We start from the raw sequence: 72,089 nt of genomic DNA, 5'->3' as shown, positions 1-72,089 counted from the left end.
AAAGAAATTCAAACATTGGCGCTTAGCAGAATAAGATCTCGACGTCACTTTGATATGCTGGTGGCGCCACCTATTTCTTTCTTTACTTTTTTTTGCAGAAGTTGTCCCCACTGCACACGGATGGCGATGGCTGCCGCACGCCGCTATTTTCTTCACATGTGGGTTCCTATACAAGCTTCGCTACCAATTTACTTATACCTTGCTCTGTCATGCGAATTCAAGGGGTAGTGCTGGTAGACGACGAAACAAATTTTTTTCTTAACTTCCATCAGCCTTTTGAAAACACTTCTCTTAAGTTGTCAGTGCAACGCGGAATATTTATTCTCGATGACGTCATCAAGATCGCGTCATTGTGTTAACAAGTATTACTTAAGCTTGCAACAGCCTTCCACAGCCACTAGTTAGTTCATTCGGGTTTAATGGCGCAAAAGCGACTAAGGCCATGCTGCGCCAGCAGTCCACAGTCGTGAGTGAATGAAAGACATATCGGGAGCGATAGTAGTCTCCTACAAAAGTCAGGTACAACATACCGGTGAATGACCAGCTTTCCCAAATTCACAAAAGGGAAGCCGCATGCTTGAGCAAGGTTTCGAAAGAAAACGTTTTTGTCGAAGCGTAGGCACCAGTCTTCACCTTTGCTTCTTCACCCACTTCTGATTAGAAGGTGATTATGGTGATGATGACGATGAAGTTATTCATTTTTAAGAATAAATAATTATAGAAACACCATTTAGACAACTTTGTATGAACTTGTCCACAATGGGCATTCTTATTCTGGGAGCCTCCTCTTGTGGAAAATGTTATAAAAATGCTTTTTCAGCCGGGGAGGCATTTCTACTTCTTCCAAGGCAATTTTATTGAAGCATAATTTTCGGGCAATCGTTTAAAGCGAACCTTCTTTCCCTACCTTTCCAGGGTTGGCGTGGCTGCTGCCTGATGTCTGCTCTTTGGCTGGATATACAGCCAAAGATATACAGACAGTATATATATATATATATGCATATATATATATATATATATATATATATATATATATATATATATATATATATATATATATATGTATATATATATATATATATACACACATGTATATACCCTAACTTGCTGTCATACACGTCATCGGCATTGTTGTGCCCGATTCGTCCATCGATTGTCGTCATGCTGACGTAATCATTCGAGAATCGAAATGCCTGCCATTATCGTCATGCTATCGTTGCCGTGCTGTCGTATTCGCCGGTCTACAGATATATTACTTGGAGATTCGCTTGCTTAAGTTTTTATGAAGGGTACGTGTAGAAACATAATTATTAGCCCCTTTAGTAACCTTCAAGCCGCCTTCGTATCCGATTGGACCACGAATTTCCCCTGGACATCCCGGTGAGGTCCGAACGTGCAAGTCCCGGTTAGGACTTCCAGTGGCATGAGGACATTAATTCCGGGATGCCTATTTAAAACATCCCTCAGATATCCACACGATTAAGCTTCCGTGATCTAAATAAACCCGAAATCTTTAATCCAATGGATGTGCGAAGGATTTTTTCAACGGGATGTCCCATACTGAACATATGTGGGACCAACACACACAATCCGACCCGTAATACGTTCCACGGCTGCTTCCTGCTCATGCTCTTCAGAAAAGGCATGTCAGCCAGCAACATGAAGCTGCTGCACTCAGGATCAAACTTCCAATGCAGACAATAAATGGAGAATTTGCATATAACGACCGAAAGCGCACGCACACATCGGGAGGTATCGCTAGGCAGAGCGTCGCAACAGCTCGGCATTGCCACGCATTACCAGCTACCGCTAGGTGCAACTGAATAAATAATGCCCTACGCTCCTATGCTATAAAAACAAGTTGAGAAAGCTGAGTACTGCAACCTCTGCAACGGCTGCAACCACTGTCATAGAAAAGAACAGTGACTGTATTTACCCAGTCAAATCTCCAGTGTCTGTTGCATGCACGCTGTGTATTGATTTGCGCATAGTTGGTCACATGACTTAATGCCGCCGTTTTGTTGGGTCTCTTCGCCCTTCTCTGTAGGCTAGCAATGTCTGAAAGTTGGTGCACCCCGCGCTTAGTCTGCGCGTTTGTTTCTGAACGTGGTGGTTATGTAAAGTGCTCATGAGTTCCAGCGTGAACGTTTGTCAGTTTCAGGTGAAAGTTTTTTTGTACGCTTTGGAGCTCCATCTTCTCTGTGCCTATACGTCTTACGCCTATCAATAGGTAAGTATTTTTGTATTAGCTGCCCTGCAATATTTTCGACTAAAGTGTCGTCGTGTCTGCGCCTAATCAAATGACGGGCATTGTACATCCCCATTGTTTGTGGCGACGATAACGTCAATCGGCAATGGGCCATCCATAGTGCTGCGTTTGGTCGAATCGGGCTGTATTTTTCAAACTTCCGAGCTTACTCTGCCCTATATTGTTTCTGTGCAGCGCTGAGATCTGCTAAAAAAGAAATCTCTCAATGCCGTCCAGAGGGCCCGTGAAAGAGCTGAGAGGCTTGGCCTCCCGATTCCGACATGGGAGCAGCCAGCGGCGAGCCGGGGGCCCCAACGGGTCTCCACCGGCTAGTCACTCAGGACCTCATTAAAGATCATTGTCTGTCTGTCTGTCTGTCTCAATGCCAAACTTTATAACCGCTAACTGCCGTTTAACCCATAGGATGGATCCACGATAGTTTTCGCAGTTTCTTTCCTGAACAGTGGCATATAATAACAAAAGTAATATTAACAGCAATAACTATTCCCGACACGCATTGTCCGCAATAGCCTTGCTTGAGGCGCGTTTACTTTTTGTTCGCGTAACCACCATTACGAGAACGATCGTACAACTGCGTGAGGTTGGAATAACTGAAATTTCGTGCGGCTTTGTATCACGGTCGCAGTACTTGCTGTAAAATATGGCCGGCCGCGCTGCTAAATTTTGTGACGCCTGTCGTTAGGGCTCCTACACGGTTCTTGCCAAACAATGCCATACACGCTTCTTGAAATAACAAAGCGTTGTGGCGACTTAGACTTCTGCTTACTTACACGTGAACGGATGCTAGTATGGTGGGGACATAAAGTGACGTTTACAACTCAGCTGTCTGTGACGAAAGAAACATTTGCCCTGCCTAAATTGCTCGTTCGCATGTGGTCGTATTTTTTAGCACGTAACAGTGAAAGATTTTCTCAGTTGACTGTTTCTGTTACGCGCTTGTAGTGATAACCGTGTCCCTTAAATTTCGGTACGTGTGTTGTTGGCGTTTTGTTTGCATAACCGCGATTGCTAAAGTTATCGTAAAGGTACGTATGTTCGGAATGACAGCACTTTCGTTCGCGTTTGTAACGCGATCTGAGAATTAGCTGCCCGTGACGGCAGGTCGCATTGCTGATTATAACCCCTCGTGTATCTAAGGCTGGTATTGTTTTTTACTAACAGTGTCGTGAACGTTTTCGTAATAACGGAATGTATAGGCAGCTCATTAGACTTCTGCTTATTTACACCTGAACCGATGCATGCAAGTGTTGTGTTAAGGTCAATTTCACGTCTCAGCTCTGTAAAGACGAAACGTGTGCGCTGATTAGCCCATTTGGACATATCTCCAATCACATTCGCATATAAATGGTCATACTTGTTTAGTATCAATAATTGGGAACGTTTCTCGATTTTTGTTGACTGCTGAATTGGTGTTACGCGCCCGCCCTCACTGATTAACCATGGCGGTCGAGCTTCTTCTGCCACTTGAGTTTTCTTCCCACGCCGTAGCTGTCTAACAATGCCATGCACGTTCGTTTCTGGGAATAATGAGACTGCTGGGAGACTTGTGAAGTGCTGCTTATCTACAAGTTATCGGGTGCATATTAGCATGCTTGTGAGGTTAAGCTTACGTCTCTACTGTCTATTACGGTTGAAATGTTTACGCTACTCATTAGACTCTTGCTCGTCCGCACGCTGTCATATTATTATTAATCGGGAACGTTTGAATGTGTTGACTGTTAGTTAAATTTCTGTCACGTGATTCCGCTAGTCAAGTATGTCGCTTAAGCTTCATCTGCTGTTTGAGTTTCCTTTACATAACCACGCGATTGCGTGAGCAATCGTAAACCAACGTAAGGTTGGCATAACTAAACTTTTGTAGGTATTTGTATCACAATCCGAGAGCTTTCTGCTCGTGATCGTTAACCGGCCATGCTGCTGAATTTTCACGTTACTTTTACACCAATATATTGCTTGTGCAAAACAATGCCATACACTGGCGTTTCTCGTAATAACAAAACCTTTGGTCGATTGTGAAAATGTTGCTTATTTACACGTTTTCGGGGGCATGCTACTATGATGATGAGGTCAAGCTTACGTCTCAACGGTCTGTAACAATCGAAACGTTTACGCTTACTATTAGACTATCACTCTGAAGAAACGTTGTCGTGTTTTGGTAGTGGAGTCCCGGACACGGCGCCCGCATTTCAATGGGGGCGAAATGCGAAAACACCGTGTACTTATATTAAGGTTCACGTTACGAACCCCTGGTGGTCAAAATTATTCCGGAGCCCCCACTATAGCGTGCCTCATAATCAGATGGTGGTTTTCACACGTAAAACCCAATAATTTATTTTTTAGTAATGGAGAACGTTTGTGTCAGTTGATTTTAATTACATTTCTGTCAGGTGATTTGCCCTGTCACTCAAGCTTCGTCTACCGTTCCACTTTCCTTTGCGAAGCCGCCATTGCAAAAGCAATCGTAAAATTGGAGAAGGGCCGAATACCGGAACTATTGTAGACACTTCTATTTCAATGGCATCACCTCTCACACAGGATGGCTGACCAACCATGCTGCGGTTTCAGTTTGCTTTGCTATCGCATTTGCTATCATTTTGGCCAGCGTGTGTGCTGACATGTGTGCATGACTCGATGGACAGGATTACGAGACTGTTGCATCCACATATTTTCATTGTGTTCTTAGTGAAGCCGTATGGCGACATTCGCCAGATTTTTCTTTTACTATTGCGACAGAAATTGTAGGGACACTCCTGATGAAATTCCGCCGATGCGGACGTGCGCCGCTTCCTGGGCGCTGTTTCCGCGCAGCTGTAGTGTAGGAGGTCGCGTAAACTAGGCTCTGCAAACGTATTGTAGCTGGAAGCAGCAAGACACGATCGCATGTCACTGCTGGCTCGTCTCATCACGCCAGCGTTCCAGCAATGAGTTTACGGTCAGTGAGATATGTTCATGGCTTGCTTTGCGCACGCCACAAAGTTTCTTAACATGGAAGCGAGGCTTACCGTAATGTACACTGGCGGTGACATGTATAACAGCTTCATTATAATGGTCTGGTAATTTGCTATCGCAATCACTGCTTCGGTTTTCAGGCAAAACTGCGACATTTTTTCCTCTGATCAGCTAGTTTGACAAAGCTATGCTGACGCAGAGAATAGAATAATTTTTTTATCTTTGCACACAATTGAAATTACAACTTTTTTTTTATGAAGAAAGTTTGTACAAAGCCACGACGAAGTAAAGCTGCTGTCGCAACCGGCAGATTACTGTTAAAAGTGCAGGTTAATATGCAGATGGTGGATAGGAATTATCTCACAAATTTCTAACGCTTTTTGCTTGCATACTGTACAGCCATGCAATGTTCCCGCCATCAGCCTGGTGTCACTTTGGGTCGACATCATTCTTTGTTCATGATAAGCATAGAAACAAGCCCACGTAAATCTGCCATCTTAACAGTGCATTTTCGGGTCTTCGACCACTGTAACCAATCCTGCAAGAGAATTAGTAAATTGTGCAGCGTACCATGGTCTCTTCTGTTCAGCATCTGCAACAGTGGATGAAAGGGTGCACCCTGCCACTAGTAACTTCCCTAGTGCTGACCCACCTGTAAACTCTGGATTAACATTTGTGTCTATTATTGTTGAAGCAAGTTCACGAAAATGCCCCACTAAATTATTACTACATGTGTGCGGCAATATAATTGTCTGTGACAGTTGAATCCAACCTGCAGCGACCCTTCTTTTCAGAAGTATTTGTATCTGCTGCCATGGAAGAACAGCCACGCTCGGCCTCAAGTAACCTCCATCCAGGCTGTCTGATACCCGTGAATTTTGGGATTAATTTGTGTTTGTGTTTGACCACTGGAGCAAGCCCACATAAATCTTCTGCGAACTTTTGGTACGGAGGACTTATAGAAGGCATTTTTGTGTCTACGTCTGCTAAAGCGAGCATACTGCAAGCTTTTAGTTAATATTGTAGTCCCCAAGGTACCTGTGATGGTTTCAGCAACATGTGGAGGTGACTAGGGAAAGGTCACATTCAGGTTCTATTTACTTGCTTAGAGGATTTCGAGCCTGTGAACACTTTAGGTAAATTTGTGTTTGCGAGCACACAAGTACAGCAAGTATCTTGTAATTTCGCACAAGCTGCACCATGGTCGTACTGCTGGAAGAAAAATTCACTGAGCACTCAACGGCAAAATATAGAAACGAAGGCGAGATGGACTATGAATTCCCAGAGATGGGCCCACAGTGGGTTAGCTTTTTCAATGCGATTACGCGCAGTGTGGAAGACGATGGAAGAGTTTACTATGCGACACGAGCCCAGCACTCGGCGCCATGATCACTCCAATTTGCGACCGCATGAGCTGGCTTATTAGTAGACGTGTGGAACACCAGGGGACCATAAACATATAATTATTTTTCTAGAGGGCCTACTGCAAGCCTCGAACCTTCTACAGCAGGCGCCTGTGTCCGCGTCTTTGAAAAAGAAATTATTCAGCTACCTCTCTACTCCCCCGCAACACGAAATGCGTAAATCACTACCGTTTCGGTCCCGACACATCCATATTGAAATCACCGACAGTGACCACAGGGGGTTGGAACCTCAGTACGGACACCCGTTATTGCAGTCGCACCGCTGGCACGAGTTGTTTCAAATGGGTCGCAAGCCCCAAGGGTAGCGTTGGCCTGGCGGCCTGGGGCCGCCAGGCTAGTGATGCGTCACTACGAGTGTAGTGAAGCATCAGCCGGACCGGCGCCGGTCAGACCTTCTCGCTTCACACTTGGGAAGCTCCTCTCCCCGGCTGCCGCACTTTGACAAGCGTGGGCACACACACAACACACACATGCACACACGGAGACACGTGGCTACTGAAACAAGCCTGGACGCGCTTGTCGGGGATGCGTTGCGGCAGCTCCGAACGGGCCAAAATGTCCGCCGCTTTGAACGAAGCCCCGACGTCCGTTGCATCCGCGCCGGCTATACCGCGCGTCGTAGGCGAAACGTAACAGACCGCCCCGCCGGGGGAAGGAGATCCCGATGGTCAGGGGACTGCATCCGCTGTCCGGAGGGATGTCGCTCGATGACGCTCATAACCGAAGTCGGTCGTCCCTTGGCGTTTCTTGAGCGCAGCGCACCGAGAAGGCCTCGTTCTCACGTTCAGGTTCACACAGGACACTGCAAAGTGACTTCGGGAGAGTTGTCATTTTTCTCTCGTTCCCAGCAAGCGTTAGAACTACGCCGAAACTCAGCCGCTCAGTCAGCAAACACGGCACAACCCTCACTAAGCCATACCAGGCTCTTTCCCCTTTTATACTACTGCCTAGTTCCTTACAGTAGTCTAGCAGCACTCACAACGCGTCCACAAATCGGAAAATTGCACTAGAAAGCACGTCATCACTTTGAAACACTAAACAAAAGCAATATGTTAAAAATCCTGCCTCAGGAAGAAAAACATCAGTAACAAACAATTTTGAGGCTTATTCCTACGTTAGGGGCTTCGACTTAAGCCATCGGCGTTACCGTTGAGACTCCCCTTTTTGTAACGCACCTCAAAGGAATATTGTTGCAAAGCGAGGCTCCAGCGCAGGAGGCGGCCATTTTTGGGAGAGATGGTCTGCAGCCATTGGAGAGGGCAGTGATCCGTCTCAATGATAAACCTCGAGCCGGCTAGGTAGCATGACAATTTCTGAACGGCCCACACGAGACACGCACACTCTTTCTCGATGGCGCTGTACGCCTGCTCACGACTGGTCAGCTTACGACTAGCATACAGGACGGGGTGTTCTACTTCTCCATTTTCCCGTTGGCACAGTACAACGCCCATGCCTCGCTCACTAGCATCGCACTGAACAACGAACCCTTTTGTGTAGTCGGGTGATCGTAGCACAGGCTGGCTTGTTAGAGCGCTCTTCAGGGCGCTAAAAGCTCTTTCCTTTGTCTCCTCCCAGACGACTGTTTGCGGCTCTGTCTTTCTTAGAGCATCCGTCAGGGGAGCCGCGATATCAGAGTACCTGGGGATGTACCTCTGATAGTAGCCGGCGACACCTAAGAACGACCGAATATCGGTCTTCGTGCGCGGTTGCGGGAAGTCTCGCACAGCGGCCACCTTTATTTCAGAGGGGCGGCGACGACCCCGACCAATCACGTGACCGAGGTAGACAACCTCGGCCTGTGCTAACTGGCACTTGGGAGCCTTGACTGTCAAGCCTGCTTCGCGCAGGCGGGTTAGCACTGCCCGCAAGTGTGCCATATGCTCAGACCAGGATGCGGAGAATATCGCTACGTCGTCTAAATACGGTAAAGCGAATTCTTGTTGTCCCCGCAACACTTTATCCATGAGGCTTGAAAAACAGTATGGCGCGTTCTTCAAACCAAAACTCAACACTTTAGGACGGAATGTTCCCATTGGTGAAATGAACGCCGCATACCTACTAGCCTCTTCTGTAAGTGGAACCTGCCAATAACCCCTGACAAGATCTAGGGTGGAAATAAACTGAGCGCTACTAACTTTCTCAAGGCGCTCCTCGATGTTAGGGATCGGATAAATTTGATCCTTAGTTATGGAATTTAGCCTGCGGTAGTCGACACAAGGACGAGGTTCCTTGCCCGGTACCTCAACTAAAATCAAAGGGGAGGTATAATCACTCTCACCCGCGTCAATAACACCGAGCTGTAGCCTCTTCTTTACCTCAGCCTCCATAATATCGTGCTGGCGGGGTGACACCCGGTACGCCTTGGATCGCACTGGCTCTGGGGAGGTAAGTTCTATATCATGAGTAAGGACAGAAGTCCTACCAGGCCTCTCAGAGAACTGACCTTGAAACTCTTGTAAGAGCTGGCGTAGTTCGGTTTTCTGCTCAGGCGACAGCGGTGCTTCACTGATTAAGTCACTAATGACTTGATCGGTGTCTTCCCTGTTCGTCACTGAGCCTAGTCCCGGAAGCTCGACCGGAAGCTCTTCGGGAGCGTTTACCATCATACACACTACTGCTTCCCGTTGCTTATAGGGTTTGAGCAGATTACAGTGGTAAACTTGCTGTGCTTTCCGTTTTCCTGGCAGACTGACCACGCAGTTGACGTCCGACTGTTTTTGAACAATCCGTGCTGGGCCCTCCCACTGCACGTCGAGTTTGTTTTTTAGCGATGTGCGCAATATCATGACCTCATTGCCCACCTCAAAACGACGGGCCCTGGCTGTCCGATCATAATAAACCTTGGCCCTCTGCTGGGCCTTTGCCATTGCTTCACCTGACAACTCCTGTGCCCTTCTTAAGCGTTCGAGGAGCTTAAGCACGTACTCCACCACGACTGGGTCGTCGCCCCTGCCTTCGCACGATTCTCGAAGCGTGCGTTGCGGAGACCGCAGCGAGCGACCGTACACCAGCTCAGCTGGCGAAAACCCCGTAGCCGCATGCGGCGCGGTCCTTAATGCAAACATCACCCCAGGCAGACACAGCTCCCAGTCAGGTTGATGTTCAAAACACAATGCTCTCAACACGCGCTTCGTGACGGAGTGGAGCTTCTCAACGGAATTCGACTGGGGGTGGTACACTGAGCTGTGTAACAGCTTTACCCCGCACCTTTCGAGAAAGGCCGTCGTCAAAGCGCTAGTAAACCCTGTGCCCTGATCTGATTGGATTTCCGCAGGAAAACCAGCTCGCGCAAATATGGACAGTAGTGCATTGACTATCTCAACTGAGCTGAGTTCTTTAAGCGGCACTGCTTCAGGGAACTTTATCGCTGGGCAGATCACAGTCAAAATGTGTCTGTACCCCGTGGCTGTTACCGGCAGAGGTCCCACTGTATCAATAACGAGCCGTCTAAAAGGCTCCGCAATTATAGGTACCAAATTCAACGGCGCTCTCGATTTGCCCGCTGGTTTGCCCACCCGCTGACAGGTGCCACATGTCCTCACAAAGTGGTCTGCGTCCCGAAAACACCCTGTTTTTGGTACTCTTGCAAGAGACGGTCCTTAGTTTTCTTAACTCCTAGGTGTCCGGACCACGAACCCCCATGCGACAAGCGCAACAGATCCTGACGGTAGCACTGAGGCACGATCAGCTGATCGAACTCCACTCCCCTGCGGTCTATATACTTCCGGTACAGGACCCCACCTCTTTCCACAAAGCGAGCATTTTTCTTGGCGATACCTTCCTTGACAATGCAGCGTATGTTTTCTAGGCTGCCATCCTTCTTTTGCTCTGCTATCAAAGCCGCCCGGCTGACTTTTAGCAACCTATTAAGTCCGTCTGACGTAGGCGCGATGAGCAAATCTGCAGATAGCTCTTCTAACTTTCCCGTGTCGGGCATTTCCTCTCCAGTATCTGGTGCCTTCAACGCTACAGGCTCAATTTTATTCAGTTCGGACGTGCTCTGAATATCAGCTTTCTGCGCGTCTGACCCTTTCTCACTGTTCGACAACGTCGGCCCCGCAACTACCGCCTTTGCAGCGAGCTCCCGAACCTTCGATCTGGTTAAGGCCTGAACGCTAGCCTCACCAAACAAAAGCCCCTTCTCGCGCAGGAGGTAATCAGACCTGTTCGAAAATAGGTACGGGTACTGGGGGGGGGGGGGGGGGGGGCAGCATAGATGACAATGCGGCCTCCGTCTCAAGTGCTCCGAAAGGTTCTTCAATAAGCACTTTTGCTACGGGCAGACACACGCTGTGAGCTTCCACGGCTTGCTTGATCCATGCGCACTCACCCGTGAACATATCGGGTTCTACGTAAGAGGGGTGAACTACAGCCATTGTAGCTGCGGAATCGCGAAGCACTGGGCACTCTTTCCCGTTCACGAGGAGGTCTCGCATGTAAGGCTCGAGAAGCTTCGTGTTCTCGTCAGTGCTGCATAACGACAAAAACACGACTTTTGTTTTTGGTTCCGTACACTGCGCCGAAAAGTGACCCGGCTTTTGGCACGTATAACACACGCGCACTTGCCTCGTCTCGAACCGCTTTCTGCGTTCGGCTTCGGCTGCCGCCGTCTCCTTACGTTCGGTCGGACTGCTTTCACTCGCATCCGCACTACGTGTGTCCCCCTTTGCTCTCATGGGCGTAAACTTTGGCCTCTCAAACTTAGAGCCAAATTCACCCTTTTGACCGTCCTTAGCTCCGCGAGCCCGACGCGTCACAAACTCTTCGGCTAGCTCAGCGGCTCTAGCCACCGTACTAACATCTGGCCTATCCAAGACCCAGTACCGCACGTTCTCAGGTAACCGACTATAAAACTGTTCCAGCCCGAAATACTGCAGAACTTTCTCGTGGTCACCAAACGCTTTCTCTTCTTTGAGCCACTCCTGCATGTTTGACATTAGCCTGTAGGCAAACTCTGTATATGACTCACTTTTGCCTTTCTCATTTTCTCGAAACTTCCGACGGAACGCCTCCGCTGACAGCCTGTACTTTTTTAGCAGACTCGATTTCACTTTGTCGAAATCCTCTGCCTCCTCTCTCTTGAAGCCAGCGACTACGTCGGCCGCCTCGCCGGGTAACAAAGTGAGCAAGCGCTGTGGCCACGTTTCCCGAGAGAACCCCTGCTTCTCGCACGTTCGCTCAAAGTTAACCAGGAACAAACCAATGTCCTCTCCAAGCTTAAACGGCTGCATCAGGTCAGTCATTTTGAACAATACTCGCTCTCCTGCACCGTGTGCCTGACTTCCATTACAAGCGCGTTCCATCTCCACCTCGAGACGCTTCATTTCCAAAGCGTGTTGACGGTCGCGCTCTTCTTTTTCCTTCTCTTTTTGTTCTTTTAGTTCGCGCTCTTGTCTTTTAGCCCTCTCCTCAATGGTCTCAAGGCATTCCGACAGCTCGTCATCATCAGCTCCTAACTCAAGAATAGCCCTCAGCAGTTCTGGTTTTATGAGTTTGTCTGAGACATCCATACCCAACTCTCTTGCAAGCTCCAACAATTTCGGTTTGCGCAACGACTTCAAATCCATGGCTGCTCTGAATGCTGCTTTCTCTACTGCCTAATATTGTCTTGCTGCAAACTAACCCGACTGCAACGACAACCACAATTTTACCAGCTCTGTTTCTGACACTAACAAAAGCCTGGCAAAACTCAGAAGAAGAAAGTCCCGCACTCACCAAACCTCGCAGCCAAGAATTCAGCGCAGTCGTTCCGATGCAGGCAACCAGTCATCACACAGGGCTCGTTGCACTGCTCCCGGATGGTCGTTGTGCTGCTCAGCATACAGTCAACCGCACATCTTCGCTGCTGGCCTCCGTTGTAGCGATCTCAGCGCTGGCAACCAGCTGTTGGAACCTCAGTGCGGACACCCGTTATTGCAGTCGCACCGCTGGCACGAGTTGTTGCAAATGGGTCGCAAGCCCCAAGGGTAGCGTTGGCCTGGCGGCCTGGGGCACAACTGGAAGCATCCGAAGGTCCTGGCAAAGCATGAGTCGACTGCTAACAGAACTTGTTTATTCTAGCATCGCAAAAGAGCGGCCGGTCACGTCGACCGAAGTGGAGAGACGGAAGAGCACGTTACTCAACAGAAGAAATCGGAGCCTCTCTCTTGGCGTCCGGGGGCAGCTGCTTTTATACTCTTGGCGTCGCGGGCAAGAAGGGAGGTCACGGGATGAGACCACGTGAGGGCGAGGCACGGACGAGCTGAGAGACATGTTGAGACGAGTGTAGTGACGCATCAGCCGGGCCGGCGCCGGTCAGACTTCCTCGCTTCACACTTGGGGAGCTCCTCTCCCCGGCTGCCGCACTTTGACAAGCGTGGGCACACACGCACACACGGAGACACGTGGCACTGAAACAAGCCTGGACACGCTTGTCGGGGATGCGTTGCGGCAGCTCCGAATGGGCCAAAATGTCCGCCGCTTTGAACGAAGCCCCGACGTCCGTTGCATACGCGCCGGCTATACTGCGCGTCGTAGGCGAAACGTAACAAGGGGTAGTGTCATCGCAACTAATCCATGCAAAGAGTGTAGGCACAAACCATACAGGGCTATGAAACATTGCATTTCTTTGCTTGCTTAAGGACTATCAATAACCTTTCTTGTCTGTGTCTTGCTTACGACGATACGAGCCGTTGGTGAAGCGGCTATGAGCCATTGCTTGCGGTGGCAGGAGCCATTGCCTACGGGGGCATGAGGCATTGATGATGATAGTATTCGGCATGCTGTTCTGTATGTTGTATGTGGGATTAGAAAGAATGTAAGCTCTGTTCGCTTCCCTTTGCTGAGTACTTGCCACCTCTGCTTTACTGGCCTATGAGCCATTGTGGATATTTTTTGTGTATGGTCACGAAAATTCTATTGTACACTAGCCATATACAGCTCCACTGTCAAGAAAAGAACTAAAGCTGGCGCTCTGAAGAAAAATGAGAAAGCAGCCAGCTATCCGACAAAGCTGAAAAAGATTCTTACAAATATTTTTGGCCGGTACCCCTATATGAAGTTTATCACACCAGCGGTGGCCTATAAGAAGCCACTTCTAACTATGGCATCGCAAAATATATAGTGCATGCATTAGGAACAGGATAATGCATTTCTTCTTAGGAAGCACTTAATTTTCAAGTGAGCTACAAGTAACGATCAGCTAAGAGATGCGAGGTAATTTTTGCAAATGACGTACTGAATATATATTACGGTAATCATTTCGCCCTGTCAACATCTACCCCAAATACTAGCGTGTGGATAAAACTTCAAATAACAGTTTGAACCCACTGGACGGTAAAATTTAGGCATGTCACAATATATGCAGGTACTAGGTGCTCGACATTGAAGATATGCGCTCTGAAAGTTGCGTTCTTTACGCATTTACGCGGGTCAAAGCGCAATGCTTGCCGGTAGAGCAACTTGATAAAATTGTTTGTCTGGCCTCGTTGAATGCTAAGGCCACCACTAGTCGAAAGAAAGGTAAATTTTATTCCTTGTCGAATTCAAAGTTAGCTTTTACCATGCCCATTAACGTATCGAAATAAAGATACTCAGAGGAGGAGACGCACAAAAATGATCAGGAATAAAGAACACGGAAGCAATAAACACGCGATACATGCACATTAACCTGCAACGGTGCTCGCACGTCGGTCATACTTCAGGTTGCAAGAAGGGCTGACTGACTTTTCTGCTGTTGGAGAAAGCTGAAAGCTGCTATTTCGATTCATGCTGGATTTTAACAAATTGATTAAAATATTTAAAAACATCCACATACCTGCTAGAAAGTGGAAACAATCCGGCATCATGCAAACTTTTGCACAATGCACGTAGTTTGTAGAACATTTATATTCTTATACGTGTCAGTTCATATGCAAACCAATAGTTAATGTATATAAATATGTGTACCTTTTCAACACTATAGCATATTTATGTATATTTAGTTTGATCGACGAAAATATTTCAGAAATTCGAAATAAAGGGTTAAACACACACCAAATTCCCCGCTCTAAATCCAATAGAGGAAAAAAAAAAGACGCAATGAAAGTGCCACGTGATGGTGGATGTTTCCGAAAAGGATGGCCAGCTCCTGCAAGATTCGGGCACGGGTTTTGATGCAGTCTGGGTAGATCTTATACGTGAGAGAGTACTTGCGTAGCAGGCAGAATCTATGGGGTTGCTGAAGGGATTAGCATGACAAACAAAGGAAGTGAAGTGATTGCACTCCGATGAGCCAAAGCACATTCATATCTCGGTTCGTATCTCGCCTTTCTCAGTGTTTTTTCCTGACGTTCACAATCCATCAGTAAACGCTATACCTTATCCTGCTGAGCTCAGTGTGCACCACAATGGGAGTGAGACCGGCCAGTTTTGGTAGATGCGTATTTTCAAAGTGAAACCTGTTTTACGATCCAGCAGGGTTGAAATATCCTTCCGGAGGGGAGCGCGGCTTCGAATCTGCATTGCCTTCATCACACAGGCTACTCAGCTCGCACGGCAGGCCACGTTACCTACCCACACATCAGGCTGCTTACTGCATTACGTGCAATGCAGCTTCTAGGCGAAGGCAGCGTTGTAGCTTCGTGCTGCAAGACGTGTGCATGTCTTTTTTTTTCTATTTCATAAACTTTGTTCACCTTGCAGGTTTTGGGCAGAACTGTTGTGCCAAGAAGGAAAAGCAAGCGTCCTCGGAGCTCCAGAAATTAAGCGACGCACGGTCCCGTGCATTTTTACAAACAGCTGCAAACCAGCTATACATGCTACTTCTCGGCGTAATAGACACAAACCGAGGAAGAGAACCATGGCTCGTATTTAATATGAAAGTCCTTTTGACAGATATGTTTTTAAGAGTAGACGCCAGACACTGGCGATGTTGGACATATAATCAGCCAAGGCAGCCAGCCGAAGTAAAATGGCACTAACGTGAAGAAAAATATTGGTGAATTTAGCCCCAGATGCCCATGTCTAATAATCGGATACGATCACATGGTTCTCCATTTAAGGATTCTGTAATTATTAGCAAATTACTGAACTTGAATGCAAGCTAAATGGCACCTTCCCTGTATATAAGATAGGTACGGGGGAGCAGGGCACATAGCCAGTAGGATACAGTTTAATGAAAAGAATACCATCTTGTAACTTTCACTATCAAAGGCGGGTACATTGTCGCTATCGCATCAGACATGCGCATAGCTTGTGAACATTGTCACTTGAACCCCTAACGCGACATGTGCCTTGACCATTACCGTAAAGGAAGTCTACCGATACAAAAATTAAGACTGAATTGTAGCTGGCTACTCCTCCCTACAGCGGTTTCATCTGGAGAGCTTCTCAAGTTGACGGAATCTCTCTAGCAACAGGACGGACATGATAAACAAATTTTCGAGTCGGATTGTCCTTAGAGTGATGACGATTTAAATTGTGTTATAACATTTCAGAACAAAGGAAAAGAAATGGAAGAAAAATAACAGCAAACTCGTCTTACGACGACTGTAGACGGTAGTGGGAATATCGATCGTGCATTGTAGTGACAGACCAAGTTCCTAAAGTCAAGTTTACTTAAAACGTGTAGTTGTAATCTTGACACTTTCGTTGCTTCGGCTGAATGCCGCATACTCTGATACAGTCTCACCTTGTAATGGCACTGTCTGGGCAAGGTCACCCATGAGCATGGAAAAATATGACAACAGCGTGACGCCAACGCAGTGACGATGGGATGACGAAAAAAGAAACGCTTCCGTTGAACGATAAAAGCGTATAACGATGATGGCATGAGCACAACAAAATGTTGATTCTGAAATCACGACGATGGTGTAACGACGATAGCCTGGCTACGACGACATGTGAACGATGAGATGACAATGATTTTGAGAGGGCGATGGCATGACGATGAAGGTGTGACGACAACCGAACGAAGCGGAGACGACAACGTTGCCATAGCCAAGACGGCATGAAGAGGATGGTATGAGAACGAATGCAAGATAGCTTCTGTGTAACGACGATGTAGTGGCAATAATGGCATAACAATGGCGGCATAATACCAACTTAATGATCACAGCATGATTACCATAGAAGGATGAGCAAGAAATGACGTCAGTTCATCCACGATGGTGGTATGACGACGATGGCTTGGCGACTATGGGCTGACAGTACTGAAGTGATGACGATGGTGCGATGACAGCGTGATGATGATTGGCATCATGACAGCGAAGTGAAGACGACATTACAGTGGCATAACAACCACGAGATAATGATGAATGCACGAGGACAATGGCGTCACGGTGATGGTATGACGAGAGTCGGATGAAGAAACTCGAGCGATGATCATGGCATGACCACGATGGCATTATGACGGTAGCATAGCAATGGAGGCTTGATATCGGCTGCATGAAGCTACGGCATGACAAGGGTGGCGTAATCACTAGTCAATGACGACAGTGTGATCACAATGCAAAGCAATGATTTACAACGATGAAATGAATCAGGCTGTACGACGACGACGGCATATTGACAATGGCATGACATTGCTGAGGTGATGGCAATTATCAAATGACAGCGTGAAGATGACGGCATAAGGATGAATATGTGACGACGACGGTGGTATGGCGATGGCATGGTGAGAGTCAGATGCCGAAGCTGGAATTACGAGTATGCAACGACCACGAAGGCATCACGACCCCGAACAAATACCTAGTGGCCCCAGGTATTGGACTACTTGGACCACTGGGTCGGTGAAGAAGGCGTGACGAGGACAGCATGACGAGTCTGAAATCACGAAGCTGCAATGACGAATATTTAACGACCACGATGGCAATACTACGACGGTGTGACAACAAAGGCATTTCATATGTATGGCGGTCACGGGATGACGCAGTCATGACCAGTGTCGGATGAGAAAGATACAGTGACGGTGACGCAACGACTACGACGGCATCACGACCACGAGCCCATACCTAGTGGCCTAAGCTATGAAATAAATTAGGCCACTGGGTCGGCGTAGAAGGTGCGACAACGATGGCATCCCGACAGTAAGATTACAAAGCTGGAATGACCACAATGAAACGACAACGACGACACCACGACAGGAGCACATATTTAGTGGTCTAAGCTGCTAGGTAACTTGGAATGCGTGGGCGCAAGGTTGAGATGGATAGATAGATAATTATATGGATGAATTGATACGACTGAACTAGGCAAAGAATGCTATAAGCAACAAAGACAAACAACTTAATGCTACGGTTGAATGACATAATGTTTTCTTAACTTTATATACAAACTACTGCTCTCATTTAGGAACGAGAAGAAAGGGGGTTAAACGGGTATTTTATTGTTAGCGTCTCATGATGCTCTGATTTAGGACGTTTTCTGTATGTGACCATCACTGCGTGTTGATGCGATGAGCTTGTCGAGTGCTACATCGATAGTGCGCTATCCATATTCACTAACAGCGTCTTTCATTCACAGGTTGAGTGAGAGATACCATCACGTATCCAATAGCACTATGGCATCCAGTCATAAATAATAAATTCATCGACGCTATAACGTAAAACTACTCCAAATTTTTCTATTCCAATTTTGCATTCAGCCCTGCGCGATTGGTCAAACGCTTTTTTGGACACTTCGCCCGTCTGTCACGCGACGTCCCGAAAACAGCGATAGCTCCCCACCTGTTATGACGTGTACACACTAGTTATGCATGACTGGACCAAACAAAAAAAAACGGTTATTTCTGATTCGACCCCTTTCCGCCATTAGCCCTCGGCTATCGGTCATAAGTTTTCGGCATGCATCTACTTCCCCTGCCGGTCACGCGACATCACAAAACCGCGAAAACTCACCGCACCAAAGTGTATTAAAAAAATAAAACTGAAAAGAGTAAAACTGAATTTTCTTCTGAACAGCCGCAGGCTGCCCCGTTTTGAAAGGAATAAAAGGTGGCTGCTGCCGATCACTCAGGCACTGGCTATGCGCACCTTCCGGGGAGCTTGAGTTTATTTGCGTACAGTAAAACGTTTTGCGTTGCAATGTAATGTTTTCGGGCACTTTCAGCTCATTGACGACCTCGCTCTGCCAACTATTTTTTGCTGAGCATCAATTTCAGCGGCATTCTTAACTTTCCGTTGCATGCCGCCGCGATTTTCGACAAGCCACCCCAAGCTAAGTAAGGGAAAGCGGACCAGCTGAAGACGCAGGCACCACCTTCTTAATCCGGTTATCAATTTTCAGTGCCCTCTCTCAGCCCCATTGAATCCCTCTCCACTCGAGCGTGCTCCTCGCCTCTTGTCAGCCAATTAGATAATACAAGCCGCTCAGTGTAGTAATGTTATTCGTTTTAAAGCAAACAAAAGTGACCTTCTATAAACGAGGAAAGCGCCTGATTGGTCTGTCAAGACAACCCTGCGAATCACCACCTATGCTTGCGTCGATGGTGATGCAGATTTGATGACAAGAGATTAAATAAAAATACATATTGGAATAGCTCCACGTTATAGGGCCCCACATCTTATTCATATTACCGTGTTTAAACAGTGGTATGGTGCAGGGAAATACGCAATTCTGCGGTGCCACCGTGCCCTCGCTCAACCATTGCCGCAGCTGCGCCTGCCGCGCTCCTGTGTGCGTCAAGGCGCTCCACTCGTAATTCTTAACCCCTACGGGACTTTCACCCCGACATCACCAAAGGATGTTTATACTTGCTTAACGCTATTCCATTAGAAGCCTTGCCAAGAAAAATTTCGGACACGGACATCAGGATGGGCCTATGTACTAACATATTTTCGAAACGTATAGCTTCGATGTGGAGTCAGTCACATAGCGCGTGTTTCAGTGAGGCATTTCAAAAATGGTTACGAAACGCTTGTGGCAGATAGCACAATTCTATTCCGTGAGCAGTTCCACTCGAAAAGGTGAACATTACTTGACACAAGAAATGAAATACAGAATCGACTACTTTTTAAAAATTGATACTAACGTGTTTAACTAGTTACGTTTTGCTACATATTGCTATGTACACTTTCTAGCCGGGGAGTTCATAAGGCGAATCCATTTGGAATGAATTATCAGGATCACAACATTTTTGAGATAATAATTCCCGGGCTTTGCGTAGAAATGCATAGGCGTTCCTGTTACTTTTCTGCTGCAATGCATAAACGCCATTTTTTGTTAACAATAAGTGGAATGATACTGAATTTTTACTGCAGATTTCATGGTGCATATCTTGTTAATTTTGTCATCCGCACACTTCTTTTCAAGTGGATATGCATTGCAATCTCAACCGCAAGAAGTCCTAAATTGCAATATGTGCCATAAGGTAATTGTTACGGAACATATTTAGTTATTTTTTCTTAATTAGTCGATTATGCATTTCTATTATTTTTCCTAGTGGTATCCACCTCTACGAGTAGATCAGCTCACGGACTAGATTACTGCTATTTATAACTATTTCTTAAAGTATTCGCTGCTGCACCTTGTTTACATCTATGCTATAGGTGTACGCAACTTTCTAGGGTGAGGCATCAATTTCAGCATTCTAACGCATATTCTAAATGAAGACCTAAACATTTATTATGATTCTCTTAAATAACTTCCGTTTATGTAGGTGCTGAACAGGCGAAATTGCCCTACATACGCCATGCGAAGTCCTAAAAATTGGTGCACAACAATGACTCTCGGCTTAAAAAAAGAATAAGAAGGAATGGTTTCATACTCTACTTTTTTTTCTTTTTTGCATTCTATGCTATATAGCACAGCCATATGTGGTTTCCGGTTGCTTTGTCAGCCAAGTTTCTGTTGCTGCAGCATTTCCAGCATTGTCCCACTCCACTAACACGCTTTTATTCTTGTGGCTGTTCACGCAGTGGCCTTCAGGCGCTTTATTTTCATTGTTTTCCTTGTACATGCGAGTTTTACATCTACTCGCATACCTCGATAATAGAGCATTCTTCCTAGGAAACATAAATACCCAAGAAAGGAGCTGGGGAACGGTGCCACGGTAGCTCAATTAGTAGAGCATCGCACGCGTAATCGACAGTTGTGGTATCGTTGCCCCCCCGCGGCAGGTTCTTTTTCATACACTTGGATTTCCAATAATTTATCGTTTCTTTATTTTATTTGTTAAGCACAAGTAAATTCTCCTATGTTGTCTATAGTGTCAATGTTTGTTGGCTTCTTATGATATGACTAATAAAAATCGGGCCCCTCCTTTAATCCCCCTTTTTCTCGGCTTAAACAAGTGAAGCGAATGCCACAAAATAAACATTCTGGTTCCAAGCGGGTTTCACTTGGATAATAACATGAAGAAAGCACCCGTTTTCTACTGGTAAGAAGGAAACAAAGAGCGTTAGAGGAACAGCTATATAGAAAGTCATAAACCTTTCGGAAGCCGCAAGCTCATCATCTTCAATCATCGGCACCTTGTGAAATGGGTTGCGCTGCAAAGAAAAAAGGAACGGTAGGTCAGTGGTCCTAGTAACATGAAGCCGTCATTGACGGATCGAACAAACAAAATGAAAAAGAAGTGCTCGATGACAACTTTACAAATAAATTTGACACACCATTTTGAGAAACCGTCATGTTACCTTCAGAAATATTTTTATAGAAAGTCCAGACAGTCTATAGACATTTGTCTATGAAGTCTATAGATGTCTATAAGAAGTATGCGTCTATAGAATGTCTGTATACTGTCTGTAGACTATAAATAGATTAATGAATATTCATGTTTGCAGACAATTGTCTGCAGAATATCTATAGAAAAGAGTATAGCCTTATAGTTCTGCTTTTCCTATAGACTAGACCTAGATTTTCCTAGACCATTCCTATAGAACAGTCTACAGACAGTCTATAGACTTATGTCCATACTCGTTTTATAGACTAGTCTGTAAAAAGTCTCAGTATATACTGTCTGTAGATTAATGAAAATTCATGTTTGCAGAGAAATGTCCGCAGAACGTTAAGAGACAAAAATATATAGGGTTATACAGTTCTATTTTTGCAGACTGAAGCCTCTATAATGTCTATAGACTATCTATAGACATTTGTCTATGGACATTTTATAGACTGCAGTCTACGAAAGTTGAACTATATATACAGCTCTACTTTGTAGACTGAAGTCTATAAAATGTCTGTAGAGAAATGTCTATGGATAGTCTATAAACATTTATCAATAGGTATTCCATAGACTTCAGCCTACAAAAATAGAACTATATACAGTTCTACTTTTGTAGACTGGTCTATGAAATGTCTATAAGCAAATGTCTATAGACAACCTACAGGCATTTCTCTGTAGACATTCTATAGAGTTCAGTCTACAAAAACAGAACTATATTGAAGTAATGGACGCAGGAAGAGGAATGAACGCACGTTTATTGAGTTAGTAGTTTAAGTAGTCAACTCGGGCGTGACGTCATGTGGCTCAGGCATTGACGCATGCGTTCGTGGCGTGCGTGAATTGCTGACATCATATCGATTCCTTCCCCTTAGGAGGAGCTCTAGAAACGGTCTGGCGCCTTGCGATGCCGGTTTGATCTGCGAATTGGAACTGCCAGAGGTCAGACATTGGCAGTACCCCTGTGGTGCTCTTTCGGGACTCCAGTGTTGGTAGCTCCCGTTTCGTGCTCTTCGCTAGACGAGGAATTAGGGCTGGTAGCCTAAAAGCCTGCCAGAGGTTCTGCCTCTTCGTTTTGGCATTGACACTGGCGCGCACGTATCCGCGATGCGTTCCCGATTGCGTCGACACCCAAAGTTCTCACATTCGCCGTATCACGCACACTCCGCGTCGCCGACGAAGGAGCGCCTACCTACGGAGGAACTTAGCAAGATGATTGCACCTGATCTTCTTCCGTCACAAGCTGATGACCTCCGCCGTCTCTGCGAAACTCGCCGCGAGATTTTGGCTGGGACGGCCGCCCTTTAGACCATACATTGGTGGTCGCCCATCGTATTTACGCCGGAGACGCCAATCCGTTACGCCGCCGACCATACCATGTTTCACATGCTGAACGACAAGTGATACAACCAGAAGTCAATAAGATGACTAAAGGCGTTATCAAGCCATCATGCAGTCAGTGGACTTCCACTGTTGTCCTTGTCAAGAAGAAGGACGGAAGTTGACGCTTTTGTGTGGGTTACGGACATCTCAACAAAGTCACATGAAAGGATGTCTACCCCTTGCCGCGTATCAAGGACCCCTTGGACTGAGTGCACGGAGCCAAGTACTTTTCATCGATAGACCTCTGATCTGGCTATTGGCAAATCTCGGTAGATGACATGGACCATGAGAAAACGGCCTTCGTAACACCTAAAAGCCTCTACCAATTCAAACTTATACTGTTCGGCCTTTGTAATGCCCCGGCAACCTTCGATAGAATGATGGACTGCTTATTTCGCGGCTGTAAATTGTCCATATGTCTGTGTTATCAGACAATGTCGTAGTCTTCACATCAACCATAACAAGTCACTTGCTGTTTTCTTGCTGTTTTCTGACGCGCCGGTATGCATTTGAACTCATTCTAGTGGAACTTTGCACGACGTCAAATTATCGTTCTTGGCTTTCTCATCGGCGCTGGCCTTCCCGACACTGACAAGATTCGCGCTGTTCACAACTTTTCTGTTCCGTCTTCCAACACAGACGTAAAAAACTTTGTTGGGCTATGCTCGTATTTCCTTTGTTTTATAACTATTTCGCCTGAACCACTCGCCCACTCACCGACCTATTTAAATGGACTGACAATCGATATTTAAGGACATCGTTCTTTATGGCGCCACCCAAAGTTCACCCTCGGCAGTCTTTACATCTGCAGCGGTTGCTTCCAGAAGTGCGTGGATATTTACTAAGCAGAATTTTTCTACCTAAGAAGCCTCTAAAAAATAGGAGTACCTCCTCCGGCAAGCTGAGAACTGAGAGTGATGTCGATAACCCGCCTCACAAATTGTTAAAGCCGCACATCGTTCTGCTTTCACAGAAGTGAGTGTAACTGTGGTTAACCACCTACATCTTCACATTTCAATTCCTTCTGAAAATAAAAGGCTGGTGAAATCAATTTGCGTTGTTGCACAGACATTTTTTTATATTTATACTACGTCCCTCACCAAGTACAGGCCTACGCCATGACTGGCTGGCCTCCGTGATCGTTGTTCTGCCGATAGACGAGCCAAGCCAACTCATCCGAAACCAAGGAGAAAGCAGCCCCAATTTTCGGCTCACTGCAAACGAAGGCTTTTCTACATATTGTAAGTGAGAAAAAACTTATAATAGCACAAAGAATAATGTATTTCAATAATTAAAAAGACCAGTAACCGCATACACTAGTAGAAGGTCACGTGGTGGACCTCTTATGCAGCTTCATGTGTTTGCCACGTGGGGCGCCAAAAGTTATTCATCGCCCCTTTTAGCCATGGATTAAAAATATAAGTCTACGTTCGATAAGAAAACATGGCTCGTTTTAGCTACTACAATAGGGAATCATTCCTCAACGGGGGCTACCTCGATTCATGTTCTGAGCGGTTCGCAGTCCCTTTAAGGAGGACGTTGCTTTCACATGGGGTCATGCTCAAACCAAAGCCTTCTCCTGCTTCGTATGCTTGCTCACGGCTCCTCCATTGCTGGCTCATTATGATGCATCTGCCGCCACGGAACTTCACACGGATGCCATGGGCCATGGAATTGGGGCTTTACTTGATCAATGGCAACTTAACTTAGAGCGCGTAATTTTATGCGCCAGCCGCCTCCTGTCACCCCCTGAGAGGAATTTTTCAATTAGTGAATGGGAGTACGTGGCGTTAGTTTAATCAGTTGGCAAATTGCGCCACTACTTGTACGGCCACACATTTTCTGTGCTTACCGATCATCACGCCTTGTGCTGCCTCTCTTCCTTTAACTGCACGATTGGGTAGATGTGCGCTGCAGCTCCAAGAAAATTCATTTGCTCTTATATACACGTCACGCCGTTTGCACAAGGACGCCGAATTCCTCTCCCGTCGTCCTGTCGACCACCGTAAATATCATGTACATGACACTGACTCTTGCGTCGTGGTTATTTCTTATCTGCATGACATCCGCATTGAACATTGGCGGGATGTCTGCTTACGTGTTCTCATCAATTGTCTCGATTCTGGAAACACAGAGCCCACGCTGCCAAGGTTCGTGCTCCGCGACGACGTTCTCTACCATCGCATTGTACACTCTGAGAGACCATAATGTTTACTCGTGGTGCTACGCTATCTCCGGACATCAGTCCTCGGAGAGTTGCGTGACGCCCCTATTGTAGGCCACCTCAGCACTTCGCGTACTTACGACCACGTACGGCGGTGCTCCTACTGGCCAGGCCTGCACCAATCTGTGCATCGCTGCGTTGCAGCATGTGCGCTCTGTCAGCGCCGTGATAAACCTGTTGTGCTGCCCGCTGGACACCTTCACCCCATCGGTATGCCATCAGAACCATTCTTTCGCGTCTGTCTTGATCTTATCGGCCATATTGTGAAGTCGAAATATAGCAATAAGTGTGTCGGGTCGCGAACGATTGCGCGACCCGGTACGCGATTACGCGAGCTTTGCGCACAAGCTGTGCAACTGATGCGGCAGATTTCCTTTTACATGGAGTCATCTTCCATCACGGCGCACCCTGGCAGCTTCTCACTGATCGCAGCCGCACCATTTTGTCCAGAGTAGTTGAAGACCTACTTTGTTCCTGTTCTGCCAAGCGCAAGCGTTCCACCACCTACCAACCGCAGACAAACGGACTGACGTAGCGGCTGAATCGCACACTTACAAAAATGCTGTTTCTGTACGTTGCTGACGACCACAGTGATTGGGACAGCACGTTACCCTTCGTGACCTTTGCTTATAATTCGCCCCATCACGATACCGCTGGCTTTTCACCCTTGTACTTTCTTTTCGGGCGCCACATTTATTTGATCTTTGACACACTGCTTCCTTCTTCGACGAACATTGAATATGCTCTAAACGTTTTCGCCCGCGCTCCGACGGCACGGCAGATTCCCGACTCCCGGCTCACTCAGTCTCGAGCCGCGCAGAAGATCCGGTACAACAGCCGACATCGGGACGTTCGATTAACTCATGGCTCCGTTGTCTTCCTATGGATGCCATGTCGCCGCGCCGGCTTGTCTGAAAAGCTGCAGCTGCGCTACATAGGACCTTACACGATAGTGTGTCAGCTCGGCGATGGGAACTACCAGACCGATCAGCTGGACTCGCGTGTTCCCACAGACGCTGTGTATCCGTCCAAGCTGAAGCCTTACTTGGCCTCGAGTTCACTTACTCTATAGTTAGCACCGAGACGGCGCTTTTATATGCGGGGTTTATGTTACGGCGCCACCAAGAGTGATGTCAATCAGAAGACGTTTTGACGTGTGTGGATCGAATCGGTCTCGACAGCCATCTTGTTTAGGCATCGTCATCTCTCTTGTAAATGTTCTAAATACATCGTTATATGTGACTTCTGCGACGTAACAACATGATAACCAACAGCCTATCTGTCTGGATTGCTATCAAAAGTTTTCCGACGCTGTTGTTACAAACTTCGGAAGCAACCACTCCTCTCCAAAAATCATAATTTCTGTAATTTGCACTATCTGAATATTGCTCCATGCTTACGCGTTCTTGAAGAAACGGTCGAACATTTTCACCAGATGCTAGTCCGCCATGTTTTATATGGCACAATCGCTTAAATGGCCACCGAACTCCTGGCACTGGGTGCTTTCTTGAAACGGATGCGGCTAGATGGGAGGCCGCGCTGTCGGCAGCGACGCCTTACCTAGACATGACCGCGGATGGGACGACTTGGGTAACACCAGGTGCCGGGGCAAGATCCGGACCAGCAAGCCAAGGTATTGTGGAAGTAGCGGGGACGCAGCCCTGACGCGTCCGTTCCTCTTCTGTTCTCGAGCCTGTCTGCCTCTGCACCGTTAGTGCTGCCAGGTCTTTTTTCACGTGCACTTCATTTAGGCGCTGTGCTTCTTTTCGTCTTCGTGTTTTTAATCGATCACAAACGTTATGTTCTATTGTGAATGCCGGTTGCTTGAGGATTTCAATCCGTGTGTTATTAAAGTGAATAGCCAATACTAAGTCGCTCTTGCATGGAAAGGACATCTCATTGACATCCTGGACGAAACCCGAAGACTGAGTTCATTATTAGGGCAGCTGTTGAAGGAACCAGGCTTGCTGTTCATACATGAGAAGACCATATGGCTGGCAATTGTAGGAGGATCTGTGGATTAGTGGAGGAGATAGATAATTTGTAACATGCGGTACAGAGAAGCGCTAAGTAACACCTTCCAACGACATAAAAACGTTTTCTTTTCTTTTTGACGACTGCTTTTAAGCTTTCGACTTTCCTTTACAAGACGAGTGCGTGGACGAATAGGTAAAATTCATTGTAGAAGTTCTAGAGCTCTTCCTGAAATTTTTGGTGCCATCTTTTCAAATTTATGGCTGATCCTAAAAAAGGCTGTTTTGAAGTCGGAGTTCAAAAAATTAACCGCGACGCCTTCGGTTCTTTTTTTTTTTTGCTGCACCCGAACGTACCTACAGGATCTGAGTGTGAAGAATCGGAAGTGTGACGAATCATCTGTGTTCCATTTACATCCATGTCAAATCCATCGCTGTTCTCAGCAACTGTTTAACATTATCTGGATAAAATCGTCGGCGACGACAAGGTTATGGTAAGTTATCGTTTTATGTAAACGAATTCCTTACAAGCTATGAGTGCATAAAGGTGCTTTGCACCCCCACAAGCGAACTGATGCTATCATCTCCGAAGTTGGAGTAATATTGAGGAAATCGTCCGCGAGAACTGCCGACGGTGCGTGCGTCGAAATATACAGGGGATGACATTTCGGCTCGCACAGCGCAAGTGGCGGAGCGTGACTAGTCGCAACCAAATCCTGCCCGCGCAACAAAAACGTCGGACAATAAGCATGTCTTAACTCTTTATTGGGCGAAAATGTGTTCAGAAAAAGAAACAACATTCAAGTACAACGACAGCCGCGAGCCCAGTCGATGATCGTCGAAAGTTTGATATGCGAGTGAAGCGCTTCGGTTCTTATACATGACTCATCAAGGACCCTAGCGTAATCGTTGAATCCTGCGGTCCAAGTACGACGTACTACACAAGTCGTGTATTGCATATACTCTCACTGCACAATGTTCGGCAAGAACATCTAGAACAGACAAAATGAACAGTAACTTCCAGAAAGTTTCAAATCAGGCTGGCGTGTCAAGCGCTGCGCGTCTTGCACTTCTTAGCGGGTGAAATGCAGTCACCTAGATTAGTATAACTACACGTAAGACGACGTGTCAATGTCCCTCCACCCCACCCCCTTTAAAAAGGAACGTCGTGATGCTACAGCTACTAGAGTGAAAAAACCCCCACGTTATAAAGAAACATAACAAACAAAGTGGGAGAGTTCATTAGCGCTGGTACAAGGGCTTCAGGCGCACAACATGGACCAGTTCAGGACCCCAGCGTTACCGCTGTGATTGCGTACTTCCGTCTGGCAGGACCTCATAGTGCAGTGCGTCAATATGTCGGACGATCTTGTAAGGCCCGAAATAGCGTTGCAAAATTTCATTAATAAGTCCTCGTCGGCGTATCGGAGTCGAAACCCAAACAAGGTCACCAGGCTTGTATTTTACGTAGCGTCGTCGAAGATAGTAGTGTCGGCTGTCCATTTTTGATGTGCACGCAGGCAAGTTATTGTGCATCTTTCATGCGAAGCTAATAAGCGGCGACGTCTATATTCTATTCGTCGGGAACGGGTGGCAGCATGGCACCGACAGTCGTCGTCGGGTTCTTTGTGTAAACCAGCTTGAATGGCGTGATCTACGTTGTTTCTTCGACCGCCGTGTTGTATGCCAAGGTTACGTAGGAAAGGACCGCATCCATGCGCTTGCGTTCTGTGCCAACGTACATGGAAACACGTCGCCGAGAGTCTCATTCAGGCGCTCTGTAGGCACTTCTCCTGCGGTGAGTGGTCTGGCTGTATTGTAGTATGGATTGAGTAACCTGCTCGGTGAAAGCAGTACCACTGAGGGTGATCAGGGCTTCTTGGGCACCAGACACTAACAGAATGTTCTCGACGGAGCATTTCGCCACTTCGGCCGTAGCACTTTTGGCTGCGGCTTTCGTATCGGTGCAACGGGCAACGTAGTTGGCAGCTACGACGATCCCGTTATTCCGGGTTGTTCACACTGTTAATGGCCCCTACAAGTCCATTCCGACCTGCTGGAAAGGTCAGCAAGGGGGCCAAATTGATTGCAGCAATCCCACTGGCCTTGTTTCTGGTGTCTTCGGTCACTGGCAGTCCCGATGTGTTGTGACGTGACGTAGTGGGCAATATTGGCGGTCAGGGGAGGTCAGTAATTCTTCTCTTGCATCGTCCATAGCATAACTATGCTATGGACGGCTGTCCATAGCATAGATGCCCAGCTGCGGGATCGTCGTTTAGGGCGTCAAAAATATCTGGACGCAGTACAGGGGGCATATGAAGAGGGCTTATGAAGAGCTTACATCCCCATGATGTAAGCTCGTATAGAATGGTCGGACTTCAAATTGTGTTGTATGCTGTTCTACGATAACCTTCAACGTGGTCGTCGCCGTGCTGTTGCCATCACAAACACGTATGCTCGCGACTCACACGCGCCCAACTACTCAATTTAAACAAACACCTTGGTCCACATGGTATTGCTTAATGTAACTCCGCAGAACGCCAGATAACTAGGTACTTGGAAAACACTTCACATCAACACCAATTCCTACTGTACCCTGAGCCTGCACCATTTTTTGTTTCTTCTGTTATCTTCCTTTTTCTTTAAACAGCTTGGTTTTACGTTAGTTGGGACACCCTATGTATTTATTTTACTTATTTAAACAAACTGCCGATACCGAGAAGGGATTATTGCTGGGAGGGCAATAAACGCACAATATTAAAAATTAGGCAGATCCCATGCACTAGCGGAATCGATGTAAGCGAAGCTTTCTGTCCTGCTTGCTTTGAGTGACGATAATTGGCGGTGATGTTGACGGCGAATGTTTCATTTCTTCAACGTTTTGCCAATATGAGAGTGGTGAGTTGATGTTAAACGTTACCTTACGCGCACCACTGCTGTAGATCTGCGTAGTACACAAAACACAAACGGAAAGGTGTTTGCCTGAGGCGTTGCTGTGCGCGATATTTCATAACCTCTGAAAGGGGTGAGCATTGTCATTGCCTCACATGACAGATCGCATCGTGGCTGAAGCATTAAACTTGAATTGGATTATGGTGCTGCACGTGCCAAAACCACCATCGGATTTTGAGGCAGCCTGAAGTGGCGACCTCCGGATTAATTTTGGCACCGTGGTGTTTTTTAACGTCTTCCTAAATCAAAGTGCGCGAGTGTTTGTTTTTCATTTCGCCCCCGTGAAAATGCGGCCAGCTCGGTCAAATCCACGACGTCAAGCAATGCTATAGCCGCAAAGCTATTGCGGTGGGCACAGAAGTGCTGATTTTACGTGCGACGGCTTCTGTTATGTCGCCTAGACCCGGCGGTGCGCTTTAATTAACGCGGCTCTGCTTCTACATGCCCTGCGTAAGTTGTCCGCTAGACATATTTGCATGATTTTATTTTTCATAAATAGCGGAACTTGAACTTCAGTTAATCCAGCGTTAGCTTGCTTTCTCACGTCACCTTTGCCCTATCCCCCCTCCATATGTATGGGATCTGGGAGCGAAGAGTGGCAAGGCTGTTTGTTATTCATTGGTTTCGCGACTGCGTCAGTTCTACCCGTTCTTTGTCTTCTCTCCCCCCCCCTCCTCTCTTTCATTATATATAGCTTACCCCTGCACTTGCAAGTTGGTAGAAAGGTAAGCGCTTGCGAGGGGGTCACGGATAATTACAGATGTCAAGAGACTAAGGTGGCGACAACCCGGGAGCTCCAGAGGGCGTTGTGCAGATTAGACACGGAAAGTTGTAATGGTTCCAGGACTTACTTTTGGAAATGAGGTTTCTCGCTTTAAATCAGGGATACAATCAGGACTCGATGGGAACCAAAGGTCAGTGGGTCGCCTCGCATTCGGCGCTCACGGGAAGACTACAAATGAAGCTGTGCAGGGTGATATGGGCTGGGTTAGTTTTGAAGTGAGGGAAGCTCGCAGTACAAATCAGTATAAAGAAAGACTGAGGAATATGGAAGAAAGTAAATGGGCTGGGAGAGTGTTGAGGTCTCTGTACAGGAAAAACTGATTCACAGTGAAGGAAAAGAGCTAGGAAGCTTACCAGTAAGTATTCTGCCTGTAGGGTGGGCAACACAACAACAAAGAACATCAAGCGGAAAGTCAGAGAGGCAAATAATGTCATGGGTGGCGGCAGTGGAAAAGAAGCCTGCCATGAGCAACTACTTAAGAGGAAAAAACGAAATCAGGAAAGAAACAATTTTTTATAACTCAAAGGGAAGCTCAATACTTTTCTAAGCGAAATCTGGATGCCTTAGAACACGCACCTATAAAGCGAGATATAAGAAGGAAGAGGAAGCATGTGCTTGGCTGCAGTATAGCTAGGGAAACTATGGAGCATGTTTTATTAGAAAGTGAAGACGTCTGCCCAGCGGTCGATTTAGGCGCCTCTGGTCACCTTGCAGCTCTTGGGTTCAGCGAGAGAAGTGGAAAAGTAAACATGTCCGCAATAGGCATTAGTAATAGGCGATCGGATGATTGGTGGTATAAAAGTAGGGAAACGACAGAAAACGGAGCCACACAAAAGCAAAGTTCGCGAAAGGGTATCAGAAAACTTGGTTGTGAGAGTTCACAGTGTTTCTTTTTTTTCTTTTTTTCTGGTTTAATCTAGGTAGCACACTAGGCAGTATAATATCAAGAGATTGGTGGAGCATCCCACCACCTCGTTCCAAAGGGGATGCTCATAACATCCATGCATCCATCCGTCCATCCACGGTGCAGTCTAAACGAGTTCCTCACTTCACTTTTCTTCTCTGCCACGCTCTTTCCATGTACAGACCTTTTTATCAGGTGAGGAGGAAAGGGCGAGCGGCAAGTCTTTCCTCTCCTCTGGCTCGTGCGATCCGGCTCCGCGCTGCTTGAAAATATTGCGGTCACGTGGTTCGAAACTATTTCCAGATCTTTTAGATAGTACTCTGGGAAATTCAGACAATGTCCGTTCATATAACGTCGCCAGGGAAGCCTTTTGGCGCATTGCTAACTACAGTACGCGGAAATATCTTTTGGGGGCGCAAACACGCGCCGCTTCTCATCAGCCGCGGTGTGTATGTGTTGTGGACTAGTTTGCGTATATCGGTTTTAATTCATCGAAGAGAACCGGCGTCGCTGTATTAACAGCATGGAATGGTAAATCTGCTCAGTTTATGATCGCTTCGCAACCACGAAACATCTAAGCGACATGCGCCATCAAATATTTGTGATACACCGGCATCATTCTGATGCATTTCAAGTCTACTAACCTTGAAATCACTATACGTCTACGCTAGCCTCCTGCATATGGCAGATGTCGCTGCTCAACACAGCGATCACTACTGCAGTTGGTGAACCAGCATGATACATATATAAGCTATGTGCTTCAGCGTTCGTTTTGGCCTGTAGGCCATAACATCCGAGATGGATCGCATAAAAAGAAAGCGATGGCTATTTCTGAGGACAAAGTTTGCGTGATACGTGTGAGGGTGTCGTAGTGAACGGGATGAACACAACCGAAAAAAGAAAAGAATTGCTTAGCAGCATTTTCTAGAAAAAGTAAGAGAAAGCGAGCTAACGCTGCATTTCGACCTCGCATAGACACGCCGCACAACGTTTATAAGTCTATAAACGTTGATGCCGTATGCTTGTACCATGCACTATATAGAGCAAAGATATCTGTAATCCAGCACCTACCACTGTTTAGGGTGCTCACGCAGTTCGTAAAAGGTCGCTTTGCCAGAAGGGTATAGTTCACACTGCAAGGTATCCTGTTATTACTAACCAAACCTGTTTAATTCATGGGTGGAAATCTCATGCACCGAACCAAGTAAAAACGCAATGTAATCTACAGGTAACAGTTTGAACGCTTAAACTCGAGGATAATACTGCAATAAGGTCACACTAGACAATGCAACGTTCAGAAATACACAATTGATCTCCGAGGCTGATTGTAGGCTCAAAGATTCGCGCTCACATCGCGCTGCGTGCTCCGTCCGCCTCAACGCAAGCAGAAGGTCCGTCCGCACCGACTTAAACCACTTCGGTACGTCTCAAAAAACCGTTTTCCATGTAGAAAACGCCGCGTCATACTAAATAGACCGCATGAGTGCGAAAAAAGACGCCAGAAGCTAGCATCGAGCGTATACCTGACATACAAGACGGAGCACTCGCCCAAGACAGCATGCCGGCAGCCCATAGATGGCGCCACTGCATAGCAATATGGTGGCGGTCTGCACGAAAAAAAAAACGGTCTATATGCACGCGCTCAACCACCCCCCGACACGGTGCGCCGACAGCAGCAGCCACAGCAGCAGCAGCAGCAGCAGTGGGAAAGTCGAAGGAAGCGGCAGAGAAAGCTTCTTTAAGTATACAAACCGAAGGGTGAATATACAGACGGACTAATTCCTTGCGGAGCAGTGAAAGTATTACAATGTTGTTACTCATAGAAAACATGCAGTATTAGTCATCAAGAGTATGTCATCAATATCCACAAATACATGGGGTAGTACAAAGTGGATTATGTTACATATTTCTTTTCTTGCATTATACAATTTGTTTTACAGAGAGGAGAATGATTTAAGGAAACCAAGAGCAAAAATTAACAAGTTTTTTGTTTGTATTTCAAATACAGTGGAATAAAGTAGAGAAGTCATGTCTGCTGCGATGCCTGTAGGTGAATCTCAAACGATTGTAAAAATGGTTCTAGGGATGGACTGATGATAATATCTGAAGTGGAAAGAATGAAAATCTAAAAGAGTCGGCGCAAAAATGGTAATTTTGCAGTGATTGGGGATTGTTATGACGTCTCTGCCTAGTATCAAATTTAGTAAAGTAGCGGTAGCTATCTATAAACAACACGTTAGGTAGTAGTTGGTAGACCACTTTAAGACAAGTATATTTGGAATTGTGCGTAAGTACTTTCTCCGAAAGCAATATTCTGGGATTGGCGCCCGGATATAATTATGGGATTTGCGTCATGTCATCAAACAGGACGCTGCACTTAGCGTCTGCTTATGGAATAGTTAAATGCTGGTAAGAAAGCTTACCAGTCCCTCTGGCTCTGTTAAGGTTGTTTCAATAGTGAAAATAAGCGTACAATTTCCAAGACTGCAAGTGTTCCAGCAATGGTCCGTTCTTCATGAAAGCTGCCACAGTGTTCCCGTCATATTTCAGGTTAAATCAGTAACCATGAAACTCATGGTGACCCACTGTCATACTTTAGGGAACGAAAGTGGAAGAAAAGAAGAAAGAAGACAGCGTGACACAGAAAAATATAATGCTCAAGGCACGTGAAATACGATTGTGTGTAGAGGAAGGCCACTCGGGAGTTGAGCGCGCCAATCCAGGTACAACGCATCGACGGTAAACGCTGCCTGGACACGCATGGAGGAGTCAAAGAAACGAGCCCGATCTGCAATTTGGGCGGTGACGAGAAAGGTGGTCTAGAGTGCGCGCCAGCCTAGGGGTTCGAGGAGACATTCGGTAGCAGTTCGATGGAGCCTGTGCCCAGCGTCTGCGGTTAGGATCGGTAGACTGAGCGGGCCCAACTGAGAACGACAGATGCGACCTAACAGCACGTTCCACATGAAGACTTGGCCGAGCTCCTGCGCCTGCATTCACCAGGCCTAGCGAAGAGGCCCAAGCGGTACAGGCTCTAAGACTTGGTGTCGACGCAACTTTCGGCCATGCCGGTCACCCTGACATGGAAACCAGCGACACCATTTCCCTCGTCGTCGAATCAAGCCATGCTACGGGACGTCTAAGTTGGTGACATCGAGTCCACACTAGGATTTCGACGGAAAGAGATGGGGGGGGGGGGGACGACGCATATTATGTTAGCGTCCATCTAGGTGGCTGTCCGTTTCGGCTGCTGCTGAGGTACTTATTTGTTAGGCTAGAGTACCAGGGAGGAAGACACAGGCGCCACCAGCCAGTATTCCCCTACTTGTACACCTCTAACCAATCAGCGGTGGCTGAAATGGACACTACATCAGGTGAACACTTACAGAACCTCGCCGCCCCCCCCCCCCCACCCCGCCTAGACTTTTTTATGTCCTTTTTATTGTTCTAAACTTGCATTTCTTACTGTCTGCGTTGGTCATAACTCGCAGTGTGCATTCCTTTCCGTAGGCATGTTTAGATACATTTTCTCTAGTGCTGCCTTATACAAGCCTTTTTGCTTTGTTTCTATAAGGCTCCTCATTATGCAAAAACTTACTACGTCATGTGTTACGCCTAGAGACCATGACATCCACATTAACACATCGACGAGGATTGAGTTTGCGGCTCTCCTCATCACCTTATTTACGTCGCTGAAAAACCGCCGAGAATATGGGCCGTTTTTCTTTGTCATCTGAAGCCTGTCATTGAGAGCGAGCGTGTTGTCAAGCCTACATCACGGAACCTTCTACCATTTAGTCTCCTAGACCCAGCAGGCTCATCAACCTCTCAACTCGAGCCACAACACCGTTTAGAGTGTTTGCCGGATCACTGACGCACCTTTGGAAAGGACCTCGCTGCGGCTGGTGCCGCTATAGATCCGCCCGCAACGCAACGCAGACAGCTTTGATGTCTCTTCTCTACGGTTGATCCAGCAAGCAGACTCCGATTATTGGCTCGTAATACCACTGTACCCGAATGGAGCTTTCTAATTGTTTCGAACTGTCGTTTGCCAATTCTGAACCTCTCACTGAAGTTCCAGCTACCATAGGGCCCGTCCCGCGATGATGCCGCATTGTCGTGTTTGTTGTGGCTGCATGTGAAATTCACAGAGCTATTCATTCTGCATTGGAATGAGTGACACACCTACCTGCGACAGTAGCAGACATGAGGAGTCTAATCGGACATCTGTGCATCTGTCCCCGCTATCCCGAGCAGCGCCTTCTATTCCACACGAATATTTCTCGGTGACCACAATGCTTCAACTGTAGCCATACGGTTCACAAGTTCAAAAAAGTGACACGTATGTTAATGCATTTCCTGAAGTCGACTCACTTCAGTAGGCTAGAGATTTTCAATCTCAACACTAGGAAAAATCACGCTCTTGGTGTTCTATCCTTTTCTTTCTCATTAGTCCCTAACCTTCTTTCACTTGCACACGATGACAAACCGTACTTTCGTCTGATTGACTTCCCTGTCTTTCACTCTTCAGTCTCTCTCCCTGGCCTCAGTTCTCACATACGACTGATTTCTAATAAATTTTCTTTCCGGTCGTAATGCAGAAGCTGTGAAGCTCTGCGCAATGTTTAGCAAGCTTTCCGCTAGGTCTGAACGCAGCATTTTGAGACTTCTGTAAAAGCTACATAACTCAGGAGCGAAAATACCGAGAGAAGATCATTTTGAAATCTTGTATTACAAAGTACGTCACATTTTATTCTGGTGAGCGACGTCTTGTTGTAGCTGAGCATATTTTATGACATAATTCTCGACCTTCTAGGATTCATTTCAGACCACCATAGCGCTCCTGAAAGTGGGTGATTGCTGGCTTGTAGATCTCATCGAAGCCAGTGATTTCGGGCAGGACGCGCTCGTAGTAGCTGCTCAGCTTCTGAAACTTGGCCTTGTTGAAGAAGCGCATCTGAAATTTTAAAGTAGAGTAGAAATACAATTTACGGTGCCTCATTCGAACTGCTGGAAATGTTCAAAGCAAATATGTGCTGGCAACCACTTCCTTCATTTTTATTTCTGAACAGATTTTAAATTACCGGTAACAGGAAGCGTTGTGACACCCTTTCAGATTCATTTAAGAAAGCTTAGGGCATTACTTGCGTGACCATGCGCAATGCTGAAGTAGATAAATAAAAGCATTCATTAAGGATCTTTCAATGAGGCACTTTAGGGAACGTGTTGCATTTGCGAAATTGAAACGAAGCCTAGGGGAAGTCATGTTCGCTAATGAGAAGTTGAAAATATTTCACCGCTTTCGGCATATCCAGCCCTGAAAGCTCCCAGCAAGTAAATGGGTGTTGCGTTTTGTAGGGAATCTAAAAGCGTGTTCCGAACATTTCGGAATGATCTTAACTGAAACACAAATGTACTGTTCAGCAAATTACCACTAAATAAATGTGACTCCACCCGCCGTGGTTGCTCAGTGGCTATAGTGTTGGGCTACTGAGCACAAGGTCACGGGATCGAATCCCGGACACTGCAGCCGCATTTGGATGGCGGCAAAATCCGAAAACACCCGTGTGCTTACATTTAGGTGCCCATTAAAGAACCCCAGTTGGTCGAAATTTCTGGAGTCCTCCACTACGGCGTGCCTCACAATCAGAAAGTGGTTTTTGCACGTAAATTCCCGTAATTTTAAATGTGGCTCCACTAAATTTTGGCTTTTATAGATAAATTGAAACTTTTCCTCGGAAGTGAATAAGTTGAAACATAATCAGTGAATCTCTTTACCTAGCCACCTCAACTCAGTGATTTCTCGCGTATCTACTTTTCTACTTTCCTTCAGGTAATTCGTTTCAATAACTCTAACTGGGCCATATGCGTAATGCAACAAAGAATAACTTAAAAATAAAAACAAGGTTAGCGTACTTACTCTACTCGCGTTCAAGAAAGCATGCTAACAAAAGCTGTAATCAAACGCTTCGAGGTATTGTCAAGCAACAAGCCGAGCACCGGTTAAAAATTAGAGAGAATTCACGTAGGCTAGAAATGCTCGAAGAACGGAATACTTATTAAAGACAGTCTTGATAGAAATTACAAGTGATGCGGCTTCACTGTGAGCGGTGTTGCCTGATGCGGTCACATACTTGACCCACCAGCATGGTTATACATCATAAAAAATGGGCCGATATTATCAGCAAAGTAGCGACGCGAATGCTCCGCCGCCTACTTATAGTTCAGCTTGTATTTAACTTAGCGTAACTCATAATTTAATTTCACGCTTACACTTCACAATAACTTTGCACACTTCTAGTATGAGTGATGCAGATAATGGTAAGTTGAATCGGCCCTTAAGATGACAAAAACATAAAAAATGACCAACACGAGCACTTTTTTAAGGTAATCGTCTGTACCAGCTTAAATATCATACAAGATCAATTAGTTCAGCAGTTCATAAATATGCTCGTTCATGACATCTCCCTTAATAATGTGTAATGTTCCCTTTGTGCGTTCTAAGCCATTATTACAGTTCCCTTGGACTGTATGGTGGAGTTTTTGTCGCGCATGTGTTTTCTGAACTGAAAAAGTTGAGCTAGTTTTATTACTACCTTCGCCTTGAAACACTGTTTCTTCATAACGTTGGGGTCGTGGCGAAGGGGACACGCCTTGGTTATCTGAGATGTTAGAGAGACCGCAAAGTTCACCGGTAGTCATTCTGCCGGTCATATACAAGCACAGCATTTTCGAACTCTGCAGGAGCGTTGGCTTGAACAACGCGACTTTTCCTTCAAGGGGACAGGCCCGAGCGCGGCATGTACTTTCGCTTTCTAAATTTTGGTTTTATTACTTCCCTGATGATTACAATGAAGCAATAATTAACACTTCGTTACCATAAATGCTTTGTAAACATCCACAATGGCGTACGTACGGTGAAGGGTACTTTGACAAGAATCGCATGTCTGTAGTCCACAAGTTTGGTACCCTCAGACATAAACTCTGAGAATTACATGGGTGCAGCAATATTTATAATATCAGTGCATTGCACAGATTTGTCAAAAGGAGTCACCGCTACAAACCAGAAGTTATCTGCTGCAAATTTAGGCGCTTGTATCTATAACACAGAGGGTACTCTGGAAATGTACTGTACCCAGTTGTTGCCTATAACATTGATCCCCTCAAAAGATTACATCTACAAACAAAGGGACACACGCTTCAACCAGACATTTCATTTCTCCACGAATCAAAATATCTGGTCTCTACTTTCCCAAATGTGATGTGGCGCAGCTTCAGTAGCCACTGAAGTTCTTTCAGCAGCGCTTCTCGAAATATTTATTACACGATGGTAACAAATTACGACCGCCAATAGCAACGGGAAAGTATTCCATCATTCATGTTTACTTGATAGCACCGTCTTGATTATTAAACAATAAAAGAATTATGATATTATATTTCGTACTTGAAATTAATACTCCGAACATGCTTCTGCGATCACCATCGCGTAGGCGGTGAGGCCTGCGCGTTCAGACACATTATATGGAAACCAGAAATGTAGCGAATAGCCGACCCTTAATAGAAAGCTGCTGCCTTTATTAAAGGGATTATGAGCGCTATGGAATGCAATGGTTTCAATGAGGCTCCTTGGGTATACTTTTTTTTTTCATTGCGGAATACCGTAGCGAATGCAGTTGTCAGCCAGCACATGTGTCGCGGTGGCTACACATATTGAAACGTGTACTTTGCGTAATCAGGTTGCATGCGCAAACCTTATTGTGTAATATTTTCTGGTACAGACGCGTGTACCAGCGATTACCCTAGAACTTTCGACGACGCACGCACAAAAGCCGACGTGCTTGACCCGCAGAACAGATTTCGACGATCGGCGACTGCGTTCGCCGCTGTCGATATGCTTCGAGTGTCACCTGCTTTTGTGGCCCAGTTCCGGACAATGAAAAAGATTCCTTCGTGATTTGCAGTTATGCCACAATGCTCATCACCACCACTATTACGCGACTACATGTGCCGTTTCGTCATGCGTGTGCTGACTGCAGCAACGCGAGCGCCAGCGTGGAAGGCCATCGACGGAGCCCTCTCCCGTAGCCTCCACAAGGGGGCGAGACTGGACGGAGAACAGGAGTGCTTTGCTTCGAGAAAGCTCCACCGTAGGAGATGAATCCACCGCACCGTAAAAGCCTTTACACGTGCCAAAGTTCTCATGCAACCACCGGTCCAATAGCATTTGGCGATGAACAAACGGCGCGACTTGGTTGCGCAATAGCACGTGACCTATGCAAAGGTATTTTTTTGACCGCGGTGAAAGTCCGACCACCAATCATCACAAAAAACTGGCTGTGGCTTAGCTAAGGTTAAGCCCAGGATGCGAAGTATACTAGCTATTATTTTAACGCGACAGCGTTAAGGAGCTCGTGTCGCAGAAAAGCCGGTGTCGTCGACGTCGGTTCAGGCGTGCGGCGCTTGCTCAGGCACACATTTCGTTGTCGCTCCGAACGCTGCGTTGCTCGACGCTCACCGCGTCCGATGCGGGGCGCGTAGTCGCTGCGCCGTAGCAAAGCCACCTAGAAACAGTCTCTGCACGCCGCAACCTTCGCTTCTCATTCCAATGAGCAGCTCTGTCGCCAGGAGGCATCTCACCTCGTGAGTGTCTAGCAGAGGCAAGCGCAGCTGCTTATATACCGCCGCGACGACGCGAGCGACGGCGCGAGTTGGAGCCCCGTTTGTCCTCTGTCGTGACGTCACGGTGCCACGTGGTATTGAAGGCGACACCGCCGCGCCTGAGGAGCTGGGTTGAGCTTTAGTAATATGCTTCGCATAAAAACAGGCGAACGAGCACAAGAAACCTATTCGCTTTAATATTTCATGTTAAACGACACCCAAATGCGTGGAGCCTTGCTGGCATCCCTGCATGGGTTCAACCTTATAAAGCGAAGCTTAATTTTTCTAGGAGCTTGTTAGCCTGTACCTCTTTGAGCTAAATGCTAACAAAAGGGGGTAGATAGGCTATTAAAGATTCCCTATAAAAGGGTGTCCTCATGCTGGCCGCCAATCTTTTACAGGCATCCTTATGTTCTAAAGTGGGGAAAGATCGTGCTCTTGTTACCTTACTGTCATTCTTATGGTGCGCCAGATACATGAAAGCAGTTCACCAATTCAAAGCTTCTCAGTTGTCGACACGTCCTGTCGTGGACGGCCTTACCTGCACCTTCCTAATATTGCTATAGGTAAGTTTTTTTTTCTTGTTACCAAAGAACTCGACGTGCACCTTTTATTCCACTTTGTTTACAAATAGCTCGATCAGTATTCTTTTTGTCATACGAAATTTTTTGCTCTAGTATATGTATTCCGTTCACTTCGATAATTTCATTAGTTCTGCACGAATATGTCAAAGCTTTAGTTTTATGGCAAAGAAGTCCGACATGGCTGTGGACGGCACGATGGACGCGGACAACAAGACGCAACAGCGTAGGCTTAGCCAGTCATACCAGGAACGACGTCTAGCCCGAGCCCCACTTCAGTAGCATTGGCGATCCGGCAGCGGAGCTCTGCACGGTGCATTTCTTCTTCCTTACAGTTTACATTTTTGCATGCAGGCACACGCGCGCATTCATGCACGCACGCACACGCACACAGAGAGAGAGAGAGAGAGAGAGAGAGAGACGCGCGCATGCTTGGTCCGTATGTTGCTTACCTCGAACACTCCAATAATGCCTGAGAAGAGGCAGAAGTCAGCCAGTGTGACCTTGTCACCTGCGGCGAACTTGTCGTCACCGATAAGGTGCTCGAAGCCCTTGAGCACATTTTCTTCGAATGCTGCCACTTCTTCGCTGGTAGGCTTTCTCTTTTCAGCTAAGAGGGGTCGCTGCACAGAAACAAAACCGACATCAGTAATTGAAAGATCACGGCTTCTCAATTATATGCAAACTCCAGGCGCATTTTGCCGTCGCCGTCACCATATAAAGTCCAAGGGCGATAACAACATCGCCGCTTATCGTATGCTGTATATACGAGTAAAAGCACGCGAGGGAAGCCAGCGATCGGAGCTCGATGTGACGCACGCGCAGGAGGCAAGCGGTGAGCTCGAACGCATCGTCTTCCGTCATGCGAAAAGCCACGGGGGAATGGAAGGGAGGGGGGCGAACCAGAATTTACGATTATGATTTACGAATTTACGATCAGAAGATAAGAATTTACGACGTTCGCCAACTCCGGTCGGCGCTGTCGTTGTGCTTGAGTGTTCCTTGTTTTGCAGGGCACAAGTTCACCCAATGAACAGTTAATTTTATAACTCACATTTTCTACACTGTGTCCTTCTCAACTGTCACAGTCACGTGACAATATAATACAAAATAGTGTCAGCCGATTCTCTCTAAATAATGAGCGAGGGGCACCATTTGAAGTGATTCGTCGGCCGCAGCTGCTAAGCTAGCGGCCCTAGCAGAGGCTTAACACCACCACTGAGAGGACCCTGTCGTTCAGAATCAAACACTTTGCCAGAATATATCGCGAATCCAAAAATAAGCAGCTGCACTTAAAATTAGCATCAGCAAGTATAGTAATCGTCGGTTATTTTTTTTACACTCTCGTATCAAATCTCTTAATCATTTTCCGACTGCATATGCTGAATGCCACGAAAGCAGTATTGTGCCCGGAAAGCTGTAATATACCACGAATGCGCCACGAAAGTGGAAAACGCCGATAAAAAGTTGTGCCTTCTTATAGAGAACCTCTCTCTTTCTTTCCCCGCAGTACACCCATGTCATTTCTGGTTTATTTTTGAACACTTTTGTCAGGTTAAAAGATTACCGAAGCGAATTATGGATACGTTAAGAAATGAAATTTCGCCGGTCTTGCAAACCAAATAGATGGACGGTTAGCCTAAAGGGCCAATAAAGACCCCCTGTGGTCGAAGTGCAAGATGTGGATTGCTGTAGCAAATTGGGGTACTCACAAAAAAGGCCACCTTATGCGGCAGAATCGTGCACGAAACAGCAGCGAGGATCTGGTCTATGCGGGTGCGTTGCTCCACACACTCCGGGTACAGTTCAGACTTGGGAGCATACTTGCGTAGCAAGTAGTAAGCAATGGCGAGGCTGCAAGATTTTAGAAAGGACAAGGATAAAAATGTGCGCCACTCGAAAGCTACAAAGCTCTAGGCTTTGAACCGATAAGTTCGCACATTAGCCCTGTCATGCTCCTCTATGCACACGTAGACAGCTTATCAAAGGAAATGACGTCACACAGGGCGCATCTTATTAGGCGGGGTCTCCGAATCCGCAGATGCCGAAGCTCTCTTCCAAACCACATTTCAACGGCGAATGCAGCTGGGTGACAATCATCGTGATTTTTCCTTAGGGCCGCGACGTCTGCGAATGCTTATTCAGGAGAAAAAAGACAGAACTCCTTGCAGCTGATAGAACACTTTTGACCCATCGTATTCTATACAATAACAATGAAATATCGCTTACAGTATAAAACCTTTTTTATAGGCTCAGCCGTGGGGTCTATACCGAACATCTCCAAATAACATTTCTCGTGTATTTGGCGCGCTCCTTATGCACCTTCCTTTTTTTAGACAGAAAATGCTATGTTCCTTTACTACACATATCGTAAGATGTCTGTACCTTCCACAGTCCTGCGAACTTTCGCGAATTTTCCCTGAAGCTTGCCAATTCGGGGGGGGGGGGGGGGGGTGAGGGGGGTCTAGGGGGCTCGATTCGGGACTGTACGAGTGTTGCGCGAAAGTTCGAAAAAATAAATTATGCTGACAACAAAGCTCTAAGGCATTGAATATCGGGCAGTGCAATGTTTTAACAGAATGTACATGAAAAAAAAAACAAGTTAAAGCTTAAGGCACCTGTACGGCCCCCTCTTAGGGCAGCGCAATACAAGCACATCCTTCTGTATACTTTAAATGCCTGCTGAATGTGAACATTTATGTTTGTAGTACTACAAACAACGTCCGAGCCTAATTTTGGCAATCTGTCTTCGCCACTGTCAATAAATATTTTGTGATTACGAAAGGACAGTAGAAGAGCGCTTGCTTCAAGCAATTCCTGAAGCAGGCATAATCGCAAATGGAAAAGTTGCTGAAAAAATCAGTGCCATGGATGCACTATGACAACACTGTTTTTAGCAGCCGTTTCACATCAACAATCAACAATGTGTTCCCTGTGTTTCTCTAGTGTTGCAAGTTTGCAGCTGCTTTTGTGCAGCGTCAAAAGGTAAATACTAGTTAACAAACACGTACGTAAGCATCAGAAGGTGTGTGCCCACGGCAACAGTAAACAATCAGTGCGTATTTGTATTTACTAAACATTGTTTCTGGCGCAATGTAAATGAACATGAAGCAGAGGAAAATGAAAAATGAGAGATGCTCTGATTTCTCTATTTTTCCTGTTCCCCTGTTCCTATACTTTGTGCGATCAACAATATATTTAGGCATGTGCATCAACCTGTCCTAGAACAAATTCTCTCAGAATGCTTGCATAATCACCTGAGCCCGCTCCCCACCACCTCGGCTCTAGTTATGCCCGCTAGAATTTTATGAATGTTAGAGTTAACAGCGTGGTGGGTGTACTTAATTAGACGTCAGGATGCCAATATATTAAGTTCTAATTCACTATAAGCGCATACTAAAGGCAAACAAAATTCAAGAAAAATCAAAGCGCCGCAGTCAGCCAGAGGCAGCTGCAGATATGTGCCGACTTTTCTCGTAGGCTCTGTTTGTTTCCCGAGAGCCCTTGCAAAGTGCACAAAATATGCAGCCACTAAGAGAAGCGAAATTTCGTCCTGCGTAACCATCAGAATGAAGGTGACTCGTAGTGCTTATTCTTTTTTTCCTTTTTTAATGTCTGGCACTGAAATTCTAAACGATATTTTCCTGCACATCCTAATATTTGCATACACAATATTTTTTATTAAAGTCGCAGTGCTTGTAGCCTCTTTAAGAGAAAGAAAGCACGTTATTACTCGACATCTAAAAGCAAAATCTGTACTTGATAGCATTTGGATCGTGGCGCTAGAATATTATTTCAACGCAGTCATATACATTACTATCAGGCACCTAAGCGATATATAAGGAGCCTTGGGGAACTTACCTCGCTAGACAAAATATGCATTAAAAATGAATAATTTATTAATAATGTATTCATTTATTCACTTGTTTAATTTCTTGTTTAATGTAATGCCTCAGTACGCACGAGCCAAGTTGCACTGGTGCGAGCAACAGCAAGCAAAGTGAATAATGCTTAGGCAAGAGTCGTCGCATGGTGTAACATTAGGATCCCTACTACTTGCTGGTCACGTTTTCCAGAAGGCTGGGCCATCAAAGAAAATTAATACACAGCAAGCGAGTGTTCTTCGTTTCGCACGAGATATCTATGCGACCTCTTGAGGCACCTGAACAGAACTGAAACTGAACTGAACCTCATCTTAATATGAGCTCTTGCACATTCTCCGCAGTTCCAGACCCTTGGATGCACACTATTTCTGTTCATGTGTAGGCTGTGAAAGAAGAAACTTCGTGTGCTTACATACCTCTCGTAAACTACAAATCCTGAGTCTTCCAAAGTTGGTACCTTGTGAAACGGGTTGATCTGCAGAACAGAAAACATCCAGTTATTGTGAATAATTACGAGCTAACGGGCCCATTGCCGCCTGTAGCGACGGGATCATTTATTAGCGTGTATTCATTTTAAATTGATGACAATCGTCAAGAAATTCATTTTCTAGAAATCAACAGTTATGTCTCTCAATCCTGAAAAACGTTCGGTGATTGATTTTTTATGTAATGTTTTCACACTGAGAATAAGAGTCGCCTTTCGGAGTCATCTGTGGAATAAATTTTGTAACGATAACTGGAACTTAGAATATAAAAGTACAGCAAATCTTCATAGGAGCCTCTTGTTGATGAATTGAGTGAGCTGCAACCATCTTAGATGATAATTAATGTTCGCCTGGAAGTAGCTGACCTCAGCATACATTTTGGCTGGTTGCGTTTGCTGCGATCAGCACAGACAACTTCGCTTCTCCAAATTTACAATAACAGCAATGGTATATATAGTCGGTAGAAAATATAGTCACTAAATATTTTCAACTTCATTTATTCCAAGGTGTGTTTCCGATGTTGCGGAAGAGCTCTTGAGAAAGTTGTGGTCAGTACTCGTTTGTGGGCAACTTGGTTCATACTTATTATGGTTGATAGTTATTTTGGATGGATGCGGAGAAATATTATAAAAGTAGCATTCGTGAAGAGAAAGACAAACCTGCCGAGTTGGAATTAAAGGCGAGAAGTTAAGCGTTCTACTTCAACCTAATATGAAGTTTCACCGCGTATTAGAATGTGACAGAAATATATCAACCCAGCAAATTAGAAATTATGAGTACATGGCCCTAGCATTGTCGAAGTGCCGAACACTTGTACGTTTAACCCCGCTAAGTTGACCACATTTGCCCTGCAGCAGGGTTACTTTGGCTAGCCTTGATGATGATGGTAGAGGTGTGAATATGGGAGAGCCATAATTTAAATGGGCCCTGAAACACTTCTTGAACAATGTAAAGAAACGTTGCGGATATGTCTAGAGTGCACTCTGAACATTCGAGCCAAATATTAGGGTACTGCAAGCAGCAGCGAATTCACAGTCTCGTGTCAAACACAGTGCAAAATCGCTAACCCTCCCTTCAACAATTCCGTCACATTGAAAGTAGCTGGTCGATCAATCTCATTGGCTGATTCGTGATCGCGTGAGCATTCTGAGTAATGCACAATTGCGAAGTTTGGGGTAAATAAATGAAAAATATATATGCCTGCAATCTCTGAAAGTCAGAAAAATCAGGTCATCTTGAATGAATGTTTGGTTTTTATTGGCGCAAGGGCCAGGTAACGTAATCATTGCACTGCATGTAGCTCCTTGAGCTGCGCTTGGCCTGCAAGATGGCAGTGGCATGCCGTGTACCGTAGTCAACCCCGGCCGCCACATAGAAGGGCGACGATCTCTTTCACCGCCGCGAGACTCAGCTTTCGTTCGGAACTTTGCCCTTTTGGCTTCGCTGCTGAGTAGCTTACAGAGCGCTAGCGAAGACGCAAAGAGAGAGAAAGGAAGGTATCAGTGCGATAGTGGAAATAACCGAAGAAGTATTTGCGGCATGAAATTCGTGAGACGACATCCTTTGTTCTGCGATTATTTAGAAACGCGTTTCAGAACCCTCTTTAAACATACTTGATAAATTAATGTTACTGTTACGATTGACAAGCCACAAACTGACGGCCATTCAGCACTGGACTTCATCAGCAAACAAAGCTGTCAAAATGCTCTCTCGTTCAGGAAATTACTGAGTAATAAATACAGCTTCGTGGTGCAAAACCACTGTGCGTGTACATCGTCGGCGTTGGAGTCATTTTAAAACGTTTATTAGCCAGGAACTGGACGCAGCGAACAATATCAAACAGACAACTGCTGAAGTACTGTTCCTGTAAATACCAATAAATTATATAGCAGAATGTAGCGCAACAGAGATGGAATGGTCCTGCACGTAAATATGGTTGCATGAAGTACAGTAGAGGTCAGCGCTTGCCCAAAAGAATTAGAAAGCTCGGCCAAAGATCCCGAACTTTTCAACTACACCTGTATAGTCATTAACTGCTAGCGTAGCTAATGCTCACATGCTATGAAGCCTAAAAAAGGTATTTTCGCTAGCTCTTAATCGCAAAAGGGCCACGTCACCGACGAACATATTTAATAGATTTCTTAAAGCCCACGAATAGCGAGAGAAATCAAGCTTAGTACAAAGGAGTAGATGCGCAAATGCTTCGGCACGATCCCCTCATTGCTAACCTTGAGGTATTCTGGAGTGAGATGCTCCTTCTTGAAGTAATCAAGGTTCTTGAGCTCCAGCTCTACGCCGAGCTTCTTGGCCAGAGTACGGATGAAGCCGCAAGGTGAGCTGCCTGCTATGTTGTACAGGACGGGAGGCATGGCAATCGGTGAAACGAGCGGCAGTTCTCGAACCAGGAGCTAAAGCGAACTGAAGCGTCCTGACGGCGAGCGCTTTGAGAAGTGCCGTTTTAAGGGCCCACAATTTCCGGCGTCAGCATACGCCAACACATCTACCACACTATGTAGCACGGGCTTCATTCTGAAGCACAGCTGGCGCCCACGGATGCGATTTGGAACAGCGCAGAGAATGCATACATAAAGAAAATAATTGCTATATTTTATGTGGTCAGGACATGCGTCGGCGTTTGAAAGGGCGCACCTATACTTCATTGTATGATGAGCTGCTATGGTGCCCATTGGGCTTGTTCTGTTCCGTAGGGCACTAAGCGTGCAACTTCTTGCCAACTATATTGATTCATTGCTGCACTAAATAATATTGCAATGCAAAGGGGGCTAATGGACTCCAAATGTGGCCTGAACGCCTGCATTCTTCAAAAGATCATCTATAGCGACTGTGGAGCGATATGACGATATTACTCCCAACGCAATCTAAGAAAATTATTAATACATGACCACCACTCGAAGCATACTGAACCCTGCCTGTTTTCCTTTTTACATCAGAGGCGACCTATCAGATCCAATTATTTTAGAACTCAGGGAGTTAGCATAGATGGGAAAGCCTGACCAAACCTGTATGAAAGAAAATGAATCGCTTGAAAGGTCCAAGCTGCCGTTTTAAGTTTAGCTTTATAATGAAGTGATTTCAGATTCTTCTGTTAGTAACTGAGGGTTCTCTTTCCCAAAATTTTCAGGAAATACGAGGGTACAGCCTGTAAAGGATGACATTGCCCATAGGGTGCCGACTTGTGCGGTGTGAAATTGTGGAAACGGTATCTTTGATTGTGACAGCCCGTCTACGAATCATTCGGTGGCGCCTACAGCGCGTTTTTTCAACATTGAGGTTTTGAAAGGGAACACTTCGACCCCTAATCCATGGCGCCGCCTTCGTTGAGAACCCTCCCGGACATTGCCGATCGTGGCTCCTGCTGTCTTAGCGAATAGCTCGCTCGCTCGCTCACTCGCTCACTCACTCACTCACTCACTCACTCACTCACTCACTCACTCACTCACTCACTCACTCACTCACTCACTCACTCACTCACTCACTCACTCACTCACTCACTCACTCACTCATTCACTCACTCACTCACTCACTCACTCACTCACTCACTCACTCACTCACTCACTCACTCACTCACTCACTCACTCACTCACTCATACGCAGACAGGCACACGCGCACGCACCCACGCACCAAGGCCCGCACGCAAACACATAGCAAGAAGGAAGCCTGTCGATACAATGCACATGTCAAATCCATGTGAAGCGAGGCTTTCATGAAGCGGGTGATGAAATCCTGTAAAACAAAATATTTTGTGGGAGGTTGGAGGTGTTTTACTTTGTCGTCGTACTTCGCACCTCCATAAAGGTAATAAATGCCTAGGTGGCAGGGAAACCTAGCCTCTCCTTTCGTGCACAGCAGCCAAATATCCTAGTCATTAGGCCACCTTCGTGCGCGCATTCTTTGCGTGCCAAAACCGACTAGCTCTTTGAGAGGCGCCTGTGATGTGTGCCAGTTTCTTGCGTTCATTTGCCGTGACAGCTCGCGCTTTAAGACGCTGTGCTAGAGTCTCTGCACCGTCTCCGGGATCAGCTCACATTCCGCAGTACTTTCCTGGTGGCAAATAACGCTATGTAGGAACTGCACGATGCTTTACTGCCTTCATGATCCGCCTAAGTCGAACATGATTTAGCGATTCAACACTGTAGTGCAGATGTCATCGTCGTTTTGGTATACACGACGTAAATAGGTATAGGTACGTACCCTAGTATGACGCGTAGTCACTGATAACGGGCCAATCGGTGTTTCACTCGCATTCGCTCTCGTTCAGTACCTACACACAACCCAATAAGTGGCATGTCGTATGCTCACGTTGAGCTGTAAGAGTAGAAATTGTGCCATTGGAATCACAAGATCATCGTCACCATTGTCAAGCTGCTGTCGACACGTACACGCTCGCGTCAGACAGGTAGCTCTTTGCCTTACACAAATACCGTTGGCTGGCATAGGACCACTTTGTGTAATCTCAAACGATGCTGGGTAGCCACCACCCAGCCGAAATGTTTCAGATAGCATCCTACATAATGCTACAAAACATGCAGTTGTACGCAATGTTTATGCAGCATGCAGGCCACAACTGTAACATCATGCATTGTTTTTGCTTTGCACCCTTCACAAGCAATGCCGAAATGCAAATAGCAATTCGTGCCAATGCACGCTTTGTTTGTCGACTATACCCTAGTGTAGACGCAGTGCAGGGTGTCACGAAACGAAGACGATGTTTGTGGAGAGCAGTATGTCAAGGAGAGGAGCATGCCGAGAGAAGTACAATGCGATAATTAGTGACAAGGCTGACTACAATTCGTCCGTTTCTTTTCTACATCTGCGGCGCAACGGAAATTGGCGCAAGCACATCTCTTTTTAATGAGGACCTCCTCTCAGATTCAGGTGCTACGCACTGTGAAGGCTTTGCACCTCAACTCGATTAGTTAATATTTAATTAGTAACTGAAACCCTTATTTGACAGAAACATTTATTTGCTCTATGGTCGGACAGAGACGCACCCAAAATGGGGGTAGTGTCGCATGGCACTCAGCAAAGGCCAACTCGATGTAGCGTCGCTTACTAAGCTTGTCTCGCACATCCTGATTAAAATTAAAAACGGATAGTGCTACTGACACCACCTGTCCCTTGTTGTATGGAAATCTGAGTGCTTCTTAACGCCTTCAGGTGCTGCGTGCACCATTGTACATGCCAGGGTACCACCTCAACATTTGAAGCAATAATTGGAATAGTAATATTTAACGTGGTTTGCCTACGTACTCAGGTGATACTTTATGGATCTATGCTGCAAAGTTTATTTCCATGATCGAAGCCTGCATTGATAAAGGATTTGAAAGATAGACATGCGCGTGTTCGCTTGAACAACAGTACAACATGTAGTAGGCTTTCAGCTTTTTTTTTTTATTGCTACGATTTGCATTTCTGAAGTTAACGATATAGCTGCTCGCTGTTTGTCAAGCAGAATCAGCACACGCGGGAAGTTCAGTGTTCTTACTGCACCTCAAGTACTTCGGGGAGTTTAGGCGTCGAGTTCAAATTTGTAGACGAAACGAAGCTCACAATGAGAAATTCGTAATCTGTCATGCGGCTGTATGTACTTATTAAATATTAATAGGCAAATAAGTGTATCAGAATTGAATTTTCTATGAACAAAACTAATGCGCGCCTGAAGGGATTAGGGTTGGGCGGAAGACGTTAGCGTTGTGTGGGTAATTCCAGCATGCAGACTTTTAGCATACCTCTGAAAAGGGAGAGAGTTCAATTAGATAGCTTAAGTGTGTTTAATGTATAAGTTATCCAGTTAACATACATTTGTTAAGGAATTAGTCGTTGTTTTTGTCGTCGACGTGTACCCTGATGATAAAGGAATTTCATAGGGTTGAAAGCATAAACAAGAAAACAATGATCACTGCCAGCTACTCCTTGCCGTAGCACTCTCAACATAAACCACAACAAGCAGCATACTGCAGATTACGTTCAAGCGCAAGAACGTTATGAAGCTAAAATGTTAAGCTTAGTGCCTAAGAACACTGTATGCTAATAATGCACCTGTTGCCGGGGTAACATAGCCAGTGCGATTCATTTATTTTTCTGAAGGAAGGAAACTACATATAACGAGTCTATTTAGTGCAGTAAATGTTACCTCTTCTTTAAAGAATGTAATGTAATGTTTTAACGTGTCAACCTGTGAAAGTTGATACGAGGCCATCGGTAAAATGAATTCGATTGGAGCTGCCTCGGTTGCGAGAAAACAGGACACTTGCTTTCACAGTGCAGTTCTGGGTCTCCAAACGTATTTGTTTTCTTCATCTGTAAGCACAAAGCTTGTATGAACCCGATCTACAATACAGCCTTGAGAAATTACACATTTGGAACTAAAGGAAACCACGAAAAACAACACAAATGGTGGAGGTAGCCATCATTTACACAGTCGTGGAGGCTTCAAGCACGCCGTCTGCTGTGTATCCTGCCAGTGATGTTTCCTGCTTGCTCGAAATTTGCTTTGAAACCGCCATGACTGCATCTGGGCGCGCATACACGCGCCTGTCCCAGATATTGCTTTTGGTTCCGAGGCAGTGAACCGCGAGAGAACTAAGGATACGTAAGCTTTACACCGGATGTCACACTGCCCGTTTGAACCAGTGCGCTGGACCATCATGAGCGTTTTGAGTGAAGTATCCGGTGAAAGGTCCTTCTTCTGTCTCCTTTAATTGTGGCCGTTGCCATCGTAAATAAAACTGACTGCAGGTGACCCTGTTCCCGGATGCCTCATACGGGACGTAAATTGCAGAGGTCATGATCAAAAGCTCTAAAAATGCTCAGTTTATGAATCAAGATAGGTTAGTGTGCGTGCTTTATATGGCGTGCCCTTTCGAATGCCTTGTGACAAATCACGGCACGCCAAGATACTTGTTATTGAGGCTACCATGTGTGTTACATATGAATGTCTGTGAGAGATTGCTTCACAAAGATAAAAAGAAATGTAGGACTACGCAGCAGAAAAAAACTTGTTCTGAAGAAATAACAAGGACTATTAAGTGCAGCACTATGATGTGTGAGTTCAAAGCACGGCAAAAACTCAAATAACATTTTACAACTTTTTATTCCCACCATATAGTCGAGTAGCGTAACCATCTCCCTTCGTCTTACTACAAGCCTCGGAAGTTCTTCCGAAGCTTGTAGTAAGACGAAGGGAGATGGTTGCGCTACTCGACTATATAGTGGGAATAGAATGGTCCCTCGAGGGTCCAGTTAAATATGTTACCTAAGCGGCAAAGTCGCTTTCGCGTTGAGGCCGCGGCCTTGCTGTAAGTGGAATTTCTTGAAAATTTCGTGGTGCCTGCCAGCGCTATCACTAGGCAAAATCTTGTCCAGCATCAGGACGGCAAGTTGGGCCAGTTGGTTAGGATTCATAGTAAGGTTCGTTACAGTGCAACACAAGACATGGACAAGAGGAAGGTATAAAATGACAACACAGCGCTGACATTCAACTGATAGAAGTTGAGAGTCAGCGCCGAGTCTTCATTTCGCACCTTCTTTTTGTGCATGTTTTGTGTTGCGCTGTAACGAACGTTGCTATGAATCCTGTCCAGCAGGAATGGGCACTATACAGAATATTTTTTTAGCAGCACCATGTTTTTTTTTTTTTTTAAATTGCCTGTGGCAGATAGCTCAATTCGATGCCTTGATCAAAATGACTCGATGAGGTGACCCTTACTTCTTCGAGAAGTGAAAATGCGTAATTGAGCAATTCACGTTTTTACGCTAAAGAATTTCTAACTAATAGTTTACGGCACATATATTAATCTATGTACTCTATTTAGTCAGTTCGCAAAGCGCATTCATTTGAAATAAATTTTATGTTCTGCACCAGTTTCGCCATGTTAATTTTCAGCGTCTCCAACGAAATTCATTGGTGTTCGAGTTACTTTGGCGCTTGAATGCATAAAACAGAGTTTTCCTCAAAAAGTAAATGGAACGCCAACGAATTTTGTCGGACACCTTGAAAATTAATATTTTGAAAATGGTGCAGTGCTGAGAATTTTTGCCTACAGGATACGTCTTGGAAACTCGATGGTGATTCGCAAATTGAAATATGTGCCGTGAAAAAATTAATTAATGTAAATAAGCGTAGCTACATTAATCATTCAATTAAGCATATTAATTTTTCGTAGAAGTAATGGCGGCCTCATGGAACAATCTAGATCATGAGTTAAAACTGTTCTAATGCCACAAGCAACTTCTGAAAATTTGGTGTAGGTAAAAAAAAAACACCCTGTACAGGGGGTGCCGCGGATAACATTAGCGAAGCTGTTCAAGGAAAAAAATGAAAGAACAATGTGCAGAACAGCACTTCAAGACCTACGTTGTTCTATTTTCAGACTTCTGACTTCCCAACACCGCCGCTCGTTTATTCATATCTGGTACCATGTTTTTTTATCTTTTCTTGTCCTTGAACACTTTGGCTAGCGACACGCCGTGGCTGCTTAGTGGCAATGGTGTTGGGCTGCTAAGCACGAGGTCGTGGGATCGAATCCTCCCAAGGCGGCCGAATTTCTATGTGGGCGAAATGCGAAAACACCATGTACTTAGATTTACATGCACGTTAAAGAACCCCATGTAGTTCAAACATCCGGAGTGCCCCACTACGGCGTGCCTCATAATCAGAAAGTGGTTTTGGCACGTAAAACCCCATAATATTAGCACATTGGCTAACGTTAGCTGGAATACATAATAGATTCTATGAAACGGACACAAGGAGACGGGACAGCAAAGAGACATTCTTGTTTCTAAAATATACCACGGTAATCCAGTTTCTCAAGCAATGCTTCACTAAAAAATACGAAAATTCAAGTGACAATGATGGTCTTCTCAAGGAGCATGCGTGATGGAAGCTGTCACACGCATGTTGGGCCTGTCGCCATGGTTTACTTGATACGCTGGCCCCATCCGAACGCTTGCAGCGGGCTTTCACTGATAAAAGCCTGAAAGCAATTTGGGGACACAGTACTCCATCTTTATGTGCGCCTTTTTGCATTGACTAAAGCACCGACGTGTCCGAAAGATAGGCGTTCAATACAAGACCCTATACATCAATCAAACAGTGCCGCTCTCGAACCTCGAACATCGTTTGAAATATTCACTGGATAACTACAGGATGCCAAATAAAACCACCGCGAATAAAGCCGTGCAATACTGAACCACCTATCATTATCACTGCTTTGCAGTTTTGACGAAGCTCACTGCTCTCGCATTTCGTCCTCCTGATTGAATTATCTTTGTGAGCATTGGGATGTATTCCATTTGCAGTTGTTCGACTCAAAGTAATTTTCACGAGGTTGTGGTGACATACTTCGGCGTTTAAAAGTAGTTTCCTCGCAATTGACTGCTTTTAAAAGTCATTCGTGCATTCTTTTTTTTTCAGATATCAAAACACATTCCAGACATATTGATGTTGTTGCCAGTAATCCCTTCAATTTTGTTACTGCACCGGATCTCGCGGTATTGTTTTGCTTTACAAGGAACGCAGCCAATATTCGCTGATGATCGCTTCCCGTTAAAGATAACACAAAGATAACGAGCACCAACTTGTCGACAAATTGTGGCCAACGCGCAAGAAAAGCACTTTTATTCACAAATTATAATTACTAAATTATTCTATGTCCTCCATAGGCCTCTTAGAACGTGCCCCGAGGTTCTCAATGTCGTGTAGCGACTTGTATATAAAATTTGTCCAATGTTTGTTATATAACGAAGACTCAATAGATAAATTTCTCCAGTTAGTGGTTTTGACGAGTTGGGGCTTCAGCAATAAGTGCTGCAGTTTCACTGACAGCTGGGTGTTTCGTGTCAAATACTTGCAACTTGTATAGATTAGAGATAAAGGGTGGAAAAGAAGGCGAGTCCAGCAGGCGCGTATCAAGTTTCATTAACATTTGTGCTATCTCTATGCAGCAGCAGGGTACCACTTGCCTCGTAAGCTCCAGAGATATAGGACCACTGCACGCAAGAGACTCTGGGGCGATCCGGTGGTGCTCGCATCTCTACTATTCAATACTTTGCGGCGAAAGCCTTGAAATAAGCCCAGGAACATGTCGTGTCGTCGATTTAAATTGCCATTCCACAAAGTCGCATTTTCGTTTCTCGTGTCGGCGTACAAGAGGAATTATTTTTTATTGAAAAAGCGCACATACACCTTGCTGGAGTACGGTGGTGGAATTCCCGAATTCACTGTACAATGTGTGCGGTGTGAACTGTGGTCGGTCTTATTGCACGCTTTAGAACTCTAAAATTCTATTTTCTGTAATACTTTTCTCTCTTATGGACCACGGTTTGTGGGGTTTCGGGCTCTCGCGATGGTTGTGTAGAGCCGTTCGCCTTCGTTTCCGGGGGCTCCGTGTCCCTCTCCTCACTGCCTGGACGGGGTGGCAAAGGGTCATAAAACACTGTCACTCGGCTGTCATCCTGCCCACGTGAAGGTCATCGAGCTTCCCCTATTGGCTGCTTTTTTCTCGGGATTCGGGCCCTGCTTGCATGCGCTCCGGGTACGCGCGCGCCAGACGGGGCCTGGGGAGACCACATGTGAGCGTCGGGAGGTGCGTACGGGTTAATCTGTGCCGGCGGCGGCGCCCTTTGTCCGCTTCCGGCCAACAATCGCTTCGGCTCGTCGGTTCCCTGCCTCGGCGCGCGCGCGCACTCTTCCGTCGTCTCGACGTCCCGAAGCGGCGTCTTCCGATCGTGTCCCCGTCTGTTCGTCTGTTTCTTTCTGTTTCCATTTTTTCTGGTATGCGGCGCATGATGGCACGCGCTGACAGAAGGACAGGCAGCCTCTCACTGCTGGCTTCTTTGTTCTCTCGGTCGCGGTGCGTCGTTAGCAACCACCAGTGACCATATATTATGTCGCACTTTGATTTATATTCAGACGTGTTCTTTAAACATTTGTTTTTATCGAATCCCAGCCTAATAAATGGTGCATCTTCTTTGCGAAGTGCTTCGCCTAGGGTCTCCCTTGCTGCATCCATGGTTTCGCCTTCCTCTAGCTGGGGCGCGTAGGGCACTACGCGCGCAGGGGCGCGTCGGTGCACGGAGCGGGCCCGACAAGGTGTGGACGTGGTGGCCCGCATGCAAGGTGACTCTGAGTGCTCAAACCCGCGGTGGTCGCACGGCGAGCGCGATGTCAGACCGTGTGCGCCGTGAACGTAGCGAGAGACCACAAATTGGCGCCCAATATGGGGCCAAGAGCCTAATCAGCCTCTGGTCGCCCAATATCCGAGCTGATGTGTTGCTGAGGTGTGTGTTGCCGCGAACGCGCATGGTTAACCACGCCATGTCTCTCCGGCGTGTGCCTGAATTGCTCTTTTTTTCTCTCATTCTTTCCGTCATGCCTTGTCTCACTAAATGTAGCGTGGTAAGCGTATTTGACACCTTCTTCAATGTTCTGTGCTGCGAAGCGCGGAGGTGAGCAGGCGTCAAGCGACCGCCGAGATGCTGCAGTCGTCCTCGGTTACCGACATCATGCGAGAGCTGGAGGTCTCGCTGATTTGCACCGGTAGGGCTGACTATTCCGTCCTCCCATGTGTTCAACGATTCGGTGGGCGTGACAGATTTCCTTGATCTCTAGCATCCTTACCATTTTGGCGGCTGCTAATTATGCGGACTGCTCGGGAACAGTGCCTCTAGTGCCGGCTAAATCGGCAAATAGGCGTGTTTCGTTACTGTTGACATGATTCAGTGGCACCGCAGTCGTAGCATAGTGTGCAAGGCGTCCGCCACGGCTGCGGTAGGTGGACAGTTCGAAACCCACCGCCGGCACCCACCGTTAAAAAAAGATGGGTACAGGCGCTCCCACACCCGGTAGTGTTTGGGGTGTATTGCCTGGGGACTGCACCCGGCTGCCGATTTCCCTAGTTTCGACATGCAACCCTGGTGGGTGGATACATTCACTGGCCGTAATGCGGACATGGCTGCATTAATCAGTGATTCAGCGGCCTGCCGGGTAGCTTTCAGTTGATACACACCTTGCCTGGCTAAAATTTAGGCCGCAATAGTGGACGTCCTATTATTATGCCCTGTGTTGCTGGAAGTCTCCATTTGGGCAGACCGGTTAGGGGTGGCGCCTTCTGCACCTTCAGTTGAGGGGCGAAACTGGCAGTGCATTAGTCGAGCGGATACCGAAAACCAGCCCACACCGCGAAGAAGCAAGCGCCCCAGACATCTCCTGTCGCGTGCGCAGAAGGGCACACTCCCCCGCATCCCCACGGCGATGACGGGGAGGACAGCCCGGGTGGAGAGCGAACTGGGGTAACGAAACCAGCCACCCCCACTGGGGTGTCGGAATCATCTTTTGATCTTTTTAAACAGCCCGAGAAGCGCTGAAGGGATCGCAGAGGTGCCCCTTTTGTAACTGATTGTACATGGCTGTGCGACAGCCTCAGGGAGGTGGAGCGCCGGAACATGGCTGGTTTTGGACGGGCGCGGGCGCCGAGACGTTGCTGGTATTGCAACGGGCGCGCACGGCCGGATACAGCGTTTGTCACTGTTACCCCGGGAGGGTTCACTCTGAGGGGTCGAAACGAGCATGGCCAATAAAGATCGCATGCCACCCGCTAACGCTGCAATGTGAGAGTTGCCTTGTAGGTTGCAAGCCCCGGCAACGGAGAAACGCGATTGCGCACCACTCCGACAAGTATCGGCCAATCATCAGAGTCCTAAGGTTTTCATGAAAATTAATTCAATCTGTGACTTGACCCGGCGTGGAGCGACTTTTCATCTACCGCCGAACCTCCCGCATCTGTTCATTAACATAGACATTCCGTAGTGGAAATCCGCTCTGCTTGGTGCCGCGGATGGACAGTGTCCGTCCGTAGAATGAATTGCCGCTAGTGGCGAATTCCTAAGTCATCGGGCTAGTGAAGGCCACGTTTCCTGCATCCAGCTGAACTCAGATGGAGAGATAAGCTTGCCTATGTGAATTCACAGCGTTGGGCCGACTACGCTGAAATCAGACAGGCTGTTCTCTGTCCACGTCTGTGCTTGTTTTCCTTTGTTCAATATTTTCGCTAGGCTAATTTTTTTCTCTGTGTTATACCTAGCCCGCTTCGTTTTGCTTTTGTGTATGCGTTTCCTTGGGTATAGTTTGTCTTGCTTTTATGTTAGTCATTTATTGGTATGTATGTGTCTTGCACTCCGAGAATGTTTAGCGTGCGTTTTCAATCCCGCGCTGCACCAACGGTGATGTCGACCTGGATGGAGGCATGGCGACAGCGAGGCGCCGGATGGGGTTGTGTGGTCACGACGCTTGGCGCGGATCATGGACTCACCATAGAGTGGGCACCATCAGAGGCACCGGCACAAGAGGCTATTGCCGGACGCTGTTGCAGCGCCGTAAAGTCACACGCATGGTATGTCAGCTTGGTGTGTGGACTCCCAGGATATTTTTCGCGTGGACATTCTTTGTACGTCTTCTCAAGTGTTTACGTTATTTTCTTTCGTTTGGTTGGTCCTATAGGACAACGTTTTGTTATTTTCGCTTGTTCGCGTTTGTGTCCGATAGTATTAAGTCTCTTAGCGTTTGTCCTTTATTGTTACTCTTACTTTTTCTTCGGTGGATGCCTTTATTGAGCATGTTCGCGCTAAAGCATGGGTTATTGTTGAATTTTGTTGCTGTTGTGTACCTCAGACCTACCCGTTTAATTTATCCTAATGGCTTGTTTTTCTTTCTTTGCTTTTACGTTTATTTTCTTCCTTTCTTTTGAGTCTAGTGATTTTAGGTTCTAGCTGCCAATGAATAGCTCCGGTATCGCATTGTAATGACTATATTTTTTCTTAGTATTGTATTTAGTATTTCTTAGTATTGTTTTTTCTTGGCCGGCACCCGAGCCACCAGCCGTGCATTGGTAGGGGTCATTTAAAAGGGGAGGCATGTAGGGCTTCGGGCTCTAGCGGTGGTTGTGTGGACCCATTGCATTGCGTTTCCGGGAGCTCCGTGTCCCACTCCTCTCTACCTGCACGGGGTGGCAGAGGGTCATAAAACACTGTCACTCGGCTGTCATCCTGCCCACGGGAAGGTAAACGGGCTAGCCCCATTGGCCGACATTTCGGCGTGATTTGGGTCCTACTTGCGTTCGCTCCGGGAACGCGCTCGCATGACGGGGCCTGGGGAGACCACATCGGGGAGCGGAAGGTGCGTACGTGTCCTCCCTGCCAGCGGCGGCCTCCTTTGTATGCCGCCGGCCGATGGTTACTTCAGCACGGCGGGGTGCCGGACTCGGCGGGAGATATCCTGAGGCTGCGTCTTCCGATCGTGCCCCCGTCTGTACGTTTGTTGTTTCTTTCTGTTTCCATTTTCTCTGCTGTGGGGCGCGCGATGGCAGGCGCTGACCGAAGGATATGCAGCCTCTTACTGCTGGGTCCTTTGTTCTGTCTGTCACGGTGCGCCAATAGCGGCGACGGGCGACCATTTGGCGATGCATTGTGTCGCAATTAGATTTAGTTTCAGACATCTTTAAACTTGTGTTTGCATCGAATCCCAGCCTAATAAAAGTCATTTCTACTTACGGAGTGCTTCACCTACGGTCTACATTGCTGCGCGCGCGGTCTCCCCTTCCCCTAGCTGGAGCCGGCGGGGCCCGTACGTGCGCATAGGCGCACGTACGGGCCCACGTACGGCGCACGTACGGGTTGGTGGGCGGAGCGGGCCCGGGCAAGTGCCGAAGTGGCGCCTCGCATGCATGGTGGCTAGGAGTGCTCGAACCCGCGGTGGTCGTACGTCGCGCACGATATCAGAGCGTGCGTGCCGTGACTTAGCGAGAGGCCACAGCTTCGACCGTCCCACTCTTAGCCGTGCGTGGCTTAGCCATGTCTAGGGAAAAGGGGATCCTATGTGTTCAGTTGATTCTGAGTGCTTGGTCATTTAGGGCGGCTGGGCGAAGGCAACACACATCCTTGGCCTCTGCTTCATGTAGACGACACCTCCGGACTGATCTATTCAGATGAAATCGGTTGTTGCCTTTTCATATATTCCTGTCCCATCTTCGTCTTTCTTTGTCACTCGCCATTTTTCCCGGGTTCTCTTCCTGTTACTTCCAACTTTCCAGGCAGCAAGGATTAACCTTGGGTGGGGTAACCAATCTTAGTTATGAGATATTAGGTTATAGTGCTTTTTTCAGCTGGCAGTGGCAGGCCTTGTTTTACACAAATCCTGTGACGACCCCTTGATTGGTTCCGCGGTGGGATGAGGCACCGCTGCCGAAATCAGATAAACCTTTCTGGCGTCACTATTCCCCCGACTTCCCGATCGCTATCTCACAAAAAGAGAGCGCCCCGGTAAATTTGTAAGCTTTTTCACCAAACCAGAAGAAATGTTCCCATCCGTCTACGTAATTCACAACAAATCTCCTAACATAGCCGTAAGAACACCCTCTCCTTTTTTGTATGAGATTATTTGTATCGACGCATTGGTCCTGGGATACAAAGCTCCAAAAGTAGCCAGTGGTGATGTTCTTCTAAAAGTAAATGACAAAGACCAATATGAGCAACAAACAACACTCGTTTCATTTGGTGACGCCCCTTCATCAGTTGCGTCTTTCAGTTGTGATAAAATCATGCCGCTTGACTACCTACGAAGTAATACATTAGAACAAATTCAAGGCAAATGACTCCGGTCTTCGATATAGACCTCACAATATGTGCGCTCCGTGCCCGTATCACGATCACCTCAACGTCCACCATGCAGGGTTGCCATGAAACTAAGTGTCGGGCAGCAGCCCGGGCGTCTTGTGGCACTTAAAGGCTTCATCTCACGCTGCCACAAACGCACTGAACTGCAGACACAAATCTCCGAGGGTTTCCACAGCACCGTAGTTCCTGCGAGCCTCCATATCGGCGTGAACGAAGCGCTGTATATGTGCTTTCCTCCACACGCACCATAGCAACCCTGCTTGTTACTGCCACGGGATGTCCAGCATGTCGATTCGCTTCTCAGGCGAACGTGGGCTGGTGTAACTGCATGGTGGCTTTTGCTGCAAGGGCTTGGCCCGTTTGTGACCGGCCATGCTGCTGTGGTGTGGGACTCTTTGAAAGCGGACTCTCACCCCCCTCTGAGCAAGTTTGGTGAGTTCGTTGTGCCAAACGACGACTACACTTTCCCCCCGTTGGCCCCCACTACCCCACCCTCTTCCGCGCAGAAGGAGGGCTGCACCTTCTCTCGCTATTGTTGCCCTCTACGCCCGCCTTTAAAAGGTAGTGGAGGCGGTAGATCGATGACCCTTTGTCGCGGAGGAACGTGACTTACAGGGACGCCGGAACCGGGCAACTAGAGGGGAAGCCGAGCCTCCTCAAATATATTTATGAGGGGCTATGGCCCCACCCCACCCCCTTCTCAATTTATTCTATCGGGAACTTTTTTTAGGCATCGTAGGAGCTATGCGCGCCCATCAACCTTTATTCACTGTTAATTCCGTTCGCGCACAAATGCACGAAGTTTGCTTTTTTCACGAGATCCTTGCATTTAATTCTGCTCATAAATGTACGTGTTAGTGTTTCCTGCTGTCTGATAAATCAGGCAGCCTAGGACAATGGTTGCATGGCTCCATAATATTTCATTAAATTAGAAATGAAAGCTATAACAGGGGAGGTACAGCTCCGTCAATTCTGCCAGATTGCTATACATTTGCGACTTCTGCGCCAAAGCCGTAAAAATGCCTCGAATTGCACCCGAGATGCACCAAAACACCAAGTGCGACTGCGAAGCGTACGCGCTCAGGCCAGTTTTAGAGGGAAGAAGAAAATATGTAAATAACGTGGATTTCTTTCACTTCATCCTAACAATATCTGGAGTCGCAGGGAGTTGCCGTATTTTGTGGACTATCGAATCATTTCAGCCTACGCTCCGCTGCATTCACGCGCTATATTGCGCGACTGTATTAGCACGCCCGTGAACCCATGTGCATGTTTTTTCCGGGTCTTACAATGGGACACTTTGTCATTGCATATATTCACCCTTCTCCCGCGGTACGTCAACTGAGGCGCATGCTCGACGATATGATCATATATACCTGCCAGCGCAGAACCGGCGCTAGACCAAACCAAACTGGTTCACCGAGCTCTGGTGGCTTGGTGACCAGCGTCAGAAGACGCATTGGTTCCTTGAAACTCATTTTTACGTGGTAACTGGTAATACTCGTTCAATGTCTTTATTTTATTTGTATGTGTTTGTTTCGCTTACGGCAGAGCGGCTAAGTACGCGTAAAACGTGAATGCGAATACTTCCACTGGGCTTAGTAAAGCAATCAACGGGGTTACTTGGTGGGCGTTAATGCTTGTGTTGCGCTTAGTGTTACACTGACAGAAATAATGGACGAACGTAAAGGAAACAAAACGCGGACGTATGTGGTGCAAATTACCAACTCGTTTAATACTGTTAAAGAACACGCCTATGTACAAGATGAAGGGGGGGGGGACAGTAAACAATATGTGCCCACAAAGATATTAAAATATATGACAAGGTCAATATATGACAGACAGGGGGTCAGAAATCTTGCGCCTCTGGAAACTCTGCTGGTAGAAATTCGATCTAAAAATGGGCATCCCATACCGAGGAAGGACTCGGTCAAGATACTAGGTCTCCTCATTGATGCCAAGGGCTGTAACTCGACGGTCCTCAACAGGCTCACTGGACAGGCTAGTAATGTCCTAAGACTTCTAGCCCGCGTCTCAAATTGTAGAGGTGGTCTTAAAGAGGATAATTTGCTCAGAGCTTATCAGGCATTCTTCCTGAGTCATGTCACCTATATCGCGCCATACCTTAATTGGGGTAAATCGGAAAAGGCCAAGCTCGACTCCCTAATCAGAACCGGCTTCAAGCGCATGCTCGGCCTTCCGCAGTCCACAAGCACTGAGAAGCTGCTGGAGCTAGGACTCCATAACACCATCGATGAGCTAATAGAAGCTCACACAGCGGCTCAGATAATGAGACTTTCATCCACTAAGCCAGGGATTAAGATTTTAGAAGAAGCAGGAATCCAAACGAGACATGAAGCGGCGACCAAAGTTAGCTCGACCCGGGAAACCAGAGCTCGCATCATGGTTGACCCCGTCCCGCGAAACATCCACCCAGTGCATAACCAGGGAAGAAGATTCGCGAGAGCCAAGTACATCCTTAAAAAGATCAATCAGCAGAAGCTAGATGCCCTCTTTGTCGATGCTGCCAGATATGACAGTGGGGATAAGTTCGCTGTCTCGGTGGTAGATGCGGGGGGCAACCTGGTCAATGCAACCTCGGTTTATACTAAGTTTGCCCATGTGGTGGAGGAAGCGGCGATCACTCTGGCTTTTCACAGCTCAAAAGTTCCCGCTATCATCTTCTCGGACTCGCGCACCGCGGTTAGATCCTTCTCGTCCGGCCTCATATCTGAACAGGCGTACAGTATTGTCATCAAAGCACTTCAAAGGACTAGGGAGAGTACCGAAGGAGGATACCAAATCTCGTGGTTCCTAGCCCATCTAGATAGCTCAATTAACCCGCTTGTATGTAATCCTAACGAGGAGGCCCACCGGAAAGCGCGCGATTTCACGCACCGCGCTGTCACGGGTAGCCAGGCTTGGAACGAAGCCAACATCCACAAAGATCCATTAAATACATTCCACCAAATCGTTTCCCATTATCGGCTAGGCAGGAGGACATTTACACCCCCTCACCCCAAATTGAACAAACCTCCGGCTACCACACTAAGACTCCTGCAAACCCGTACATATCCCACTCCTCGGTCTCTTCACAGGATAGATCCTGAACACTCACAGTCGTGCCCCAAATGTGGTCATGACTCATGCTCCTTTGACCACATGCTCTGGCTGTGCCCAGCCCTTAACGCCTCTCCACCCATCACGAAAGAACAATAGCAGGACTCTCTCAAGAGCAGCAATCTCAACATTCAACTCCAGGCTGTCCAGAGGGCCCACGACATTGCCGCGGGACTTGATCTCCCGGTTCCATCGTGGGCGGAGCCGCCGACTTGATCTTCGGGAGCCTTCGGTTTGGCTCCCCGCAGTCTCAGTCCCTCAGGACTCAAGTAAAGTTCTTGTCATGTCATGTCAAGGTGACACGTGATGATGTGGTGGGCCGAAAAAATATGCCGTGCACTTGCACCCGTTCGCCCTGGCATACTCGACCTCGGGTTCCATGAGCAAGAAGGACGGAGTGCCTGCGCACTTCTCTCTCTTCATTTTTTTTTTTACAATCATGAAGTTCCAATAGGCTGCGTGCGTCGTGTGAGAGCAAGCAACACTGTATAGCCGCGCACACGTCGTATTTGATTGTAAGGTTATTAGGATTAAAGTCACTTACATTGTCGCGGTTGTTAGAATGTCGCCGCCTTTCTCGAATATTTTATTTCTCACCTGCTGCTCTACATACTAGTACCAATGTGGATGTCGTTCAATTGAAGGCTTGAGGTGTCCTTCACTTCCTTTGTCAACAAAGACAGCACATTATCACCGCACTGTTTTTTAAGGCTCCGCATTGTTTCAAATAATGGACAAGCCTTGAAAAAAAGCTGAAAAACATAGCTTATAGAAGAAATAAAGCCGCTGTATTATCCCACGCTACCTGGTTTGTACAAGAAATAGCCGCAAAGTCTTGCTGCGCTTGAATACGTTACTACTAATTTAACAACAATATGACACGTTTTTGTCATTGGCCATAAAGATAAGGTATTTCACGTGCAGATCCAAACGCAAAGTAATGAAGTGCATGAATGTTCTTGCGCTTATCGATAGTGATAACGCGCGAAAATCTCGCACTGGAAACCTGGTTCGGTTAATACCACGATTGGATATGATGGCCGCGTTTAGTAACGTGCGCATCTGCGGTGCCGATCTGCAGCAGCCGGTCATTCAAGGTGTGAATGCAGCGAAGCGCTCCGCGTCAGCCCCAGTCATTACTAATGGTGGGAATTACGTCGGTTTAAACATTTCTACTACGCCAGTCGTGGTTCAAGTTATTTTAATAGTTCCTGCGTGCAACGCAACCATCTAGAAAACACGCGAACGGATCTGCAGGTATGCTGCCCTACCAGCGTGGCCGGTGTCACGTGGTCCATACTCGATACGCAGAAATCCCTCTGGCACACGCCGCACAACCTGAGCCCAGGAGTGAAAAAACAAAGAAAAGAAAAAGGAGTTTCACTGCATGCGCCGTAGCTAGACGTGCTGTGACTTAATTGGAGATAGTTAATGGTACAGGTTTTCTTACCACGTTCTGTTTTGGAAAAAAAAACACAGGACAGGACAACGCGCTCCTGCTTATCTCCTGTTCTGTGTTCCAAAACAGTGGAATAAAAAAAAGAACTAAGAATGCGCCGTATTGTTCGACTGGAATTTCAGTATGTATTCGGAAATCATACTTCCGCAATAGCCGGCAGGCGGAAGCAGGAATTTGGCTTTATCTAACCATCTCATACTATTATGTGTTCAAGTATCGTCAGTTTTATGTTCTGAATTTAAATCTCTGGCGTTATGACGGGACCCAGAATTATGTTCGAGATAGAATTAGCGGGGCTTCACTGTTATCAGGTTACCAGTATAGAAAGTGAAACACGGCAGTCTTCTGCTCCCTCCGAAGCCGGCATTTATGACAGCAGCAGCTAATGCCGAAAGGATGGACAATAGGGTGAAAGTTGTGACCATATAACTCATCTGCTTCAGATTTGCAGTGTTCTACTCCAAATAAGCTGCCCCAAATTTAAAATATGTAGGTACAGAAATAATAACTTTTTCTCACTGTCCATTAACCTTCACCATATATCTGCTTCAAAAAGACGATTTTTTGCTCCAGAAATTGCTTCAAAGGCTGTATCAGCTATCCCTGCGTAAACAAGTAGTTATTTATCAGCTGTCAGAATACGAGATGCATTTTCATGGAACGAGATTACAAAATAGTCCAGCCGAAATCAGTCTCCCGCAAAAAGCCGATGGTATCTGCCTTCTACAAGTGAACTGGCATGTATAAACTTGTATAAAGGTTTATAATGCTCGCATCTGGTGTGCTGGAGAATAATGTGCAACTCTGTAAGACATCACAAAACCCTTCTCTCGCCCCAAGCACCAGCTCGCAAGACCTGCACTGCTTTCTTTGCGGAAACTTGCGCCGTGAGCGACTGGCAGGTTCATGGTCAAGCACGCAGCGTGGCGGTGATCTGCTATGCGTAACCAACTAGCCCGAAAGTCGGTGCTTTGGAGGAAGGTTCTTGCGAGTTGGAAATTCTTTGGCATCCACTTACTTTGATATCATTTTTCTGAAATGTCTTCGCTGCTGTCGCATGTGCTACACATTCCGTAACCATGAAAGTGCGTTTGGCCATGGCACCTTACAGCCCAAAACCACCCCAGCAGAAACTAAATAAGCAGCTTCCGAGAACCAGCGCACATGAATGGACTCTGCCGCTGTTGACAGCACTACTTAGGAAAATGCGGGCAGTAACAGCGATGGGCGACAGCATCTCGAACGGCACCACACTGCCTGCATCACCGATATGGTTCTTCGGTCTCATTCTCGAGGAGCACTACCCACTCGGGAACTCGCCTAGGGGAGGGATGAAAGAACCACTAACGAAAGGCACGCTAGGGGGGAATGCACCCCTTGACTGGAGGCCATCCGTTCGTCCGACTCTTTTCCATGGTAGTCTATTGACAACGGGGTGGCGAAAGGAAGGAAAGCGGGACTAGGAGGGGGCGAAGGAGCGCGGCCGACGACTCTTTCAAAAGCTAACGCTAAATAGCCAGAGGGGGGCACGAAAGAGCGCGCAGCTTCCGACAAAAAGGAGGAAGAGGTGCACGTACGGATGCGAGAAAGCAGAGTGGCTACATGTCCCCCTCTCCCAGGCGAGGGAGACAAGAAATTGCGCCTCTAGCATCGGGCATGTGCCCGTCAACCATTTCTTCGCATAGGTGACACCTTAGTGAAAAGAAAAATGAAAGAAGCAGAAAAGAGAGGAGCCTTGGTGCAGCGTTCACCACCTTGAAGCATTTTTTCGTGTACAATGCTTTTGGTACTATAGCTGTGAATGTTTTATGTACATGTTGTACCTATTTTATATTGCTTATTTTTTCCAATGTTTTGCACGTTGTCGCTATGGCCAATGTGTTCAATATTGTTCCGTTTTTGGCTTACTGGTTGCCAAATATGTATTCGTCGATTGTACTGTTTTTCCGCCTTAGTGGGTTACTTCACCTGCTTCCCTTAATTATTACTGCCGACTATATCCCCACCACCTTCCCGCATTGTAGTGCTACGCAGGCACTGTGGGTACTCAGATAAATACATAAATTGAAATATATGCAAAAATAATAAATTAGTACTGTCCTGCGGATTGGTACTAACCTGAAGTATTATAATTACTTCACTGGGATAAACAAAACAGCACATGGCATCCGGATAAACATGAAAGCTCTTTTTTTTTGTCAATGTACACTTATATTTCTCAATTACTAATTGCTGGACACTATTCTATTTAGTACAGCCTTACATGCAGTGACTGGCCCTCAGAAAAAGATCAGCAGCTTCTTTCTACCAGCCACAAAGCGTACGCGCCAATGAAGCGAATGTCCTCAAGGCAAAACATTTTGCAGTTCGATTTTCCCTCCGAGTTCTCTCTATATCGAGAGTTCAGGGACTCTAATTGTTCCCTGTCACTATACCAGATGCTTGTTCTGGAATATGTAGTGTTTTCGAAAAGTTGAAGGCACAGGTCTTGATGGTAGGATATCGTGAAACAAATTTCCTACTTAGAAGGCAGCACTATAATACAGTTAAACTAGCGCAACCTTTGCAGACACCGGTCCTAAACGTCCCGGCAACACGAACGCCGGTGATGTACGGCCATTAGGAGGTGAGTGCGCCCGTCGTTACGAGCTGTCCCTACCGTCCCAAGATTGCTCTGCGGTTGAGTAGCTTTGAGCATTGGCAAGCCGCCAGGAATATATTTCTAGCCAAAAATCTGCAGATATAATACCATGTGGAAATCGACATAACCGAAACATTTCGCGTGACTGATTGACGCTTATTTTGTTGAAGTAGCCAGCGATGCGGTGTGCACCGGATGTATTTGAGTGTTGCAGCACACAGAAACTATAATGAACTTTGTTAGCGATCCTCCTCGAACAAGATTGAGGGCAAACCTCGCTTTGAGTGTTTCCACAGTCGTTTAAGTGGCAATATATTATTGCCGCGACCACGTATCGAGTTAAAGGGCCTCTGCAATACCTATTTGAGCAATCGCGGAGTGAGCGTGGCATAAAAGAACATCGCTGCACGAACCCTTTTTCGAATTCGGCCACTAAATAGAAGCGAAGTTACCGTAATACGTTGCGTTTATACGACGGTTACACGCTGCGACGGACAGTGGGGCAATTTCGGCGACTACGTTTAACAGCTTTATTGCTCGTTTAGCCAGAAATGTTCTATTTCGCAGCTGACGCCTTTTTTTTTTCACATAACAGAACATTTGGGGCATTTTAGCGACTTCGAAGTTAGGTGAGTCAATCGGTTCGAAAATCAGCTTCTAGAACGCGCTTTATTATTCAATATCTGAGATGCACGGCGCCTCCGTCACCATGATGAAGCAACGGTTGCCTTCACGCCCATGGTCTTTACATTGTGCTTGTGCTTCGCAGCACATCACAGATCACAAAATTATTATATGTATATATATATATATATATATATATATATATATATATATATATATATATAGAATGAAGAAAAAAAGGGTAGGACGTACGGTGAATGAGCACAGCATATTGCACAGACGTTTCGGCTGGCAGACCAGCCTCTGTTCAAGTACTTTGACTGTACTTTGACAAAGGCGGATCCACCAGCCGAAACGTCAGTGCAATATACTGCGCTTATTCAACGTAAAGACCAGAATACATGGAGCGAATATGCGACGAATAGTCGTCGTCCGACGCCCGGCGGCGTACGCGCGACGCGCGGCGGCGGCGAAAACGTCGTTCGCCGCCGATCTAGCTGGCGCAGAAAAGTTCGTCGGGCGTCGGCGATACCGGAAGCGGCAAACGAGCGGCGCCCCTAAGCGAGCCAATCAGGTCTCACTATCCGCCCCTACTTCCGACTAGGCTTCCCCGCTTGTTCGTGTATCCCGATCCCGCTCTCTCGTTCACGCCGGTCTCCCGCTTTTCGTAGTCATGGCATCCAAAGCGGCGCGGCTGGAATTTAACGACAAGTTAATTTCGGCTGTTCAGAAGCGTGCCGCGCGCGCGTTGGAAGAGTCGAAAGCTGTTTACTTGCTCAGTGTTGCCACAACGTATAGCATCGCCGCTTGCTTTAAACTACATCGGCACATGAATGTCTCAAACACATAAAAAACACTAGACATCATTTCTAAACGAAATTTTACGCGTTTTTAGAGTATTCCACAATTCAAAAGCGATAATATGTGTCGTTAAAGTAATCTTTTGTGTCATGTGTTTCACTACAGCGCATTAGCCTCGTCTAGCCACACTGATAACAACGCAGCGACTCGCCGGCGGCGGCCGCCGTGTCTTCGCTCCATGTAGCGCAGCCCGACGAACATACGGCGTCGCGCCGCGGCAGATTTTCTGCCGCCCGAACTTCGTCGTGAAAGTTCGCTCCATGTATTCTGGCCTTAAGTCGTACTCTGTTTCCTTCATTTTACTACTGGGGCCAGCGTGATTTCCTCAAGCCATATATATATATATATATATATATATATATATATATATATATATATATATATATATATATATATATATATATATATATATATATATATATATATATATATGGGGCATTTATGGGTATCGGGTCCCTCGGTCAACCCCCTTTCTTCTCGTTTATATATATATATATATATATATATATTACAATTTTTTGCGCAGTTGGTTTTAATCAGTCCTAAAACGGCTGATTCCGCAATTTAACTGAATGCGTTCGATCCGTGGACGCATGTTTTCAAACGTATCACTAAATTTATTTACCAAACATGTTGCAGTAAATTTCGTGGCGAGACTTACAACGTAGCAGATCAATAATAAGGCATGTCGACTGTAAAAATGCGTAGACGTTGCAGCGGCTGGACTTGTTCATGCAAATCTGAGCACACCGCTTCCGTTTTTTGCGGTTTTCGGACAATAATACTGCATGGAGCTGCCAGATAGCTTAAGGGGTGGTGCGTAGTATTTGACCTTTTTAAAGGTAAACATTAGCAGTTTCAACTTATTGAATTTCTGGAAACGATTGTGAGCTGCTGGAATGGCGCACTTCAAGTCTTCCATTATGATCAATTGCATGACTATTTTGGTTAAAAAGGTTATTTGTCTTTACTGTGACCATTACTTTTTACAAGATCCAGTAAATTTCAAATATACACTGTTTTGCTAAAAGCAACCAAGACAGATAGACATACAAGATACCTTACTTGGTCCTAAGGGACTACGTTGTCGTAGTCGAGGGCCGCACCCGCGCCGGGGGCGGAAGACCGTGATCTTCACTCCTGTCGCAGGCCCTTTGGACAGCCCGAAGCTGGACTTGAAGGTCGTCGCTCTTGACGGCTTCTTCCCACTCTTCTTGCCTGTTGAAAGGAGAGTGGCGCAACGCAGAATGTTGCCACAGCATGTGGTTCAAGGTGGACCGTACCTCGCCACAGTCGTGGCAGCGGGGATCCACACCCGGAGTGCAGTGGCTCAGCCTGGATCGAGACCGAAAGGAGCCCACCTGCAGCATTCTCAGCACCGAGGCCTGGGTCTGCCTAACTTCAGGTTAGGAGCCGGAAACTGCCGGCGTCTCAAATGGTAGTGAGCAGTGATGTAGCGGAGAGTAAGCAACCAAGAGAAAAAGATTTCGTTACCTCATCTTCCTTATTTTTATGAAATACATGAAAACACGGTGTATTAGTGATATGAGTGTCTCCTGCCAAGGCAACTTCACTGTTTATTCTTCACTAGCACGGACAGCTACACAAACGTGCAACGACGTTTCAGTTTATAGTCAGGTTAGTTTATGTTATAGCGTTTCAAAAACCTACGTTGTTCCCGCCTAAGACTTCCGAGACCACGCCTTATAATCATGAAATCAGAAGGCTGTTTTTTTTTTGCCTCATGGATGACGTGAAGTAAAGAGAAAACAGCGCGCTCTTACGATCAAACCTGCAGGAGAGAATTAGTAATGGACTATGCGAGATTGTATATTCCCTACCTCGCGCAGAGCAATAATAGACAGTTTTATTACTGCGTCATGACGATACGTACGCAGCACGCAAGGGCTTTGCGGAACGTAGGAGCGCGTGTCGCGTTAGGGCTTTTAGAACTGCGAAATGCCTACGTACGTAAGAGGGCGAGCGTTAGACGCCGGGCGCGTCGGAGCGCATTCGCCGTGTCCGCCAGTAAGTCGAACCGTTGGTCGAACAAGACGCTGTTGATCTCGCTAACATGATTTAACATGTGGGCGCGTTCCCGCTTCGTCGAACTATATTTAGGTCTTTAAGAGACTCTACTTTTAATGCGGATATAATGCACGAATCACATCGACAAAAATAAAAACCGAGTACTTGCTTTCTGGGGCTGGCACAGTCATTTGCGACAAACTGCGACAAAAGCAGGTCGAGCCTTTCGCGCAAACAGCACACACTGAACACTTTCTCAAAAACAAGGTTCCTATTTTTCCTATGCATTCCCAACGTGCACGATCTGGGAATGGGTTCTGCGCGTTCACTTCACGCAGCAAAGCCAAATCGGAGGCCATTGAAAAGTACCGCCTTCCGCTGGTCGCCTTTGACGCTGCCATTTTTGGAATCTCTTGTCTCGCGCTCTCCCGAACGAACGAGAACCACGAGAGCAGCACGCAAGGCTCCCCACGTACGCACGCAAGAATCGGATGCGTGCGTACGCAGCGGCCGCGTACGCATCTCGTAGCGTTTGTGTTGCGTTCTGCACATGCGCAGTTTGCAGAACGCAGCGATCT

At 46.6% G+C, this 72,089-nt stretch overlaps 1 protein-coding gene across 1 annotated transcript; it reads right to left on the bottom strand.

The window, feature by feature from the left end:
- Positions 1-36,195: 36,195 nt before the first annotated feature.
- LOC135901012 (glutathione S-transferase 1-1-like) lies at positions 36,196-47,469 on the bottom strand. Its single transcript, XM_065430643.1, has 5 exons — positions 47,316-47,469; positions 45,019-45,077; positions 42,431-42,572; positions 41,171-41,341; positions 36,196-36,436 (listed from the first exon to the last, which is right to left on the bottom strand). The coding sequence occupies exons 1-5, from the start codon at positions 47,454-47,456 to the stop codon at positions 36,299-36,301; spliced, it is 651 nt and encodes a 216-aa protein (XP_065286715.1). The 5' UTR covers positions 47,457-47,469; the 3' UTR covers positions 36,196-36,298.
- Positions 47,470-72,089: the final 24,620 nt, after the last annotated feature.

Source organism: Dermacentor albipictus, chromosome 2 (genome assembly GCF_038994185.2).
Source record: "Dermacentor albipictus isolate Rhodes 1998 colony chromosome 2, USDA_Dalb.pri_finalv2, whole genome shotgun sequence".
Taxonomy (NCBI): Eukaryota; Metazoa; Arthropoda; class Arachnida; order Ixodida; family Ixodidae; genus Dermacentor; species Dermacentor albipictus.
The sequence above is the reverse complement of the archived record's forward strand: the minus strand, read 5'-3'. Positions and strand labels throughout refer to the sequence as shown.

Coding starts and splice junctions, on each gene's coding strand:
- LOC135901012 (XM_065430643.1), bottom strand. CDS start 47,456: ATGCCTCCCGTCCTGTACAACATAGCAGGCAGCTCACCTTGCGGCTTC. Junction 45,078..47,315: donor TCACTCCAGAATACCTCAAG/GTTAGCAATGAG, acceptor TCTGTTCTGCAG/ATCAACCCGTTTCACAAGGT. Junction 41,342..42,430: donor CGCATAAGGTGGCCTTTTTT/GTGAGTACCCCA, acceptor GTTTCTGTGCAG/CGACCCCTCTTAGCTGAAAA.